Genomic DNA, 70,324 nt, shown 5'->3' with positions numbered 1-70,324 from the left:
TTTCTTTTGTTTTATTGACCTGACAAGGTTCAAGTAGAGTTGAGTTTTTGTTTTTGTTTTTTCCATTGGAAGGGACAATACAGAGGTTACAATCATTGGCTTTAGATGACAAGATACAAGAATAAAACATATTCCTTGCAAGACAACCAGCAAAACTTCATGATCAGAATCAAATCAGTGCCTTCTCACTGTCAGTGGGTGGAACCCTTCATCAATACTTGTAGAGTTTGAGGCACTCATGAACTCACGATCAGACTCTTTACTCAGGGACAGGATGTAAGCCAAGCGAAAGACCTTCCACAGGTGGTGAATTTGGAAGCCTGCCCAATGTGACCTGCAAGTTTTCACTGGCAAAATGCAGGTGCAGATATGACAAAGAATAACCATGACCTTTACATCACCCCCAGCTGTTGAGGATCCTTTTGACCCTTTCTGTCCATAGAACCAGGTTGCTCATCTTGTGTGGCAACAACATATATGGTCTACTTAACAGAGAGGAAGACTCTGTAAAAAAAAATGTTTATTATGAAGTAAGCAAAGAAATGGGAATAGATGTGAGATTATTTGGGGAGATAAAGGAATTTGAAGGTTTTGAAAGGAAAAATAAGGAGGATTATACAAATTGTTTTGAAAGACTCATCCTTGCTCATAAGGATTAAAACCAAAAGGACATCAGTGCAATGTTAGATAGATTCCTCTTACACCCACTCAATAACCCCCAACATGTTCAGCAAGTCTTGGTTCACTCCGAGGTTCCCATTAAAAACCAAGCTCAACCCTGACCAGCTACACCCTCACTTCCATTTGTAATTTTGACATGACTTTATTACAGGACCATCAGGTTCCTATGCCTGCTGCACAGTGGCTTAGCAATATGCTGAGACAGCAGGGTTTGCAGCAGAGAGTTTAATGATCACAAGGTGGCTGAATGAGAAGCTAGGAGGAGATCCTCAAATTCATCTCCCCAAGGAGTACTGAGGGTTTCCAGTGGATCCTGGATAGCAAGGGGCTGGAAAGTTGGGGTAGTGGTAAGAGGGAAGAAGTCAACAGGATGTAGAAACTGCATTCTTTGGTGAGTTGGTGCATTGCATGGCCCTTCAGATCAGCTGGCATCAGTAGTTTCACTGACATGCAGAACCTGAAAGAATATCTCAGATGAAAATGTTAGTGTTTTCCAATACTTAAATCGTTGTCTGCAGGGATGTTAAGGGGAACTGTAATCTAAGGTCTATGTGATTTTGGAACAGTAGGTTGCCGGCAACCATGAGGAATCAGGTCAGAGAGCAAGAAGACCTCCTGATGAATGCTGAATGTGTTGCAAGCTTGGTTTATTTTTGTTTCTCTCCCTCCCTTCTTCACCGATTAAATTTATAAAGTTTATCGATGTGGTTTCAATTTCTTCCAAAGAAGCCTTAACCTAAGCCCTGAGACCACTCACGTCCTCAGTGGCACCTCTCCTCCACCAGGTAACGAGCATGTAATCCGCTACCTTAGGTTATACAAAATCCCAAAGACCATTCAATACATTGAGATTTTTATTCTGATTTCGTAGGGACGACTCCTCTGTTTTTATAAAGCTTTTTAAAGTAGAAAGCATTTTTATATTTTGATGTGGCCAAAGATCTCCTAACACCACTACTTTCAGATTTTATTTTTCTGTCTAATGTCGTAAACAGATCAAATCCTTCCCTGCCTCACACTCAAGACTATGAAGTTCACATATTAGTAAAATACCATCAGTGTTTGTGGAGTTCATGAATGAATGATTTTGTTATTTTTTGACAGAATGTCCCTCTGTCACCCAGACTGGAGTGCAGTGGCACAATTCTGGCTCACTGCAACCATTGCCTCCTGGGTTCAAGCAATTCTCCTGCCTCAGCCTGCCAAGTAGCTGAGTTTCAGGCACCTGCCATCATGTCCAGCTAATTTTTGTATTTTTGTAGAGACGGGGTTTCACCTTTTTGACCTGGCTCGTCTTGAACCCCTGACATCAGGTGATCTACTCACCTTGTCCTTCCAAAGTGCTGGAATTACAGGTATAAGTCACCTCACCCACCCTTGAATGAATGTATTCTTGACTTCTACGATATCCCTAACACTGTCAATTTCTTGCTTCACGAACTGAATATAGATATGTGATATGAATGGATATCTGACTCAATCCATTAATCTGGGGGGAGCCAAAAACCCAATCAGGATTAACTGGGTGGAGCTTCACAAATGCAATCAGATATCACTTTTTGATTGGAAGGTAGCAGCGGATATGTGGAGGGGCATGGGTGGGAGTTGTGATTAGAAAGGTCAATAAAAGCTTCTAAGGACCCACAGGAGAGACCCAAAGTCTTCAAGCCTGGAGTTCCTGCCTGCTTCTTCCTGAGGTCTGAGCACCTTCTAGACTACATCCAGATCTGGTAAGTCACTAATTTCTGTAAGGACACTCCCATCTGACCTACAGTCAGTCGGTCTGGGATGATGGCACAGACCTATATCCTGTCCTTTTTTTTTTTCGTATGAACAATTTGAAGCTTTGAATTTTTTCCTCTAAATGCAGTTCTGTCTTTATTTCAAAAAAGGTGATTGTGCTTTGGTTTAGGTCATTTCAAAATTCTTGAAGGGAGCAGTGACTCATGCCTTTAACCCCAACACTTTGGGAGGCTAAAGTGGGAGGATCATTTCAGCCCAGGGGTTTGAGAACAACCTGGGCAACATGACAAAAACCCTCCTCTACACAACGTTCTTTTTTTGAGGGTGGGGATGGAGTCTCACTGTGTTGCCCAGACTGGAGTGCAGTGGCACGATCTCAACTCACTGCAACCTTTACCTCCCGGGTTCAAGCAATTCTCATGCCTCAGTCTCCATCCTCAGAAGCTGATGTCACAGACATCTGAAACCATGCCTGGCTAAGTTTTGTATTTTTAGTAGAGGTGGGGTTTCACCACGCTGGGCAGGTTGGTCTCGAACACCTGACCTCAAGTGATCCACCTGCCTTGGCCTCCCAAAGTGCTGGGATTACAGCTGTGAGTCACTGGTGCTTGGCCTCTACTTTTTTTTATTTCAATTAGCCGAGCATGGTGGCATGCATCTGTAGTCCCAGCTATTTGGGTGGCTGGTGTGGGAGAATCACTTGAGCCCAGAAGATTGAGGCTGCAGTGAGCCATGCTCACACCACTGCTGTACTCCAGCCTGGGCAAAAGAGAGAGACCCTGTCCAAAAAACAAAAACAATATCTTAACCAAAAAGGATCTATGACCTTAATTTTAAACCAATCACGTCCTCACTGTAATTCTTCCACTGGAATGGAGACATGGGTGTGGGGGTGCATGCCTGTAATCCCAGCTACGTGGAAGGCTGAAGCATGAGGATTGCTTCAATCTCAGAGGCGGAGGTTACAGTAAGCTGAGATGGCGCTGCTGCACTCCAGCCTGGGCGACAAAGTGAGACTCAGCTTCACCCACACCAAAAAAATTAGATTATACCACCCAGGTGATCATTGGATACATGAAGATTTCTATTGTGTGTTCTTGTGGACTGTCAACTCTGTCTTTGAAAACTGTTTTAACTCTGAAATATTTTGAGAAATTTGATGTAGCCAAGGATCCCTCAACAAAGACACTTTCAAGATTTTTCTTTCTGTCTAATATCAGGAAGAGATTCAACACTTCCCTATCTCACACTCAGGACTATGAAGGACACATATTAGTAAAACTCCATGTTTGTGAAGGGAATCAGGAAGAGTTTCAACACTTCCCTATCTCACACTCAGGACTATGAAGGACACATATTAGTAACACTCCATGTTTGTGAAGGGAATCAGTGAATGACTCCTGGACTTTCACCCTATCCCTAAATCTTTCACTTTGATGGATGAATATCTAATTTCATCAGCAAATCTGGAAGAAAGCCAAAAATCCAGTCAGGATTAACTGGGTAGAAGTCAAATCAAATCTAGTTCTCTCTCTCTCTTTTTTCTTTTTCTTTTCTTTTTTTTTTTTTTTTTTTGATTCTAGCCTATTTCCCAGGCTGGAGTTCAGTGGTGTATTGTCAGCTCACTGCAACCTCTGCCTCCTGGGTTCAAGCGATCCTCCTGCCTCAGCCTCCCTAGTAGCTTGGACTATAGGCGCAGACCACCACAACTGACTAATTTTTGTAATTTTAGTAGAGGTAGGGTTTTACCATGTTGGCCAGGCTGGTCTCAAACTCCTGACCTCAGATAATCAACCTGCCTCTGCCTCCCAGAGTGCTGGGATTACAGGTGTGAGCCACTTCGTCTGGCCTTGAATGAATGTATTCTTGACTTCTACCCTATCCCTAACACTGTCAATTTCTTGCTTCATGAACTGAATATAGATATGTGATATGAATGGACATCTGATTCAATCTGGTAATCTGGGGAGAGCCAAAAACCCAATCAGGATTAACTGGGTGGAGCTTCACAAATGCAATCAGATATCATATTTTGATTGGAAGCTAGCAGCGGATACGTGGAGGGGCGTGGGTGGGAGTTGTGATTAGAAAGGTCAATAAAAGCTTCTAAAGACCCACAGGAGAGACCCAAAGTCTTCAAGCCTGGAGTTCCTGCCTGGTTCTTCCTGAGGTCTGAGCACCTTCTAGACTACATCCAGATCTGGTAAGTCACTAATTTCTGTAAGGACACTCCCATCTGACCTACAGTCAGCTGCTCTGGGTTGTTGACACGGCAGCCTACGATGGCACAGAAGTGTATCCTGTCTTTTTCTTTTTTTTTAATGAACAATTTAAAGCTTGAATTTTTTCCTCTAAATGCAGTTCTGTCTTTATTTCAAAAAAGTTGATTGTGCTTTGGTTGATGTCATTTCAAAATTCTTGAAGGGAGCAGTGACTCATGCCTTTAACCCCAACACCTTGGGAGGCCACAGTGGGAAGATCATTTCAGCCCAGGGGTTTGAGAGCAACCTGGGCAACATGACAAAAACCCTCCTTTTTTTGAGGATGGGGATGGAGTCTCACTGTGTTGCCCAGACTGGAGTGCAGTGGCACGATCTCAACTCACTGCAACCTTTACCTCCCGGGTTCAAGCAATTCTCATGCCTCAGTCTCCATCCTCAGAAGCTGGTGTCACAGACATCTGAAACCATGCCTGGCTAATTTTTGTATTTTTAGTACAGGTTGGGGTTCACCATGCTGGCCAGGTTGGTCTCGAACACCTGACCTCAAGTGATCCACCTGCCTTGGCCTCCCAAAGTGCTGGGATTACAGCTGTGAGTCACTGGTGCTTGGCCTCTACTTTTCTTTTTTCAATTAGCCGAGCATGGTGGCATGCATCTGTAGTCCCAGCTATTTGGGTGGCTGGTGTGGGAGAATCACTTGAGCCCAGAAGATTGAGGCTGCAGTGAGCCATGCTCACACCACTGCTGTACTCCAGCCTGGGCAAAAGAGAGAGACCCTGTCCAAAAAACAAAAACAAAATCAATCAAAAAGGATCTTTGACCTTAATTTTAAACCAATCACATCCTCTTCCGCCCAAATGGAGACATGGCTGTGGGGGAGCATGCCTGTAGTCCCAGCTACGTGGAAGGCTGAAGGATGAGAATTGCTTGAATCTTGGAGGCTGAGGTAACAGTGAGCCGAGATCGCACCACTGCACTCTAGCCTGGGCGATGAACTGAGATTCAGCTCCCTCAACACCAAAAAGAATTATGCCACCTAGGTGATCATTGAATATATGAAGATTTCTATTGTGTTTTCTTAGGTACTGTCATCTCTGTCTTTGAAAACTGTTTTAACTCTGAAATATTTTGATAAATTTGATGTGGCCAAGGATCCCTCAACAAAGATACTTTCAAGTTTTCTTTCTTTCTGTCTAATATCAGGAAGAGATTCAACCCTTCCCTATCTCACACTCAGGACTTTGAAGGACACATTTTAGTAAAACTCCATGTTTGTGAAGGGAATCAGTGAATGAGTCCTGGACTTTCACCCTATCCCTAAATCTTTCATTTTGATGGATGAATATCTAATTCGATCAGTTAATATTTAAGAAAGCCAAAAATCCAATCAGGATTAACTGGGTAGAGATTAAGAATTCGAATCAAATGTAGCTCTCTCTGTCTCTCTGTTCAATCTAGCCTATTTCCCAGGCTGGAGTGGAGTGGTATAATGTCAGCTCACTGCAACTTCTGCCTCCTGGGTTCAAGCGATCCTCCTACCTCAGCCTCCCTAGTAGCTTGGACTACAGGCGCAGACCACTGCACCTGGCTAATTTTTGCTGTCTTAGTAGAGGCAGGGTTTTACCATGTTGGCCAGGCTCATCTTGAACTCCTGATCTCAGATGATCCACCTGCCTCGGCCTCACAAAATGCTCAGATTACAGGTGTGAGTCACTGCACCCAGCCAAAGTGGTTCAGTTTGAATATGTGTAAGAGGTGTGCATTGGAAACATCTATCTTGCGAGTGATGCATAACAGTGTCACATAGCTTTCAGAGCTTCTCACTGAAATTTTCAATAATGAGGCTGGGGCGGAGGCTCACACCTATAATCCCGGTATGTTGGGAGGCCAAGAGGGGTAGATTGCTTGAGACTAGGAGTTCAAGACCAGCTTGGACAACATAGCGAAATCCACTGTCTTTACAAAAAGTCAAAAAATAAAAGATGAGCTGGGTGTGGTGATGCATAACTGTGGTCCCAGCTACTTGGGAGGCTGAGGAGGAAGAATCCTTTGAGATGGGATGTCAAGGCTGCACTGAGCTGAGATTCCACCACTACACTCCAGGCTGGGTGACAGAGCAAGACCCTGTCAGAAAGAGAGTGAGAGAGGGAGAGAGAGAAAGAGAGAGAGAATGACAGAAGGGAGGCAGGGAAAGAAGACAAGAAAGAAAGAAGGGAGAGAGAGGGGGAAAGAAAGAAAGAAGGGAGGGAGAGAGGGAAAGAAAGAAAGAAGGGAGAGAGAGGGGGAAAGAAAGAAAGAAGGGAGGGAGAGAGGGAAAGAAAGAAAGAAGAAAGAGAGAGAAAGAGAAAGCAAGCTTAAATAATGAAAAGAAAACAAATAGTATCTATTCTAGGGATGCCCCATGAATGTTCACAACAAGCTTTTTTGTAGGAACTGAAAATGTGGGCATGTAGGCTTGTGACACTCCCATTCCCATTGTTTTAGAACCTTGAGTAATTAGTAATTTCCCCCAATGGTAGGAGGGGTTCGCTTTCAGGTTCCTCCACACTCACTAGTCACTGGATGGAACACTGGATAGAAAGGAATGGCTAGTTGTGGCCCTGCCTCCTCACTGCTTGGGAGACGCTCATGCTGATGCAGCAGAGGCAGAATGCTGGCTTAATGGCCACTGAGTACAGAGCAGAATTGGAGTAAACTGAGGGTTCTTTCACCATTGCCAGAGCAGTGACTTTGGCCCTGGGAGAAGATGAGATTGCATGGGCTTGGCCTGAGAGTGATGCCTTTTCTCTGGGTTTGTCCTCTGGAAGTTTTCCCTGCAGATTCATGAAGATGAGCATCCGGACTCCACCCAGACTCCTGGAGCTTGCGGGGCGGAGCCTGCTGAGGGACCAAGCCTTGGCCATGTCCACCCTGGAGGAGCTGCCCACGGAACTTTTCCCCCCACTGTTCATGGAGGCCTTCAGCAGGAGACGCTGTGAGGCCCTGAAGCTGATGGTGCAGGCCTGGCCCTTCCGCCGCCTCCCTCTGAGGCCTCTGATAAAGATGCCTTGTCTGGAGGCCTTCCAAGCTGTGCTCGATGGGCTTGATGCACTGCTTACCCAAGGGGTTTGTCCGAGGTGAGGTGGCCCAGGTGGGCTGGTGGGGAGGGCTCAGGTGTCCAACCGAAGGAACAGCTGGGTCATGAGAAGTGAGGAGACCCAAGAGGGGTTGGTGGTGGTGAGGAAGCTGAGAGGACTTGGCCATTCACCAGCTCCTCAGGGAAAGCACTGCTGACCATGCCAGGTCCACGGAGGTAACAGGAACCTCTCCTCTAATGGCACTGAAAGGCACCATGAAAAGTGAGAACTTGGCCGGGCATGGTGGCTCACAATGTAATCCCAACACATTGGGAGGCTGAGGTCAAGAGTTGGAGGCCAGCCTGTCCAACATGGTAAACCCCAACTCTACTAAAAATACTAAAATTAGCTGGGCATGATGGTGGGTTCCTGTAATCCCAGCTACTTGTGAGGTTGAGGCAGGAGAATCATTTGAACCCGGGAAGCAGAGGTTGTAGTGAGGTGACATCACACCACTGCCCTCCAGCCTGGGCGACAGAGGGAGACTTGGTCTCAAAAAAAAAACAAAAAAATGTGGAAGTGGGCCGGATCCAAGGGGAAAACAGGGTGAAGAAAAGTCACAGAGAGGGACAAGAAGCAGGGAGGGGAGGAGCTGCTATCCAGGATGTGGAGTTTAAGTTCAGAAATGAGTTCTGAAATTCTCAGTCTCACCTCTATTTTCCCACAGGAGGTGGAAACTTCAAGTGCTGGATTTACAGGATGTCTGTGAGAACTTCTGGATGGTTTGGTCTGAAGCTATGGCCCATGGGTGCTTCCTCAATGCCAAGAGGAACAAAAAACCACTGCAGGACTGTCCAAGGATGAGAGGACAGCAGCCCTTGACTGTGTTCGTAGAACTTTGGCTCAAGAACAGGACTCTGGATGAATACCTCACCTACCTCCTTCTATGGGTCAAGCAGAGGAAAGATTTACTACACCTGTGCTGTAAGAAGCTGAAAATTTTGGGAATGCCCTTCCACAATATCAGAAGCATCCTCAAAATGGTGAACCTAGACTGTATCCAGGAGGTGGAAGTGAATTGCAAGTGGATACTGCCCATCCTGACACAGTTTACCCCATACCTGGGCCACATGAGGAATCTTCAGAAGCTCGTTCTCTCCCACATGGATGTCTCTCGCTACGTTTCCCCAGAGCAGGAGAAGGAGATTGTTACCCAGTTCACCACTCAGTTCCTCAAGCTGCGCTGCCTCCAAAAGCTTTATATGAACTCTGTTTCTTTCCTCGAAGGCCACCTGGACCAGCTGCTCAGGTGAGGGAGGGTGGTGAGCTTTCTCTGCAGACCACAGCAGAGCCTGTTACAGTAAACGCTAGTGGACATCTACTGTGAGCCAGCCTATGAGGATGTAACAGTGAAGGGGACACTAGAATGTCCATGCATTGTCCTGTTGGCGGCCCTGTCCTGAAATGGGTATCACGCAACCATCCCAATAGAGGCAGAGGGATCAGCTAGGGGAGATGCTATAGAGAGGTTGCTATAATAGGAAGCTAGCTACTGGGGGGTTCAGATCTAGTGAGGGTGCCTTTCTGAATTCTTCCTGAGGATGTGTGTCTAAGTTAAGATGATGAAAAATAGGCCAGGGATGGTGGCTCATGCCTGTAATCCTAGCACTTTGGGAGTCTGAGGCAAGAGGAGAGCTTGAGCCTAGGAGTTTAAGACCAGTCTGGGTAACATCCCAAGACCGCTGTCAGAAATGAATAAATAAAAGTAAAAACAAAGAAGATAACTTTTTTTTTTCTGAGATGGATTTTCACTTTGATCATCCAGGCTAGAGTGCAGTTGTGACATCTCAGCTCTCAGCAACTTCTGCCTCCCAGGTTCAAGCGATTCTCCTGCCTCAGCCTCCTGAGTGCCTGGGATTACAGGCGTGGGCCACCACACCTGGCTACTTTTTATATTTTAAGTAGAGACAGGGTTTCACCATGTTGGCCAGGTTATTCTCCAACTCCTGACTTCAGGTGATCCACCCACCTTGGACTCCCAAAGTGCTGGGATTATAGGCGAGAGCTACCATGCCCAGCCAACAAGATAATTTTTAAGAAGATGATGTGAAGTAGGGAAGTGAAGTGGGCACTGAAGAGGGGAATGCTCAGCAAACCTGCACATGTCAGAAAATCAGCTTTGTGCCCCACAGTTTCGTGAACATGAATGATCCCATCTCTAATTCCCTGTTGTAAAAGTTTCTTTTGAGCTCCAGGTAAATTAATTACCTAGGAAATGTATGATTCTGAAACAGAGGGTCAGGGAGCAGGCACAAACAATGGTGAAAGTGATAGATGCTTTGCTGATGATACAGGCATGTCAGGGACGCCTGCAGCCCGCCCACCCCAGCTGATGCTGCAGGATCCTGTCTGGGTTTGTCCTTTATGCCTGAATCTCCACTGGGCTCCTGTGGCCCAGGGATGTGGTTTTCTGCCTGACAGATGAGGAAAGGGAGCTTTAGGGATTCTGTGAACTTGATCCATTCCTATAAATGATGGTGAAATGACTCAGCCTCAAATGGAATTATTTTTTCTCCTTTTCTTTTTTAATAGAGTCTCGCTCTGTCACCCAGGCTGGCGTGTAGTGGCATGATCTCTGCTCACTGCAACTTACACCTCCTGGGTTCAAGCGATTCTTCTGCCTCAGCTTCCCAAGTAGCTGGAATTGCAGGCTCCCACCACCACACCTGGATAATTTTTGGATTTTTAGTAGAGAGGAGGTTTTGCCATGTTCAGCAGGCTGGTCTCAAGTAATCCACCAGTCTCAGCCTCCCAAAGTTCTGGGATTACAGGTGTCAGTTACTGGGCCGGGTCTAAAGTGGAATTGACCTCGGTGGCAAAGCTCTTCATCACGCATCATCCTAAGTGTTGACCATCAGGCAATGAGAATGACCCTGGACTTGGGCAAAAAGGTCTCCATCCATTACCTTGAAGCCATTCCCCACCACCCTCCACTCACCCCTATGATTCCCCAGAATTAACTTCTTGCTCTCTCTCCCCAGCTGTCTGAAGACCTCGTTAAAGATCCTCGCAATAATTAACTGTGTGCTTTTGGAATCAGACTTGAAGCATCTATCCCAGTGCCCGAGTATCAGTCAACTAAAGACCCTGGACCTGAGTGGCATCAGACTGACCAATTACAGTCTTGTGCCTCTCCAAATTCTCCTAGAAAAAGTTGCAGCCACCCTCGAGTACCTGGATTTAGATGACTGTGGCATCATAGACTCCCAAGTCAACGCCATCCTGCCTGCCCTGAGCCGCTGCTTTGAGCTCAACACCTTCAGCTTCTGTGGAAATCCCATCTCCATGGCCACCCTGGAGAACCTGCTGAGCCACACAATCATACTCAAAAACTTATGCCTGGAGCTGTATCCTGCCCCCCGGGAGAGTTATGATGCTGATGGTACTCTCTGCTGGAGCAGATTTGCTCAAATTAGGGCTGAGCTGATGAAGAGAGTGAGGGACTTAAGGCACCCCAAGAGGATCTTGTTCTGTACTGACTACTGCCCTGACTGTGGCAACAGGTCATTTTATGACCTGGAGGCAGATCAATGCTGCTGTTGAATGCTGCCTATTTGGAAGGATATGTCAAACGCTTTCTTCTGGACACTTGGGAACTAAAACCTCGGTCTTAGGTACATCCTAAAGGGAGCACGGAACACATCGTTTCACACATGGGCTCTGAAAGTGGGAAAGGAAAGCTGATCAAGCAGGGGCCGGACTTGGGGGAAATGTTGCCATGGATTCGATGGGACTTTGGGCACCTGTGTCCTGTAGAGTCGAAAATGGGAATCTGAATGTCTAGAGTGGAATTCAGGCTTGAGAATACATGAGGGAGTTACTCTTGCATGGATGGTTGTAAAGAAACAATCAGAAATAAAGGAAAACTGATCAGAATCTGTCTGGTGCCTTCTTATTAAGTAACCTGTTTTCCAGTTTAAGCCTCAGGAATCTTCAATTATTGATGGAAAAAACAAAAGGCACTGACTGAGCTGTCTAATCAATAAGATGCAGCCCAAGAAAATCAAGGCATTTAAATGAAATTTGGTTATTGTAATCAATTTCCTCCCATTCTTTTATTTGAGACAGAGTTTCACTCTTGTTGCCCAGGCTGGAGTTTAGAGTGCAATGGTGCCATCTCAGCTGACTGCAACCTCCACCTGGGGTTTAAATGATTCTCCTGCCTCAGCCTCCCAAGTAGCTGGGATTACAAGCATGCACCACCATGCCCAGCTAATTTGTGTATGTTTAGTAGAGACAGGGTTTCCTCACTATGTTGGTCAGGCTGATCTCAAACTCCTGACTTTGGGTGATTCACGCAAGTAGGCCTACCAAAGTGCTGGGATTACAGGTGTGAGCCACTGTGTCAGGCTTTTTTTTGTTTTTGTTTTTAAAGGTCTCCTGTCACTCAGGCTACAGTGCAGTGGCACAATCATACCTCACTGCTGCCTCAATTTCCTGGGTTCAAGTGATCCTCCCACCTCAGCCTCCTGAGTAGCTAGGACTACAGCTGTGTGAGCCACCACACCTGGATACTTTTTTTTAGTAGAGACAAGGCCTCGCTGTCTTCCCCAGGCTGATCTGGAACTCCTGAGCTTGTGATTCTCCTGCCTTGGCCTCCCAAAATGCAGGGAGTATAGGCGTGGACCACCACGCTTGGCTTGGCCTCCTCCAGTTCTTCACTTCTTTAGACGTCTGTTAACTCCTTGTTAGTTGCTGTGGCTGTTCAGTGGGTTAATACACACTAGGTGGACACCAAGGGCCTGGAACATTACTGGGCAAGAACAGTGAGCCAATCCACGTGGAAAGCACCTTCTTCTCAGGTCTTTCACTGCTAGCCAGATGCTGAGACCCTGCCCACTCCTTGTGAGTCTCCACATGGTTCCAGAAGCCTTAGTTGGTGGACGTCAGCTTCACTGCACAAGGAGCCACTCTCTTCCCACTGCCCTGGAAGGGGATGTCCATATTGTGTATTAGCTGGAGACTCTGGGCAGCACCAACCCTTGCTTGTTCCCCTGACGACTAGCAGCCCTTCTTGAATTAAACTGGTTGTAGCCAGTAAAGACAGCCACATTCCCTTTAAGTAAAATACTAAAACTACACAGGTATGTAACACTTTTTAAATATTTCCATCTGAAATTTAAAAAGTGACTTCTTATTAGGGAGCTAGGTCAGATGGATGAGAGATTTTCTCATAACACCTCCCCTCTCTCCCTATGAAGGAAGAGACTAGTGCAGCGTGTTCTGGAATCTCACATCATCAAAGGGTGGATAACAATCAAGGGCCTGTGGGTGATGAGTGACCTTCCCTGTGCTGAGGAAGCCTGCATAATGGGCACCCAAGTGAAGGATCCTGCTGAGTACTCAGGGGCTGGTGTTGCTGTCAGGGATGTTAGCCAAGAGCCTCAGGTTCCTGTAAAATGAGGATGATGATGTCCAACAGCTTATAGGACCCTGGAAGGATCCAATAAGATGATTCATGTTGAGGGCTTGGCATGGGGCCTGGCATACAGTAAGATCAATACATCTTGTTCTTTTTTCTCTTATCAGCAGAAGTCCCAGAAATTTTCATCTTTCAATCTCACCTCCTATTCCTGACAACAGGGAGGCAACAAGAAGCCAGGGCATGCAATGGGGCTCATCTTCTACCCTCTGCCACAACTTCATCATGACTCCCCCAAACAGCAGAGCCCCAGGAGCCAGCAGGGGCCAGGGTGGGAATTTCTGGACTGGATTCATTCCTAAGAAGAGTAAAATGTCCAATCCATGGGTTTCGCGTGCCATCTGCTGGTAGATCAGACCAGATGGTGTAATTTAATGTTGCAAGGATTATATTATATGGTATTTTTAAAACTTTACTATTATGAGCCAGGAGCGGTGGCTTATGTCTGTAATCCCAGCACTTTGGGAGGCTGAGGCTATTGTCATGGCCAGGCTTGGTGTCTCACACCTGTAATCCCAGCATTTTGGGAGGCTGAGGCGGGCAGATCACTTCAGGTCAGGATTTTGAGACCAGCCTGGCCAACATGGTGAAATCCCGTCTCTACTCAAAATACAAAAAAAATTGCTGGGCGTGGTGGCATTCGCCTGTAATCCCAGGTATTCAGGAGACTGAGGCAGGACAATCGCTTGAACCCGGGAGGCGAAGGTTGCAGTGAGCTGAGATTGCACCACTGCACTCCAGCCTGGGCAACAGAGCAAGAAAAGAAAATTTACTATAATGTAAATACTAGTTGAGTATAAATATTTGTGTTGTAATTTATGTATATGAAAGATATAAAACTTTTAAAGAATGCAATGTGATATTTTAAGAATGGTTAATGGCCAGGCGTGGTGGCTCATGCCTGTAATCCCAGCACTTTGGGAGGCCGAGGCAGGCAGATCACGAGGTCAGGAATTTGAGACCAGCCTGGCCAATGTGGTAAAAACCCGTCTCTACTAAAAATACAAAAAATTAGCCTGGGGTGGTGACGGGCCCCTGTAATCCCAGATAGTCAGGAGGCTGAGGCAAGAGAATCTCTTGAACCCAGGAGCAAACGCTGTTGACCACGTGATGCATGGAAACGTTTGTCATGGGTACAGCCACTAAATTGCTAACTTGGGGACGTCAACATTAGCTCACTACCAATAATATAAATAAATTGGATTATGGAAAAAATTGCCTTTGTGATACCATATCCATGTGTGTCATGAGAGTCCAGCAATTGGCCTGGTGTGGTGGCTCACGTCTGTAATCCCAGCACTTTGGGAGACTGAGGCGCATGGATCACTTCAGGTCAGGAGTTCGAGACCGGTCTGGGCAACATGGTGAAACTCTGTATCTATTAAAAACACAAAAATTCCCACCTATGAGTGAGAACATGTGGTGTTTGTTTTTTGTCCTTGTGATAGGATGGGAATTGAACAATGAGAACACATGGACACAGGAAGAGGAACATCACACACTGGGGCCTGTTGTGTGGGGAGGGGGGAGGGATAGCATTTGGAGATATACCTAATGTTAAATGACAAGTTACTGGGTGCAGCACACCAACATGGCACAGGTATACATGTGTAACTAACCTGCACGTTGTGCACAAGTACCCTAAAACTTAAAGTATAATAAAAACAAATACAAAAATTAACTGGGCGTGGTGGCACGTATCATCCCAACTCCTGGGGAGGCCGAGGGAGGAGAATTGCTTGAACCCAGCAGGTGGAGGTTACAGTGATCAAAGATCGTGCCACTGCACTCCAGCCTGGGCAACAGAGCTAGATGCCATATCAAAAAAAAAAAAAAAAGAGAGAGAGAGAGAGAGAGAGAAAAGAAAACAAAACAAAAGAAAGTCCAGCATGGTAAAAGGTACATAGAGGTACATGTGGGTGAGCTTCCTTTGTTTTTCATTCTTTTTCCCTTCTCTGGACAGAATTCTCAATGCAAAACATTCCAAAAACACAGAGCAAATGTCTTCTATAATCTTCCCTTTTTTTGAGACTTCTCTTCACAGTGTATGTGCTAGTGTCTTCCAGAGTTTTGTATGACGTGCTATACAGAACATCAGATCAAACGGGCACATCCCTAATAAGTGGTGACTTGCCAGATCTGGACTCACTTTGCAGGGTGCTGGGACCTCTCCGAGAATCAAGCAGTAGCTCCAGGAGCCAGGGCTTTGGGTCTCTTCTGTGCATCTTCAGGAGTTTTATTGACTTTTCTTACCACGACCCCCTTCTCAATTACCAACTTCCAATCCAAAAATGACATCCAACTGGATCCTGAACTTCCACCCAGTTAACGGTGATTGAGTTTTCAACTTTCTTCTTATTAAGTGATTAAATTAGATATGGATTTATGAAAGTGACAGAATTAATAATAGGGTGAAGGACTAAAACTCATTTATTCACTTATTCCATAAATATTGGTAAAGTTTGACTAATATGTGACCTTCATAGTGATACAGGGAAGGTTTTAATCTGTTTCTGACATTAGAAATACATATATTTATATATATGGTATCTTTATTGGGGAACCTTTGGCCACATCAAAAGTATCAAAACATTTCAGAGTTAAAACAGCTTTAAGATAGACAGTGATGTCATCCCTAAAAACACAATAAAAATCTCAGTGTATCCACTGGTCACCTGGGTTTTGTGCTACCTAACATGGGAGATCATATGCTCATTCAGGTGGAAGATAGGAACTACTGAGAGTGTAATTTTTCTCAAGGTTAAGGTCAAGGCATCACTGAAAGAAATCAGGCCTACATTACAAAGTGAGGTGGAGGTTGGGCTGGACAGTACTGACTGTTCTAATGGCACCCTAGGAGGGAACCAAGACAACATAAAACATGGCAGGTATTTTGTGGGCATCTAGACAAAAGGATTGAAAGACTTCCTTCTGGATTGAGTTTAAAAATTAAAAAAACCTAATTACAAAAGACATAATGCAGACTGGTAAAACATCACAGTGTCTTTGAGGGCAGAGAGGGCAGATACAGTCTTGACTCCTACTGGAAGGTGAAGCATCATTACTCACAAACGTGATGGGCTTCCCTCAGAATACCAGCTTGGGAAGAGTGAATCTGAGTGTGTGAGCTGGGGCAGAGCCCAGAGACGAGCAGTGTGGTCAGACATAAGGAGGGAGACTTTTCAATCTGGAAGCATGAATGGTGCAAGCTGTGTATCTGAAGAATTTGGGAGAAAAATGAACCCCTTGGGGAAATCCTGCACCATCCTCAGGACCCCAGTGAGAATCCTGCAGTCTGGGGGGCCTTTCTACCATGTTCTGGTTGCCTGTGCTTCTGAAGGTGCTCCTCTGCTGTCCAGGTCAGAGTAGCTTTCAGAGCCCATCTGAAGGGATGGCCTGACTTCAGTTCCACCCACAGAATTTCTACTGGGATTCCAAAGCTTCTCCAGGCTTTTGATTGGGGTCTCTAAAATATTTCTGAACTTCTGTTTTCCTCCCCCAGCCTGAGCTGTGAGAGAAGTTGAATCCTCTGCTTCCTGGAAATGTCAGCCGATCTCTCCTGCACTGAGGACTATGGCCACAAACAATGCTAAGAGACACTCTCCCTGGAATCAAAAGTGACTCATACATTCTCCCCAAATTCTACTGAGCTTTTTGGGTGCACATAGCAAGGCACAAAGCAGGGAGCTCCTCAGCTGCTCTTCTGGACCTAAAGAGGCACTCAGGACCAATGGAGGGGAAGTTTGTCTGCCTTCCACAGGAAGAACTGACTCCTCTGGTTTTCCTAGAAGTGCCAGGCTGTTGGCAGAGCCTGGAACAGGTCCCAATGCAGGGGCCCATCCCTTCTGGGATCCCCTTGCCCAGCCTTAGAGCTGACGAGGCTGCACCTGGAATGCAGGGAGTCTGTTTCTGAGTCAGCGCTTTCTTTGCCTGTGGTGTTTGCCCTCTCCATGTTTCTAGCAGTAGAAATCACTGCTCAGGCCCTGCTGGACTTCTTTAGTCCTCAACAGGATCTCATTCCAGGTCGCATTTCTGACCGTCTTTTCCAAGATCAGGGGCTGCCCCTCCTTTTTTCCCCAATAAAGATCTGAGGAGAAGCTCACTCTGAGAGCAGAGTGGATGCCTAAGAAGGTGCTTGTGGCAGCCTGGGGTGGGGGAGGTCTGGGAACTCGCTGCAGGCTGGATGGAGCCAGGGGGACTAAGGAAAAGAACAGGGCCCAGAAAGGGAGTGGCCCAGAGGAGCTGATGTGGGCCAGAGTAAGTGCAGAGGAGAGAGATGGCAGCAGGGCAGGGGGCCGAGTTATTTGGCTTTCACAGAGCCGCGTCCCTGATAAGCTGTGGACTTGTGTCTGAGATCCTCAAAGGACCTGTGCGTGGATGTGGAGCTGTGAGTTTCTAAGGCCCTTTGATTTCACCCTGGTCTACATGAGGCTCCAGTGGCTGCCCCATCTCACCCCAGGGGCAAACAGTCAGTCTAGCAGGGAGACATGGGGAGAGAGAGTCAATGGCAAACATCCACCCTGGATGCAAAGACAAGGGACATGTCAGAGGGAGGGAGACTTGGTGTGAGGCCAGGGGAAGGGAGGCACGTTGGATATGGTGCAGTTCTGTCTCTGCACTTGCCACAGCCTCATAGGACTGTGAGGATTGAACTTTGCAGGAGAGAATGAGGTAGAATGGGGTCTGGACTGGAGTCCCTGTCATCCAAGTGACCCCATATCTACTCCTGCCAACCAGGTGAAGGTCTTGCTAGATGTAAGTCAAACCAGGACCTATCAGACTGCCTGGCACTTTCTGGTGGATCTAGAAGGAGCACAGTGATCCTCAGTCAAACAAATCTTGCATTGTCCAGGGCTGAGGATTTTCAGGTGGCCCTGGAGGGGGAGACTCTGGGGAAAAACCACAGGGAAGATTTTGGCACATTTGACACTATTAACATCCAGTGCCTCCCCTTCCTATTGGTCGGGTGTGGTGGCAGGAGAATTGCTTGAACCCGGGAAGCAGAGGTTGCAGTGAGCTGAGATCACGCCATTGCACTCCAGCCTGGGTGGGCAACAAGAGTGAAACTCTGTCTCAAAAACAAACAAACGAACAAAACAAACAGACAAAAAAATGTGAAACAACAAAAAAAAAACCTTTGACTGAGTGCCTGCAATGTGCCACCTACTATTCTGGGTGCTACTTAGGATAAACAAGAAGCAAGGCAGCTGCAAAGTGAGCTCAACAGAATACACCTGGCTTGGCAGTGCAGTGCAGATCAGAAAAAAAATGCCTGTGCAGCATAAAATGTGAAGAGACATCTTCTTTTCTTTTCTTTTCTTTTCTTTTCTTTTCTTTTCTTTTCTTTTCTTTTCTTTCTTCTTCTTTTGAAAGACAGAGCCTTACTCTGTTTCTAAGGCTGGCGTGCAGTGGTGCAATCTCGGCTCAGTGCAGCCTCGGCCTCTCAGGCTGAAATGATCCTCCCATGTCAGTCTTCCAGTTAGCTGGAAATACAGGTGTGTTGCATGGAATATCTTTTTCTGCCCCTTCACTTTCAGACTACATGTGTCCTTATAGGTGAAGTGAGTTTCTGGAAAACAGCATGTAGTAGGGTCTTATTCTTTTACTCATTCAACGACCCTATGCCTTTCCCTTGCAGAACTGAGATAAATTGTCTTCATTGTTGTTATTGATAAAGGCTTAGTACTCCCATTTAATTTCTTGTTTTCTGGTTGGTTAGAGACTTCTCTCTTCCATCCTTCTTTTCTTATTGTCTTTCTTTGTGTTTAAGTAATTTTCTCTTATGAAATCCTTGGGATGTGACTTTGCTGGCCAGAAGCCTCTATGGCTGGGGGCACCTTTGCCGGAGTTTTGACGGGATTCACTGGGTTTGTTCTGCCCACTCAGACTGGTAGACTATGCTTGGCTCATGCTTCAGGCCTGGATCACATGCCTATTAAGGGAGGGTCAGGACTGGAGCAGTGAGGGGTGTGTGAGTGAGCAGGGGGGGTCTGGCCACTTTGGACAGTCACTGGCTCCCGCAGCAGTGGGGCAGGCAGCTCCAGGTGCCAGCGCAGGTGCCAGATTTTTGCAAGGCTGCAAATGAACCAGGCACAGCAAAAGCAGCTTCCATGTTTGTCCCTGGAGTACACAGTGGTGTCTGCTGCTCTTTCCAGGAAAGTCATCTCATCATCTCCACAGCTCTCAGTAGAGAAAAGGCACCGGAGTGGATTGCTTGCCTCTGCAGGAAAATCATCCCAAGAGTGGGTAGTTTCACTCTGCCACTGTTCATCCTGATGTTTTCCCTGAGTCTGGGGCTTTTGGGGCATCATGGGGAAGGAAGTATGTGCTGCTTGGGTCATAGGTAGCCATTGGCAGGCACAGAAAAGGCACCACATATTCCCACTCTGGTCCATAGCACTGGTGGACCAGCCCACGGGCTTCAGGCCCTCCTTGGTCACAAGGTAGAGCCTCACCAGGTACCCTCGTCTTCCCATCCAGAAGTCTGTCTGCCTCCCACCACCACCCATGGCACCCAGGTCACTTGCATCAAGGAGCATCCAAAGGCCAGCACTGATCTGTCCTCAGCCCCCTCTCAGCCTCCCTCCCATGCTCATCAGGGCCCAAAGCCCAGAGTGTTCAAGACAGCAGGCGGACGGTGCATCAGCATGAACCTGAGCATGCACACACTCATCTGGGCTGCCACAGCATACATGCTTGACCCCAACCCCGCTCCAAAATTACAGCAGGTGCCAGGAGGGACCACACAGTGGGAGCAGACACCCCCATGCTGCAGGAGAAGGGGAGACCTCCTGAGTCCTCAAGAGCACTGGAGGACCTTGATTGGAACTGCGACTTGGGCAGCTTCAGTTGTGCCTTTGGAGCTACTGTCCTGCCAACTCGGGAGGGCCAGGACTCCCTCTTGTCCCAGGATCCCATCAGGTTCAAAGTGTACGTAGCCTCAGTTATGCCCTCTCTCTGTGTTTCTCCACAGAGGTGACAGGTGAGATGCAGGTTCACAGCAGCTCTGGCCAACCCTGCAAAAACAAACCCAATGCTTCTGGGTCTGGTTTAATGAGCCCCAACTGCACTCTAGTTAAGAATATTGCAGGCTAACAGCAGGCAGTGAGGAGTGAGTTTGAGGCTTTGTAGAGGCTCCAGACCTGGGAGCGGGTCTCATTAAGCCATGAGAGGGTGTGAGTGGCACAGCTGTCTGCCTCAGGAACACGGGGCACAGGCCTGGCTCACAACCTGCCAAGGTGGGGTGCCTCCAGGAGTGGACCGTGGTCCCCAGACCCAGCAATTAGGAACGTCAGTCTCTGTGGTCACCCCTGTGGGGGGCAGATCTTGGAAATGCAGCCCCAGGAGGATTAGCACAGAACCTCCCTTCGACACCCAGAAACTTGGCACTGTTAGCAGGGCGGGCACAGTGGCCCCATAGCTGGCCAGGCCATTGAACTAGGTGCCATTTCTGCTTCCCAACAAAGGCCCCTGTAGCTTGATTCCAGCTCTGCCTACCACCTCAAGCCCATCTTCTCCTCAGGGCCCCTCTCTGCCCGTCCCTTTGTGCCTGACTGAGCTGCTCCTTGCAGGCAAAAATGTAAGGAAAAAACAGATGACTGAAGAGAAGTAAAGAATGGGTGGAGATCATTGGCACACCCGTAATCCCAGCACATTGGGAGGCCAAGGTCAGCAGATCACTGAAGCCAGGAGCTCAAGACCAGCCTGGTCAACATGGAAAAACCACGTCTCTACTAAAAATACAAAAAATAGCAGGCTTGGTGGCACTTGCGTGCAATTCCAGCTACCAGAGTGGCTGAGGCATGAGAATCACTTGAGCCCCGAAGGATAGGATTGCAGTGAGCCCAGATGGGACCACTGCACTGCAGCCTGGGTGACAAAGCAAGATGTTGTCTTTTTTAAAAAAAAAAAAAAAGCAAAGAAAAAGAATGGGTGGGAATTAGATGTTTTGCAGCTGAATCTCAATCACAGACAACAGAGTACTTTGATACTTTTCCATCAATAACTCAATAACTAGGGATTTCTGATGTATAAATCGCTAAAACAAGTCAATCAAATACAGAGGACACCAGAAAGTTTTCATTGAGGTTATTTCTGATATTCCTTGGTAACCGTCCCTGCAGGGATAACACTCTCATCACTGTAGAACTTTAGCTTCTCTTTCTGACTCTGTAGGACATGGGTCCTGTAAGGTCTCATTGACTCCACCTCAACATTTTCCTCTAGTCTTGCCCCCTGCTGTTATGTTTTTTCCCTCATACTGAGCACCTGCCTGAAGCAAAGAATTCTGTGCTTCCTGTAAGTTGCATGTGGCCTGGTCACAATCACTCATGCCAGTAATCCTAGCACTTTGGGAGGTCAAGGCAGGAGAATCCCATGTGACCAGCAGTTTCAGACCAGCTGGGGCAACACAGCGAAACCCTGTCTCAAATGTTCTTTAATAAAATTTTAGAATTATTAAAAAAGGAAATAAGAAAAAACAAACATAACTTGCACTTAACATACTAGATTTTAGTGTCCAAGTGCCTGGAAAAGAACTTTGGATTTATCAACCCCACTAGGCACGCCTTCCGTAGCAGCAAAGATGGAGCTCCAGTTCCTCAGATGGTGATGAGCCACAGGAAGGGCAGGGAGTGGGACCAGTGAAGATCCTCTTGGGCTGCCTGACTTCCCTCAGTGTACACATCAGCTCAGCCCGAAGTGGGGTGAAGATCTCCCAATTGACACGAACCAAGGAATTCAAACTCTCCTCAGGGGCAGGATACGTCTCCAGGCTTAACTTGCTCAGCCCACTGGTGTGGCACAGCAGGTCCTTCAGGGCGTCCATAGACATGCAATTTCTGCCAAAGTAGAAGGTGGTGAGCTGGGAGCAGTGGCTCAGGCCAGGCAGGATGGCACTGAGTTGGGAGTAGTGGATCTGACAGCCCTCCAACACGAGGGTCTCGAGAGAGGCAGCAATTTCCTCCAGCAGAGCTCCTAGGGGTTCAAGACTGATGCGGAACAGCAGCACGTAGCTGAGATTCAGATGCTTTAGGTAACCGAGGCTTGGGTACTGAGACAGACACTTCATGTCCTCTTCCAATAGGTAGCCATAAGTTAATTCCAAGTTCTCCAAGGGGTTCTGGAGGCACCTGTGGAGATCAAGAAGTTAGTTCTGGGCAATGGTACCAGTTAGATGAAGGTGGTGGGGAATAACTGAAAGGGAAATGTCTGCTTCACCCAAACACAAGTTTATTCCCATCATGTGATGATGGTCCACATGCAAGTTGCTGTGTGATGAGGACTCTGATCATTCAGGGGCAGTCCCAGTTTAGCCTCAATCCTTTCACCATTGCTTGTGTGATTGGTTCAAGGCCACAAAATCACATCACTAAAGCCTCTTTTCTTCATCTTTTAGCAGAAAATTTCATCTCCGGGCCACAGGTACCCGGTGGGAGATGTGCACGAAGAACTCAACTGAGCAAGGTCTAGGGTCATCAGCTAGGGCTACCTACTGGCAGGGGCTCCCTGACGTGCCTGCATCTGCAAACCACCTATCACTTTTTACCACTCTCACGCCTACTCCCTCAGCCTCTGTTCAAGAAGCACACATTTCCCATGTCAGTTACCTTTCCTGGGGTTGAAAACAACCTTTTACAGACAGGGAATTAGAGACAGGATCATTTGTGATCACTAAGCTGGTGAGGACAGAGATTCTACTGTGAAATGAACAGGTTTGATGCGCTGTCCCTCCTTTCATACCCTGCTCTATTACCTCTTTTATATCATATCAACTTGAAACACACTTTGTAACAAGAAATTCACATATGCACCCCCCAGTAGAGCTGAAACCCCCACGACCTGGCTTGTACATGATGTAGCTCTCTAGCCTCTACCCCAGGTGACCCCACTGCCCTCATTGCAGAGATCCTGTGATAGCCACTCCAGAACATGGAGCACTGAATGGGACAATGTGTTGATATTCTGGTGTCCCCTTCACTGTGATGTCGCCACTGGCTGACACAAAAGTTATGCCTTCTAGCGTTTGCTGTAACAAAAAAAGGCTGTGCTGTGGTCTGCAGAGAAAGTGCACGATCCTTTCTCACCTGATCAGCTGTTCCAGGTGCCCATGAAGAAGGTGATCAATTTTACTTTAAGCAATTGGAGGTGTTCCAGCCTGAGGAACACAGGCTGAATTTGGTGAGTAACCATTCCTTGAGGTCATTGTCCGACGAGTAATGATGGCACCTGGAGAAAACGAGTTTGCGAAGATTCTTCATCTCCTTCAGGTAACAATGAAACTTTCTTATCAGATGCAGCCAGGACATGTTGTGAATTTCCAGCTCCTGAATACTATTCAGGTGGACTATTTTCAATGACTTTCTAAGATATTTAATGGGTGTTAGATAATTCACCAACTTACTACAGCACAGGTGTACTAAACCTCTCCTTTGGTAAACCCACTGGAAGAGGTATCTCAGGCATTCATCTTGGGGTGTTTCCTTGAGGCAGACGTCTATGAACACCTTTAAGGGCTGGTGCTCTCCCATCCTTGGATAGTCCTCTGCTGTCTGCCTCTTACTCATGGCCTCTGGGGAGGAGGACAGGGCCTAGCCTCCAGGCCATCTGGCCCAGAAATTCTCATCAACATCCAGCAAGTCAAGCACTTGAAGTTTCCACCTCCTATAGGTAAAGTAAGGGAGAAGCTCAGAATTTAGAAGGACCCATCCCTGACTTTTGCTTTCATTCTCATTGCTCCCTGTTCTCTCTCTGACTTTTCTCAGTCCGTTTTCTCTTTCGATTCAGAAAAAGCAGGCTTCTGTTCCCACAGTGGACCCTGTATGGTGAGCAGTCCTTTCTCTGAGGATCTGGACAATGGCCAAAGCCTCCCTGAGCTTCCTCACCAGCACCATCAGAAGACTCTGGGCTACCCTGAATCAGGCTGGAAAACAAGCCGCTTTATTTTATTTATTTATTTATTTATTTATTTATTTATTTATTTATTTATTTATTTATGGATTTTGAGACCGAGTTTTGCTCTTGTTGCCCCGGTTGCAGTGCAATGGTGTGATCTCAGCTCACCACAACGTCCGTCTCCTGCATTCAAGCGATTCTCCTGCTTCAGCCTCCCGAGTAGCTGGGATTACAGACATGCACCACCATGCCCAGGTAATTTTGTATTTTTAGTGGAGATGGTGTTTCTCCAAGTTGGTCAGGCTGGTCTCCAACTCCTGACCTCAAGTGATCTGCCTGCCTTGGCCTCCCAAAGTGCTGGGATTACAGGGGTGAACCACTGCGCTCAGCCTCAAGCCACTTTATATAGGGTTAAATAAACCCCCTCTGAGGGGACTTTGTGATTTGTAGAAGGTGACTCTCCAGGCCCTTTAGTTAGGAATTGGGGACCTTCATGTCCCAACTTCACCTTTGGATGCAGAGAACCTAATTATAATGCATTTAAATGTAAAGCCTCAACCACCAGGTGAACCTGGGACGTATGTGACATGTATATTTGCTCACCATACATGCATGCATCCCCCACCCTGTGAATTTTCATAGCTGCTCCAATAACCTGCTGAATATGCACACTTGGCGGCCAACAGGTTCAGCATAGTTCCTGGGTCACCTTCCCTCCCTCCAAGCGCTTGCCTCAGGTCCTGCCTGGAGGCCCATTTCCCAGCGAGCAGGTTGTAAACCTTTAGAAGAAATTACGCTCCTTTTTTCTAAATCTATAGACCCCATAATTTTTAGTGGACCTCATTGGTGTTAGAAGTGGGATTCAAAGGGGACCTCTGATCTCTTCCTGATGCCTCCAGAACCAATGCATCCTGCACTGGCAAGAGCCCCATGAGCTCTTCTCAATTGCGCCATGGGAAGGCCTTGGGTAAGTCTTCCTGAATTCAGATGTCCAGCTCTTAGGTGGAAGATCTCAGAGACTTTAATTCTTCCCAGCTGGTTCTCTCCAAACAGTTTCTGGAGGGGACCTTCTCCATCAGTTCCAGGTTTTGGGACCTGTGGTGCCTTCCCTTCCCTGTTCCCTCTCAGTCCCTGTCCTGGCTCCCTAATTGGGATCTTGGAGGGAAACTCTTTGTTGGTCCTGGGTTTGAGGAGACTCTTCCAGTTCCCTCCATCTGGACTGGATAGAAGATTCCTCTGAGGACCCCTGCCTAGCAGGGAGACATTCAGGTCGGACTCCATGGGTCCATCAGATTTGGTGAAGATGCTCGCCCTCTAGTGGTGCTCACAGGGACGCCTGTGGTAGGTAAGTGCAGTTATGAGGGCCCTTAGTTCCAAGGGGACAGACTCAGGCCAGTGGCCATCAGGAACCCTGGTGACTCTTTGTTTAAAGACTGTGTCCTGTATTACATGGGGGGAAATCTATAAAAAACAGATGAAGTTCATCCATGTGATGACGGCACTGCCGTGACACACAGGTAGTGACCCTGGCAAAAGGAGGGTGACTTCATCCATATTCAATGTGTTTATATTATTGGTGGCAGCTCATGTTGACTGCCCAACATTTGCATTGTAGTGGCTATAAAGTGATTTCTAAGCACTATGTGATCAATAACCATTTACAGCCACCTGCCAGGCTCCATGCTCTGCTGTGGGACCACAGGGTGACAGAGACACAGTCCCTGCCCTTGAAGAAGCAGTCTCTGTCTACATGAGATTGTCAAGGAAAAAATCATTATCAAACACAACCTAGGCACATGGTCCAGCAGCCACGCTCCTTGGCATTTACCCAAATGAGAAAACCTAAAACCTGGATGTTTTTAACCACTACATTCATAATAGACAAAACTTAATAGGGACCAACATATTCTTCAGCAGATAAATGGATGAATAAACTGTAGCACATCCTGACAGTGTAAATTATTAAGCCCTAAAAGACATAAAAAAACTTAAATGCACATAACCAAGTGAAAGAAGCCAACATGAAAAGGCCACATGACATTCCGGAAAAGGCAAATCTATGGACACAGTAGAATGCCCAGGGGTTGCAAGGAGTCAGGGTAGAGTGGGATGGATAGAAAGAGAACAGATGATTTTTTTAGGGCACTGAAGCTACTCTGCATGATGCTATAAGGGTGAATACGTGTCATCATCAGTTCATCAGAACTCATAGAATATACAGCACCAGATGTGAACCCTTAATGTTAATTATGAACTTTGGGTGATAAGGATGGTTCGTGTGGTTCATGCATTGGAACAAATGGACCACGCTGGGGCAGGATGTGGATTCTTCAGGAGTCCGTGCTAGAGTGGGGTCATGAAGTATGTGGGAATGATCCACTTTCTGCTCAACTTCACTGCAACCTTATACCTGCTCTAAGAAAATAAATCATATTTCCCTAAAAATATTGCACTTCCTTCCAGCTCCGAAATTGTATAAATTTAAATATTTTTAAATAAGAGCAATTCTTATTCATTGATCTTCAAAATCAGTTTTGAAGGTGTCATTTTATTTGAGACTCAACACCACATTAAGCATTTTCTAAATATACTTTAAGTTCTGGGATACATGTGCAGAACGTGCAGGTTTGTTACATAGGGATACATATGCCATGGTGGTTTGCTGCACATATCAAGCCATCATCTACACTAGGTATTTATCCTAATGCTAACCCTCCCCCACCATCCCCACCCCTCAACAGGCCCCAGTGTGTGATGCTCCCTGTATCCATGTGTTCACATTGTTCAACTCCCACTTATGACTGAAAACATGTGGTATTTGCTTTTCTGTTCCTGTGTTAGTTTGCTGAGAATGATGATTTCCAGCTTCATCCATGTCCCTGAAAATGACCTGAATTCATCATTTTTTATGGCTGCATAGTATTGAATGTTGTATATGTGCCATATTTTTTTTATCTAGTCTATCACTGAAGAGCTTTTGGTTTGGTTCCAAGTCTTTGCTATTAAGAACAGTGCCACACTAAACATACGTGTGCATTTGTCTTTATAGTATAATGATTTATAATCCTTTGGGTATATACCCAGTAATGGGATTGCTGGGTCAAATGATATTTCTAGTTCTAGATCCTTGAGGAATCACCACACTGTCTTCCACAATGCTAGAACTAATTTACACTCCCACCAACACTGTCAAAGCATGCCTAATTTCTCCACATTCTCTCCAGCATCTGTTGTTTCCTGAAAAATATGGAACTTGTCACGAATTTGCACATCATCCTTGCGCAGGGGCCATGCTAATCTTCTCTGTATCGTTCCAACTTTAGTATATGTGCTGCCCAGGCCAACACAAATATTTTCTTTTTTTCTTTCTTTTTTTTTGAGACGGATCTCACTCTGTCCCCCAAGGCTGGGGTGCAGTGGCACGCTCTCGGCTCACTGCAAGCTCTGCCTCCTGGGTTCATGCCATTCTGCTACCCCAGCCTCCTGAGTAGCTGGGACTACAGGTGCCTGCCACCATGCCCAGCTAATTTGTTGTATTTTTAGTAGAGACAGGGTTTCATCGTGTTAGCCAGGATGGTCTCCATCTCCTGACCTCGTGATCCACCCATCTCGGCCTCCCAAAGTGCTGGGATTACAGTCGTGAGCCACTGTGCCCAGCCTACAAACCTTTTTAAAATATTGCACTACATACTTTAAAATACTAAATTCCCATTATAATTTAAAATTTCAATATACATATATTCAATATGTATAAAATTATATATATTCAATATGTATAAAATTATGTACATAAATTTATGTAAAAATATGTATTCAATATGTATAAAATTATATATAAATCACAATATTTATTCTCTATAAACACTTACATAACAGCAGATTTTTGGAGATACCACTCAATATCATCCTGTTTGCATCAATAAATTACACCAGATGGTCTGAGCAACCAGCAGACGGCGCATGAGTCTCATGGGTTGGAAATTTTTATCTCATGATCACTAGAGATGAACTCCGTCCCGCCCTGCCCATCCCAACCTCTGCTGGCTGCTGAGGCTCTGCTGTTTGGGGGAATCACGATTAAGTGGTGGTGGCGTGTAGAAGTTGAGTCCCATTGCCTGCCCTGGGTTTCTGCTGCCTCCCTATTATCAGGAATAGAAGGTGAGATTGAAGGGTGAAGAATGCTGGGACTTCTATTAGGAGGGAAAAAAAAAAAAAAGAACAAGATGCATGTATTGAGCTCTTACTGTATGCCAGGCCCCATTCCAAGTCCTGACCGTGCACCGTCTCATTGGGTCCTACAATAGTCTCATAGGGTGGTGGCATCATCATCTTCATTTTACAGGGAAACTGAGCCTCTTGGCTGTTTCGTGCCCAACAGCACCAGCCCCTGAGTCCTCGGCAGGGTTCTACACTTAGGTGCCCTTTGTATAGGGTCCCTCAGCACAGGAAAGGTCACTAATTACCCACAGGCACTTGATCGTTATCCACCCTCTGAGGATGTGTGATTCCTACTGCGATGCACTAGTCTTCCTTGACAGGGAGAAAAAGGAGGAGTTAAGAAAAGGTCTTTCATTGATGTTACAGGTATTATATGCCTACATAATGTCAGCATTTTGCTAAAAGGGAATTTGGATGTCTTTATTGGCCACAACTACTTTAATTCAGCAAGGGCCGCTACCCACCACGACAGGCATGGGTTAGTGATGCCCTGAGGCTCCTGCTCATAGAGTGTGGAGCTCTCCTTCCAGGGCAGGGGCCACGCCTTGGGCAGTGAAGTCCTTTCCCAGCACAGGTAACGGTCAGGAACTGAGAGCTCTGAATCCACCCATTGAGAGTGAACAGGGTCTTGGCATTGGGACAGAATGAGGGCACCTGAAGGGGCTTAACTTCGGAGGCTGACACTCACTTTGCACTTAGAATGCTTCAGGCCCTGTGTGCGTCTCTCATGTGTATTAACCCATTAAATAGGCACAGAGAATAGCAAGAAGGTAACAGACGCACAGAGAGAAGAAAAGAAAAGGAGGGAATTGATCCAAATGATCAAATTCCATTTTGATGGCTTGATTTCCAGGAGCTGAACCTCATCAGTCACAGACAAATCAGTGCCTTATTAGCTCAATCAGTAACTGGACTTTTTTAGGTTTAAATTGTTTAATTGTTAAGCCATGTTAAGCAATTATGGAGGACACCAGATAGTTTCCACTCAGTTTCCCTTTATTTCTGACTGTTACTTTACAACCATCTGTGCAGGGGTAACCCTCTCATGTGTCTCTCCTACCTGATTCTCACTCTAGCAATTCAGATTCCCATTTCTGATTCTCTGGGACACAGGTCTCTAAAGAGCCCATCCACTCCAAGTCAACTTTTCCCCCAGTCCTGCCCCTCCTGCACCCTCATTCCTTTCCCATTCACACTGAGGAGGCATTTGAAACGATGGGTCTGTGCTCCCTTTAACATGCACTCATGGCCTAGGTTTCAGCTCTGAAATGACCAGAAGAAAGCTTTAAATATATCCACCCTGATGGCAGGCATTCAACAGAGGCAGTGACTGGGCTCCAGGTCATAGGAGGCCCTGATGCCACAGCGAGGGCAGGGGACAGTGCAGAACACAATGATCTTGGGCTGCCTTAAGTCCCTCAGTGTCTTCATCAGCTCAGCCCCAAGTTCAGCAAATCTCCCCCAGCAGAGAGCACCCTCGGTGTCATAACTCTCCAGAGGGGCAGGATACAGCTCCAGGCTTAGCTTGCTCAGCCCGACGGTGTGGCGCAGCAGGTTCTCAAGGGCAGCCATGGAGATGAGGTTCCCACAGAAGCTGAAGGTACTAAGCTGGGAGCAGCGGCTCAGGGCAGGCAGGATGGCGCTGAGTTGGGAATCCACGATCCCACAGTCCTCTAAGTCCAGGGTCTGCAGGGTGGCCACAACTTGCTCCAGCAGAACTGCGAGGGGCTCAGGGCTGAAATGGGTCAGTGTGATGCCCCTCAGGTCCAGCTCCTTTAATTGACGGATGCTCGGGCACCAAGAGAGATGCTTCAAGTCCGACTCTGACAGCAGGCAGTCGGTCATTACGACCGTCTCCAAGGGGGCCTGGAGACACCTGGGAGAGAACAAGAAGGAGTTAGAGGAGAGAGGTGGGGATGACTTCAGGGTGAGATGACGCTCTCCATAACCCAGGGCTGCTCTGCTCATCTGAGGATAATCAGCACCTGGGGTTTGGGAATGGAGACTCTGTTCCTTCAGTGCAGTCCCAATCGAGGCTCAGTCCTTCACCATCACCGAGGTGATTGGATCAAGTCCATGAACTCTAAGGCTCCCTTTCCTCATCTGTCAGGTAGAAAACCACATCTCTGGGCCACAGGAGCCCGATGGAGACACAGGCATAAATGACAAACCCAGGCAGGATCCTGCAACATCAGCAGGGGTGGCCAGGTTGCAGGGGACCCTGACATGCCTGTACCATCAGCAAACCATCTATCACTTTCACCATTCTTCGCTCCTGCTCCCTCGCCCTCTATTCTATCATCATGTATTTCCCATACATTAATTACCTGACCTGGAGCTCAAAACAGGGTGCTGACAGGGAAACACAGGATTTTGCCTGTTCACTAGGCAGGTGAGGATAGACCTCATATTTTAAAATATAGGAGTGTGATGGGCATTCTCTTCTTTAGTGCCCTCTTCACCTCCCTATTTCCCATCATCTTAACTTAGACACACATCCTCAGGAGGAATTCACAAATGCACTCTCACCAGATCTAAACCCTGCAGTAGCTAGCTTCCTAGCTTGGCACCTTCTCTATAGCATCTAGGCCAGGAGATCCCTCTGACTTTATTGGGATGGTTGTGTGATACCCGTATCAGGACAGAGCCACCAACAGGATAATGCATGGATATTCTAGTGTCCCCTCACTCTTACTTCCTCACAGGCTCACAGTGCATACCCACTGGTGTTTACTGTAACAAAGAAAGGCTCTGCTGTGGTCTGAAGAGAAAGCTCACCATCCTTCCTCACCTGAGCAGCTGGTCCAGGTGGCCTTTGAGGAAAGAGACGGAGTGCATAAACAGATTCTGGAAATAGTCCAGCTTGAGGAACCGAGAGGTGAATCGGGCAATGAACTGCCCCTTGTTGTCTGGGGGAATGCAGGCAGATGCATGGATGTTGAAGAGAACAAGTTTGCGGAGATTCCTCATCTGGCCCAGGTAAGGGGCAAACTTGACAAGAATGGACAGCTCCCAGGGGCAGCACACTTCCACCTCCTGGATACAGTCAAGCTCCACCATGTTCAGGACCTCTATGATACTGTGGATGGGCATTCCAAAAACCTGCATCTCCTTGCAACACACATGCAGTAAGCCTTTTCTCTGCTTGCCCCACTCTAAGAGGTGGGTGAGGCATTCATCCAGTGTCCTGTTCTTGAGACAAAGGTCTATGAACACCATGAATGGCTGCTGCCCGCCTGTCCCTGGACAGTTATCTGCTGTTTGCTTCTGACTCGGAGCCTCCGGGAAGGATGCAGTAGCTCCAGACAATACGTCGCAGAAGTTCTCATCCACATTCCTCAGGTCCAGCACTTGAAGTTTTGACTGCCTGTGGGTAAAGGAGAAGAGAGGCTCCAAACTAAGGCAAGGACCTGAGCTTTTATTTACATCCCAGACATCAGCTGTTCTCCTCTCTGCCACTTTTCCCTCTCTGATTTTGTCCAACCCCTTTTCCCTCTGGATTTTGCCTCACCCCCATTGCCTGTAGCTTTCAGAGCCACTAGAAGAGAAGTTTCTGTTTTCTCAGTGGACCCTGCATGGTGAGCAGTCCTTTCCCAGAGGGGCTGGGCAATGGCCAAGGCCTTCCTGAGCTTCCTCACTGGCACCATCAGAAGCCTCTGGGCCTCCATTGTGCCCCTCCTCCTCCTGAAACAGCTGTCCCTACCCTGGACAAAAGGGCCCTCCCCACCTGGACACCTGGGTCACCTCACCTGGGGCGAACCTCTTGGGTCAGCAGCACATCAACCCCTTCCAGCACAGATTTTAATGACTCCAGATGAGGCGACTTCATCAGGGACCCTAGAGGGAGGTGGGTGAAGGGCCAGGCCTGCACCATCGTTTTCAGGGTTTCACAGCGTCTCCTGCTGAAGGCCTCCATGAACAGTGTGGGGAAGAGCTCCCCGGGCAGCTCCTCCACGGTGGAGATGGCCAAGGCCTGGTCCCTCAGCAGCCTCTGCCTTGCCAGCTCCAGGAGTCTGGGTGGGGCCCTGATGCTCATCTTGATGAATCTGCAAGGGAAAACTCTAGAGGACAAATCCAGAGAAAAGGCATCACTCTTAGGCCAAATATGATCACCTCATCTTCTCCTATTGCTAATCTCATTGCTCTGGTGGAGGTGGAAAAGCCCTCAATTCCCCCCAATTCCATTCTGCACTTGGTGGCCACAAATCTGTATCTGTGCCCCTGCGACTACCACAAAGAATGTCTTCCAAACACCAAGGAGGGGACAAGGTGGCCAGTGGCCCATTAATTTCTATGCATTGCTCCACTGAAACTCAGGATTACTGGGATCTGTCACTCAGGATCCTGAAAGCTAAGCTCCACCTTATTGAGGGAAATTTTTTTGTTACTTAACACCCAAAAACAATGAGAATGACTGTCCTGTGGCCCCACACAGCCTGCATTCTCAGTTTACACAATTAGCATGCTTGGGGAAGACTGAAGTGACTCCCTAAAATCAATGCCACTTGTTTTTATTTTGAAAAATTATAAGAGAAACTATAAAAGCAGTGTGGCAGTACTCTAGAGCATTTGGAAGGTACGGATGGAAACACTAAGTCTCAGATGAAGGATCCAATACGCATCCCTTCCACATACTCACAATCACCCACTTAGGGACAGAGTCTAAGGGCAGAGATAAATCCCATGTTCAGAACAAGACTTGAGAAAATCACAATACCACCTAGTGTGTGAACTGTAGCTGAAGGGCACAGAAACCAATAACTTCACATGTCAAGACATAAAAATTCATCCAACTGTAAATTTTTAATATCTTTTTTAAAAAACTGCTTCAATAAGAATTTTGAAATGAGAAAAATGAAGCAGAAATCAAAATTTGAGGGATGAAGTCAAAACTATATTTAGAGGAAAAATCAAAACCTACATCTGTTTAATTGAAAAAACAGACAGGAAATTCTCTGTGCCACTTTGGGCTGTGTGTCACCATCCCTGACTGGCTGGCTGCAGATCAGATGGGCATGTTCCTAAGGAGGTGGTGACTTACCAGATCTGGACTCAGTTTGCAGGGTGCTGGGACCTCTCAGAGAATCAAGCAGTAGCTCCAGGCACCAGGGCTTTGGGTCTGTCCTGTGCAAACCCAGGAGCTTTTGTTGATGTTTCTAACCACACCCTCCCCTTCTCAGTCACCAGCTTCCAATCAGAAAGTGATACCTGATTAGATTCCCAAGTTCCACCTAGTTAATCCTGATTGAGTTTTACACTTTCTTCTGATTCATTGATTAAATTAGATGTGCATTTATGAAAGTGAAAGAATAAATAACAGGGTGAAAGTCCAAAACTCATTAATTCATTTATTCCCCAAACACTGATGAAGTTTGACTAACATGTGACCTTCATAGTGACGTGGAAGGTTTAATCTGTTCCTGGCATTAGAAAGAAAAAACAAAACCTGATGATATCTTTATGGGAGAATCTGTGGCCACATCGAAATTATCAAAACGTTTCGTTAAGACAGTTAAAACAGCTTTAAAAAGACAGTGATGTCAACCCTAAGAAAACGGATTAAAAAGCTCCTTTATCCAATGGTCACCTGGGTTTTATGTTTTATAACGGGGCAGGACATATGCGGGTTCAGGTTGAAGAGGGGAACCACTGAGGGTGTTATTGATCACAAGACTAAGGTCAAGGCTTCACTGCAGGAAATCAGGACAGAATGACAAAGTGAGGTGGGGGCTGGGCAGGATGGGACCTGGTGTTCTAATAGAACCCTGGGAAGGAACCAAGACATCATGAAACATGGTGGGTATTTTGTGGGCATCTCCACAGAAGGATTGAAAGACTCTGTCTAGATTGAGTTTAAAAATTAAAAAGGGAATAATTACAGAAGAGGCAGTGCAGACTCTTCAAACACAACATTGTCTTTGAGGGCAGAGGAGGCAGATACAGTCTTGGCCTCTACTACAAAGGAAAGCGTGTTTACTCCCAAAAATGATGGGCTCACCTCGGAAAATCAGCCTGGGAAGATGGCATCTGAGAATGTGAGCTGGGGCAGATGCCAGAGGAAGGAAGGAAGGGAGGGAGGGAGGGAAGGAAATAAGAAGAAAGAAAGAAAGAAAGAAAGAAAGAAAGAAAGAAAGAAAGAAAGAAAGAAAGAAAGAAAGAAAGAAAGAAAGAAAGAGAGAAAGAAAAAAGAAAGGAAGAGAGAGAAACTCAGCCTTCCTGGCTTTAAGAACGGTGCACACATCTGGTTGTATTGTGTGCAAATGTACAAGACATTTCCCCAACAAAACCTGGAAGCTCTATTTCATGTTAAAAGATCTGCTAAGTTCAGGAATGGCTCCCATCCTAAGCAGGATCACACAGTCATTCTTCTGATATTTTAGGACACAAAGTAGCAAGAACGTCCCCCACCTCCAGAAAGTCCTCCAGGCCTTTCTCTCCCGTTCCATATGAAACCCAAACAGCTCGGAGATGCCACTGGCTTCCAAAACTGCAGTACTTTGAAGGATGTTCTCTATCATGGAATATTTCTGTAAATGTTCTTTCTCCACATTTCTGATCTCACTATCAATGCCCTGCTATGTGTGCAATCGAGTTAAACTGAAACGTGCTCAGTGCGGCTTCTACTTCACCTGCCCTCACTTTGTGAGCCTGAGGCTGAGGGTGAGCTCAGCACCAAAGGTGATTGTGAGTGTCTCTGTTGATTGAGCATGCACAAGGCACAGCAGGGACTGGTACCATTCATCCAAGATCTCAGCTCTCCCTCACGAGGAATCTAAAGCATGTTGCTATATTCCCCATTTTTAAAGTGGTGACCCTGAGACTTGGCTAGGGAGAGGAGCCTGCCCATGTTCAGGCAGCAAATGATGGACAGACCCCTCAGGTGAGGGACTCAGAGGATCCCCTAAGGATTTCAATAATCTAAATGTTTGAAAAGAACTGATTGACAGACTTTCCCTTCCTGCCCAATTCAGAAGGTCCAGCACCACCCCCAGGACCCCAGTGAGAATCCCGCACTTGGGGGCATTTCTACCACGTCCTGTCACCTGTTCTTCTCAAGGTGCTCATCTGCTGTCAAACTCAGAGCAGTCTTCAGAGCCCCTCTGAGAAGATGATCTGACCCCTTCTCCACTCACAGAATCTCCACCAGAATACCAAAGCTCCCCCAGGCCCTTGCTCAGGGTCTCTAGAATATTTCTGAGCTTCTCTTTCCCTCCTCCAGCCTGAGCTGTCAAGGCAGGCATCTCTTTATGCATCCTGGATACCTCAGCCCAAATCTCCTGAATAACAGGACATGGCCACAATGCTGGCAGACCCTCACCCCAGAGCAGTCATTGAGGAATTCTCCCAAAATTCTGTCGAGCTATTTTGGTGAACATGACAAGCCATAAAGCAGGGAGTTCCTCAGCTGCTGCTCTGGCCCTAAAGAGGCCCCTGGGACTGGACTGCTGGAGGGTGACCCTGCCTGGCACACAGAAGGAGACCTGACTCCTCTGGTCTTCCTATGGGTGCCAGGCTGAGAAGAGGTCCTGGGAAAGGTCCCGGTGCAGGGGCCTTCCCTTCCCAGGCTCCCCTGGCTCAGCCTTAGAGCTGACAAGGCTGCACCTGGAATGCAGTCAGTCTGTTTCTGTCCAAGTCAGGTCTCTTCTTAGCCTGAGCTGTTCACCCTCTGTGCATTTCTAAGAGTCAAACTCTCTGTTCTGGCCCTGTTGCCCATCTCTGGTCCTCAACCGGGTCTGATTCCAGGTCAGATTCATGCACATCGTGTGCTAAAATAGGGGCTTCCTCTCTTTCTTCCTCCAATCAAGTCTGAGGACAAGGTCACCCTGAAAGCAGACACTTGATGCTGAGGGAGGTGCTCAGAGCCTGGGGTGGGAGGAGGTCTGCACCCTCACTCCGGGCTGGACGGAGCCAGAGGGACTGAAAGTAGGAATGGGGCCAAGAAGGGGAGTGACCAGAGGAGCTGATGGGGCTGAAATAAAGGGGAAGGAGGGAGGTGGCAGCAGAGCAGGCAGCCAGGTTCTCTGGCTCTCATAGAGCTGTGTCTCTGAAAGGCAGGGACTTCTGTCTGAGACCGTGGGGCACTGGGGCTTGGACTTGGGTCTGTGAGTTCCCAAGACACTTTATGTGCCCTGGTCTGCATGAGGTTTTAGTGACTGCCCTATCCTGCCCCAGGGGCACAGAGTCAGGAGAATGGGGAATCCCAGGAGAGGAAGAGCGGGTGGCGAGTGTCCATCCTGGATGCAAAGACAGGCAGCAGGTCAGAGGGAAGCAGCTGCGGCTTGAGGCCAAGGAAAGGATTCTCTTTGGAAATCATGCAGCTCCATCTTTTCACTGGTCAGAGCCTTATGGGATGGTGAGGACTGGGCTTTTCAGGAGGGAATGAAAGAGAATGGGGTCTGGCTCAGAGTCCCTGACATCCAAGTTATTCCAAACCTCCTCTGACAAGCAAAGGGAAAATCATGGAGGATGGAAGTCCAACCAAGGCTCATCTGGCTGCCCAGAGCTTTCCAGTGGATCCAGAGAGGGCACAATGATCCTCAGTCAGAAAAGTCCTCCAACGTCCAGCACTGAGACCCAACAAGAGTGCCTGGAGGGGACTCTCTGTGACACGTCTGAAGAGAAGATTCTGGCACATGTGACTCCTCCCACAGCCTCTGCCTCCCCCTGACTCCTCTCCCCTTGATTCATTCAAAGACCTTCACTGAGCACCTGGGATTGCTTCCTGCAATTCCTGGTGCTACCAGAGAAGACGAATAAAATGCAAGGAAGCTGGAAAATGAACTCAGCAGAGGACACCAGGCTCAGCACTGCAGTCCCGGTCAGAAAAATGACTGTGCAGGCTGCGCGGTGCAGAGCGATCATAATAACCCATGGGGATAATCACAGGTGTCCCAAATCCTTTAATCACTTTTTGTTGGAATATGAAGAGGTCTCTCACTGCTGAATATAAATATACAGGGAAATGAAAAACATTAGTAAAACGAACATTTACTAAGTGCAATGTGACTCAAAACACTGAGAAGCCAAGGGCTTTATTTCTTTGAAACAACTTGCCAAGGCAGTTTGAACAGTGATCATCTTCCTCCTGGGCTCAGCACCGCAGAGGCAGCTGGTGTCTTCTCCACCTGGGAGAGTTGCCCTGCTTTTTTTTAAGTTGGGATAGGCCAGTGAGTCGGGAAGTTTGTTCATCTTGGGCTTGGGGTACAGGAGGATTTGGTGGGGTGCCTGTGGCCACTCCACTGCCCTCTGGGATTAGGAGGAGACAGTGGGGTCAGGACTCACCCCCTGGCCTGTGCTTCAGGTGATCCCTCTCTGTCCTGTGGATGTGGGGTTGGGAGCAGGTTTGGGGTCCTCGCCTATCCCCATTGGCTCTTCTTGGGAAGATGAATTTATGGGGCACCTGCAGGTGGCCACGTGTGGGAAGGAATCTCAGAACTTACATGGATCCATGCAAATGAGGCTTCCTTCAGGCAGACACAGGAACTCTGAGCCTCCCTGATGCTGCAGGCACCTGGGTTTGGGGACCCTCTTGGAGACAAATGCATGGAGCATCCCAGCAAGTTTCCCTGTCTCCCAGCTCCTCCCTGGGCTTCTGCATCCGGGAGTCAGGGCCGGATCAAGAGAAGCCCTGTGGGGAGTGGGAAGGACATGGGATTCTCAGGGTCTCAAGTTCAGCTTTTAACATTATCCTCAAAGGTGGGGTTTTTCCCAGAGGCCTCCTTTCCACAGATCCCATGCCTTCTTGCTGGACTCACGGGAAACTTGCCCTGCTAGAGACATGGGATATTTTACTTTTCTCTGCCATGGAGCCATGCTGGAGAGCTGTGACTTCCTAGCTGACCACACACACACATAAACATGTAAACACCATGAGGTCATCGTAGGGATGCCCACTGGGCCTGCGGTTCTCCCATAGCATGCAGTTCATAAAAGCCTCTCTTCCACTCACCTGGGGCCTGGAGTCATTGGCCTCCTCCTGTCTCATTGATCCAGCATTTGGCCTTGACTGGCCAGTGACTCAGACCCCAACAAGAAGGACAAAATGACTAGTGATGAGACTGGAGAGGTGCAGCCAGGGACAAGGGTGACTCAGGGGTCATTGGCAGTTTGGGATTAGGGTTGTGAGGCCACTTGAAGCCTATTTTCCACATCCCTGAGGTGGCTGAGAGGACCGTGTTCCCTGGGGGAGATAACCAGAGGGCAGGGACACGCATCAGAAGATTCTTGCACTGTCTAGACAGGAGGTCCTGGTGTCCACTTGAGTGGCCATGGACAGCATGGGGATGTCCTGGAGGCAGAATCAGCAGGACTTGCTCTTAATTCTTCCTGGGGTGGATGTGAAGCTTGTGTCCTGGCAGAGGGAGTGGCTGGCACAGGAGAGGACTCTGCCTTAGGGCTGAGTTATCCCCTGTGGCCTCAACTGTTTTCCTGATTATGCCTGTTGTCTTTGAATGTCAACAAAAGTAGCCAACATTTATGGAGGGTTTATTATGCCCCATGCTTTGGGCTCAGCATTTTTACCTGAAGATTGAGATTATCCTTCTACACATTTGATGGAGAAAGAGACAGATTCAAAGAGAGAGGGAGAAATTTTCAAGGCCAGACAGCCTGTAAGTGGTGGGACTGGAATGACGGAATGTCTGTTTGTCAACATCTTTGGCGGTGACATGATACTGTCCCAGTCCCTGCAATCTGCTGCTCATTTTCATCCTTTCAAATAAAACTCCACAGTCAGAGGCTTGTGCAAGAGTTGGGGTCCAGAGCATCAGGTCTAATGTTTGCTATGTTTATATTCACTGCCAAATCTGTTATTCCAAAGAAATTTTACTAGTGAAATAGAAATACGTTGTCTGACAGCATTACCCCCTGTGATATGGGTTGGATCGAACCATTGCTCTCCAGCCTGGCAACAGAGTGAGACTCCATCTCCAAAAAAAAGCAATTAATTATAACAACACGTCCATTCACTCTCCAAAGTGTCTGGGACTGGACAATTAATTGTCAGGCCCTCTTCTGTAGCACCATACACTAGAGCATATACGTGGATTAAAATAAATACACACACAAAATGCAAGTATATATTCTTTTTTCATTATTATTATACTTTAAGTTTTAGGGTACATGTGCACAACGTGCAGGTTTGTTACATATGTATACATGTGCCATGTTGGTGTGCTGCACCCATTAACTCATCATTTAGCATTAGATATATCTCCTATTGCTATCCCTCCCCCCTCCCCCCACCCCACAACAGTCCCCGGTGTGTGATGTTCCCCTTCGTGTGTCCATGTGTTCTTATTGTTCAATTCTCACCTATGAGTGAGAACACCTATGAGTTTTCTTCTAGGGTTTTTATGGTTTGAGGTCTAACGTGTAAGTCTTTAATCCACCTTGAATTAATTTTTCTATAAGGTGTAAGGAAGGGATCCAGTTTCAGCTTTCTACTTATGGCTAGCCAGTTTTCCCAGCACCATTTATTAAATAGGGAATTGTTTCCCCATTTCTTGTTTTTGTCAGGTTTGTCAAAGATCAGATAGTTGTAGATATGCGGCATTATTTCTGAGGGCTCTGTTCTGTTCCGTTGGTCTATATCTCTGTTTTGGTACCAGTACCATGCTGTTTTGGTTACTGTAGCCTTGTAGTATAGTTTGAAGTCAGGTAGCATGATGCCTCCAGCTTTATTCTTTTGGCTTAGGATTGACTTGGCAATGCGGGCTCGTTTTTGGTTCTATATGAACTTTCAAGTAGTTTTTTCCAATTCTGTGAAGAAAATCATTGGTAGCTTGATGGGGATGCCATTGAATCTATAAATTACCTTGGGCAGCATGGCCATTTTCACCATATTGGTTCTTCCTACCCATGAGCATGGAATATTCTTCCATTTGTTTGTATCCTCTTTTATTTCATTGAGCAGTGGTTTGTAGTTCTCCTTGAAGAGGTCCTTCACATCCCTTGTAAGTTGGATTCCTAGGTATTTTATTCTCTTTGAAGCAATTGTGAATGGGAGTTCACTCATGATTTGACTCTCCATTTGTCTGTTAGTGGTGTATAAGAATGCTTGTGATTTTTGCACATTGATTTTGTATCCTGAGAGTTTGCTGAAGTTGCTTATCAGCTAAGGAGATTTTGGGCTGAGACGATGGGGTTTTCTAGATATACAATCATGTCATCTGCAAACAGGGACAATTTGACTTCCTCTTTTCCTAATTGAATTCCCTTTATTTCCTTCTCCTGCCTGATTGCCCTGGCCAGAACTTCCAACACTATGTTAAATAGGAGTGGTGAGAGAGGGCATCCCTGTCTTGTGCCAGTTTTCAAAGGGAATGCTTCCAGTTTTTGTCCATTCAGTATGATATTGGCTGTGGGTTTGTCATAGATAGCTCTTATTATTTTGAGATACGTCCCATCAATACTTAATTGATTGAGAGTTTTTAGCATGAAGGGTTGTTGAATTTTGTCAAAGGCCTTTTCTGCATCTATTGAGATAATCATATGGTTTTTGTCTTTGGTTCTGTTTATATGCTGGATTATGTTTATTGATTTTCGTATGTTGAACCAGCCTTGCATCCCAGGGATGAAGCCCACTTGATCATGGTGGATAAGCTTTTTGATGTGTTGCTGGATTCAGTTTGCCAGTATTTTATTGAGGATTTTTGCATCAATGTTCATCAAGGATATTGGTCTAAAATTCTCTTTTTTTGTTGTGTCTCTGCCAGGCTTTGGTATCAGGATGATGCTGGCCTCATAAAATGAGTTACGGAGGATTCCCTCTTTTTCTATTAAGTGGAATAGTTTCAGAAGGAATGGTACCAGCTCCTCCTTGTACCTCTGGTAGAATTCGGCTGTGAATCCATCTGGTCCTGGACTTTTTTTGGTTGGTAAGCTATTAATTATTGCCTCAATTTCAGAGCCTGTTATTGGTCTGTTCAGAGATTCAACTTCTTCCTGGTTTAGTCTTGGGTGTGTATGTCGAGGAATTTATCCATTTCTTCTAGATTTTCTTGTTTATTTGCATAGAGGTGTTTATAGTATTCTCTGATGGTAGCTTGTATTTCTGTGGGATCAGTGGTGATATCCCCTTTGTCATTTTTTATTGCATCTATTTGATTCCTCTCTCTTTTCTTCTTTATTAGTCTTACTAGCAGTCTATTAATTTTGTTGATCTTTTCAAAAAACCAGTTCCTGGATTCATTGATTTTTTGAAGGGTTTTTTGTGTCTCTATTTCCTTCAGGTCTGCTCTGATCTTAGTTATTTCTTGCCTTCTGCTAGCTTTTGAATGTGTTTGCTCTTGCTTCTCTAATTCTTTTAATTGTGATGTTAGGGTGTCAATTTTAGATCTTTCCTGCTTTCTCTTGTGGGCCTTTAGTACTATAAATTTCCCTCTACACACTGCTTTGAATGTGTTCCAGAGATTCTGGTATGTTGTGTCTTTGTTCTCATTGGTTTCAAAGAACATCTTTATTTCTGCCTTCATTTCGTTATGTACCCAGTAGTCACTCAGGAGCAGATTGTTCAGTTTCCATGTAGTTGAGCAGTTTTGAGTGAGTTTCTTAATCCTGAGTTCTAGTTTGATTGCACTGTGTTCTGAGAGACAGTTTGTTATAATTTCTATTCCTTTACATTTGCTGAGGAGTGCTTTACTCCCAACTATGTGGTCAGTTTTGGAATAGGTGTGGCGTGGTGCTGAAAAGAATGTACATTCTGTTGATTTGGGGTGGAGAGTTCTGTAGATATCTATTAGGTCTGCTTGGTGCTGAACTGAGTTCAATTCCTGGATATCCTTGTTAACTTTCTGTCTCATTGATCTGTCTAATGTTGACAGTGGGGTGTTAAAGTCTCCCATTATTATTGTGTGGGAGTCTAAGTCTCTCTGTAGGTCACTAAGTACTTGCTTTATGAACCTGGGTGGGGCAACCCGCTCGGCTCCCCTTCCACAGTGTGGAGGCTTTGTTCTTTCGCTCTTTGCAATAAATCTTGCTACTGCTCAAAAAAAAAAAAAAAAAGTATGAATCTGGGTGCTCCTGTATTGGGTGCATATATATTTAGGATAGTTAGCTCTTCTTGTTGAATGGATCCCTTTACCATTATGTAATGGCCTTCTTTGTCTCTTTTGATCTTTGTTGGTTTAAAGTCTGTTTTATCAGAGACTAGGATTGCAACCCCTGCCTTTTTTTGTTTTCCATTTGCTTGGTAGATCTTCCTCCATCCCTTTATTTTGAGCCTATGTGTGTCTCTGCACGTGAGATGGGTTTCCTGAATACAGCACACTGATGGGTCTTGACTCTTTATCCAATTTGCCAGTCTGTGTCTTTTAATTGGAGCATTTAGCCCATTTATATTTACGGTTAGTACTGTTATGTGTGAATTTGTTCCTGTCATTATGATGTTAGCTGGTTATTTTGCTCGTTGGTTGATGCAGTTTCTTCCTAGCCTTGATGGTCTTTACAATGTGGCATGTTTTTGCAGTGGCTGGTACTGGTTGTTCCTTTCCACGTTTAGTGCTTCCTTCAGGAGTTCTTTTAGGGCAGGCCTGGTGGTGACAAAAATCTCTCAGCATTTGCTTGTCTGTAAAGTATTTTATTTCTCCTTCACTTATGAAGCTTAGTTTGGCTGGATATGAAATTCTGGGTTGAAAATAATTTTCTTTAAGAATGTTGAATATTGGCCCCCACTCTCTTCTGGCTTGTAGAGTTTCTGCCAAGAGATCCGCTGTTAGTCTGATGGGCTTTCCTTTGTGGGTAACCCGACCTTTCTCTCTGGCTGCCCTTAACATTTTTTCCTTCATTTCAACTTTGGTGAATCTGACAATTATGTGTCTTGGAGTTGCTCTTCTCGAGGAGTATCTTTGTGGCATTCTCTGTATTTCCTGAATTTGAATGTTGGCCTGCCTTGCTAGATTGGGGAAGTTCTCCTGGATAATATCCTGCAGAGTGTTTTCCAGCTTGGTTCCAGTCTCCCCATCACTTTCTGGTACACCAGTCAGACATAGATTTGGTCTTTCCACATAGTCCCATATTTCTTGGAGGCTTTGTTTTTTTCTTTTTATTCTTTTTTCTTTAAACTTCTCTTCACACTTCATTTCATTCATTTCATCTTCCATCGCTGATACCCTTTCTTCCAGTTGATTGCATGGGTTGATGAGGCTTGTGCATTCGTCATATAATTCTCATGCTATGGTTTTCAGCTCCATCAGGTCCTTTAAGAACTTCTCTTCATTGGTTATTCTAGTTGTCCATTTGTCTAATTTTTTCCCAAAGTTTCTAACTTCTTTGCCATTGGTTCGAACTTCCTCCTTTAGCTCGGAGTAGTTCGATCTTCTAAAGCCTTCTTCTCTCAAATCATCAAAGTTATTCTCCATCCAGCTTTGTTCTATTGCTGGTGAGGAGCTGCATTCCTTTGGAGGAGGAGAGACACTCTGATTTTTAGAGTTTCCGGTTTTTCTGCTCTGTTTTTTGCCCATCTTTGTGGTTTTATCTACCTTTGGTCTTTGATGATGGTGATGTACAGATGGGTTTTTGGTGTGGATGTCCTTTCTGTTTGTTAGTTTTCCTTCTAACAGTCAGGACTCTCAGCTGCAGGTCTGTTGGAGTTTGCTGGAGGTCCACTCCAGACCCTGTTTGCCTGGGTATCAGCAGCGGTGGCTGTAGAACCGTGGATATTCGTGAACCGCAAATGCTGCTGTCTGATCGTTCGTCTGGAAGTTTTGTCTCAGAGGAGTACCCAGCTGTGTGAGGTGTCAGTCTGCCCCTACTTGGTGGTGCCTCCCAGTTAGGCTACTCGGGGGTCAGGGACCCACTTGAGGAGGGAGTCTGCCCGTTCTCAGATCTCAAGCTGCATGCTGGGAGAACCACTACTCTCTTCAAAGCTGTCAGACAGGGACATTTAAGTCTGCAGAGGTTATTGCTTTCTTTTGTTTGTCTGTGCCCTGCCCCCAGAGGTGGAGTCTACAGAGGCAGGCAGGCCTCCTTGAGCTGTGGTGGGCTCCACCCAGTTCCAGCTTCTGGGCTGCTTTGTTTACCTACTCAAGCCTCGGCAATGGTGCGGGCCCCTCCCCCAGCCTCGCTGCCACCTTGCAGTTTGATCTCAGGCTGCTGTGCTAGCAATGAGCAAGGCTCCGTGGGCGCAGGACCCTCCAAGCCAGGTGTGGGATATAATCTCCTGGTGTGCAGTTGTTACGCCCATTAGAAAAGCACAGTATTAGGGTGGGAGTGATCTGATTTTCCAGGTGCCATCTGTCACCCCTTTCTTTGACTAGGAAAGGGAATTCCCTGACCCCTTGTGCTTCCCAGGTGAGGCAATGCCTCGCCCTGCTTCGGCTCATGCACGGTGTACTGCACCCACTGTCCTGCACCCACTGTCTGGCACTCCCCAGTGAGTTGAACCTGGTACCTCAGTTGGAAATGTAGAAATCACCCGTCTTCTGCATCACTTATGCTGGGAGCTGTTGATTGGAGTTGTTCCTATTCGGCCATCTTAAGTATATATTCTAAATACTTGCTATATACTTATATTCTAAGAGGTCACATGCAAATTCAAGGCTAGGTCAAAGAGTAGAGTGGCTATCTATGGAAAGGGGAGTGGAAGTGAATCATGGTAATAAAAATTAAGTATAGATATAGATAGGAATAGATAGACATACACACATATAGATGCAAGAAAGGGGAATGTCATGGACCAATGATGACAGTGAGCCATGTAAAAAGGCTACAATTCTTGTGATTATGTGTCTGTTTTCAGGATGGGTTGTAGCTTACCTCTTTAGAAAGGCTGATGCCACAGCCATAGTGAATAAATGATTATAAAATGTGTTTCCTTTCTGGGGCGTCTCTGGAGAAATCTCCAGTGGTAGGAGAACTCCGTTTACTGGGCGGGTGATCACACAGATAAGATTTTTCAGATCCAATGACACTACCATTAACTTCATTATCCTTGGTATCCTACAAAGGTCAAGTGAAGAAATGGTATCTTGAAACTAAAATTAGCTAAACTAACAAAGGAGACTGGGTTAATTTTTTTTTTTTTTTTTTTTTTTTTTTTTTTTGAGACAGAGTCTCTGTTACCCAGGCTGGAGTTCAGTGATGCTATCTCAACTCACTGCAACCTCTGCCTCCTGGGTTCAAGTGATTCTCATGCCTTAGCCTCCCAAGTAGCTGGGATTACAGGTATACCACCACACCCAGCTAATTTTTGTATTTTTAGTAAATAATGGGGTTTCACCATGTTGCCCAGGCTGCTCAACTCCTGGCCCCAAGTGATCCACCAGCCTCGGCCTCCCAAAGTGCTGAGATTACAGGTGTGAGCCATCATGTCCAGCAAGACTGGATTACTTTAATGAAATTTTTACCACCCCCTATGGGAAAACACAGCCAGATCCCCCAGAAGGTATCTTATTTTCACCAACTGCAATCAGAAACACTGATAATTAAGTATTTACTGGAGAACCTATGCCTTTGATAATAGAACCTCATGTATCCCCTGCACTTTTTAGCTCTGATCATGTAACCAGAGGATCAACTCCAACAGATTAGTCATTGCTTAAGTTGTCACAGGTGATGACGCAAAGCCCAAATTGCTCAGGCATGTCCGATGGGAAAAAGGTTTAACCTCTTAACTATTAACACAGCCAGGCAGACGGTTTGAATTGGCATCATCTGAAACCAGTTGGAAAGATGATGCAAGCTTGCTCCACCATCCCCAGATTGGGGAGACAGGTTTAGAACTTGTCTCCTATCTGCTTGTCAGTTAACTCTTTTTTATTTTTATTTTTATTTTTTTCTTTGAGACAGAGTCTCGCTCTGTTGCCCAGGCTGGAGTGCAGTGGCATGATCTCAGCTCACTGCAACATTGGCCTTCCAGGTTCAAGTGATTCTCCTGCCTCAGCCTCCCCAGTAGCTGGGATTACAGGCACGCACCACCATGCACAGCTAATTTTTGTATTTTTAATAGAGAGGGAGTTTCACCATATTGGTCAGGCTGATCTGGAGCTCCTGACCTTGTGATCTGCCCACCTTGGCCTCCTAAAGTGCTGGGATTACAGGTATATATAATATATATATATAAGCCACTATGCCCAGCCCAGTTAACTCTTAATAAATTTTTTTTCCCAAAATGGAGTCTTGCTCTGTCACCCAGGCTGGAGTGCAGAGGTGCAATCTCGGCTCACTGCAACCTCTGCCTCACAGGATCAAGCGATTCTTCTGCCTCAGCCTCCTAAGTAGCTGGGATTACAGGCATGGGTCATCATACCCAGCTAATTTGTGTATTTTTCATAGAGACAGGGTTTCACCATATTGGCCAGGCTGGACTCGAACCGCTGACCTTGTGATCCGCCTGCCTTGGCCTCCTAAAGTGCTGCAAATATAGGTGTCAGCCACCATGCCCAGCCTCTTTTGCTTTTCTCTGCACTTAGGAGAGTGAGCCCATCGTTCAGTAACAATATGACTCAGTACTGCAAGACCTTTCAAAGCCTATTTCCAGTTGGTGAAGGAGGGTTTTGATGATCACTGGATCTTCATGCCCTACCATTTGGAGACTGCATCTTTTATTTTTTTATTTTTTATTTTTAATTGATCATTCTTGGGTGTTTCTCGCAGAGGGGGATTTGGCAGGGTCATAGGACAATAGTGGAGGGAAGGTCAGCAGATAAACAAGTGAACAAAGGTCTCTGGTTTTCCTAGGCAGAGGACCCTGCGGCCTTCCGCAGTGTTTGTGTCCCTCGGTACTTGAGATTAGGGAGTGGTGATGACTCTTAACGAGCATGCTGCCTTCAAGCATCTGTTTAACAAAGCACATCTTGCACCGCCCTTAATCCATTTAACCCTGAGTGGACACCGCACATGCCCCAGAGAGCACAGGGCTGGGGGCAAGGTCACAGATCAACAGCATCCCGAGGCAGAAGAACCCCTCCCAGTACAGAACAAAATGAAGTCTCCCATGTCTACTTCTTTCTACACAGACACAGCAACAATCTGATTTCTCTATCTTTTCCCCACCTTTCCCCCTTTTCTATTCCACAAAACCGCCATCGTCATCATGGCCCGTTCTCAATGAGCTGTTGGGTACACCTCCCAGACGGGGTGGTGGCCAGGCAGAGGGGCTCCTCACTTCCCAGAAGGGGTGGCCGGGCAGAGGCGCCCCCCACCTCCCTCTCGGACAGGGTGGCGGCCGGGCAGAGGCACCCCCACCTCCCTCCCTGACGGGGCGGCTGGCTGGGCGGGGGCTGAATCCACACCTCCCTCCGGGACGGGGCGGCTGGCTGGGTGGGGGCTGAATCCGCACCTCCCTCCCGGACAGGGTGGCTGCAGGATGGAGACGCTCCTCACTTCCCAGACGGGGCGGCTGCCGGGTGGAGGGGGTCCTCACTTCCCAGACGGGGCGGCCGGGCAGAGACGCTCCTCACCTCCCAGATGCAGTCGCAGCGGGGCAGAGGCGCTCCCCACATCTCAGACGATGGGCAGCTGAGCAGAGACACTCCTCACTTCCTAGATGGGATGGCGGCTGGGCAGAGGGGCTCCTCACATCCCAGACGATGGGCAGCCAGGCAGAGACGCTCCTCACTTCCCAGACGGGGTGGTGGTCGGCTGAGGCTACAATCTCGGCACTGTGGGAGGCCAAGGCAGGCAGCTGGGAGGTGGAGGTTGTAGCTAGCCGAGATCACGCCACTGCACTCCAGCCTGGGCGACATTGAGCACTGAGTTAACGAGACTCCGTCTGCAATCCTGGCACCTCAGGAGGCCGAGGCTGCCGGATCACTCGCGGTTAGGAGCTGGAGACCAGCCCGGCCAACACAGCAAAACCCTGTCTCCACCAAAAAAATACAAAAACCAGTCAGGCTTGGCAGTGCGCGCCTGCAATAGCAGGCACTCGGCAGGCTGAGGCAGGAGAATCAGGCAGGGAGGTTGCAGTGAGCCGAGATGGCAGCAGTACAGTCCAGCTTCAGCTCGGCATCAGAGGGAGACCGTGGAAAGAGAGGGAGACCGTGGGGAGAGGGAGAGGGAGAGGGACTGCATCTTTTAAAATGACACCAAGGGAAATCTGCCCATGAGCAGCATTGGATGGGTCCATACCAGGTGACTTAAAATTAAGGATAACCAAGGAACAAAGCCTTTCTTACAAGCAGACATCATCACATGGTAGACAGCTTTTTTAAGAAAATGGAACAAAACTCCATTTGATCTCCTTCTATTGACTGAGACTTGGTTTTGTTTTGTATTAACACAAAATGATCAAGCCTACATTTTATTTTGTTACGTACTTTCACCAGTCAAAGCAAACACTTTCTAAGTTCTCCTATTCAAAATTTAGCCACTATCACTAACCAAAGCAATTGCTGGCCTATGGAGTCATTTAGATGAATGGGAAGGATCACAACTAATAGTAGAACCTGTTCTCACACATGGTTGGTTAATATTTATAATTAAATGACTTGGCACCAAGCAGAAGCTATAGATGCAAATGGGTGGCCTATGACTATTGTTGATTTCATTACTTGTAACTTATCTCTATGCATAGGAAACATTAGTGTAACCGGGTCTAATCTAGGTAGTGTCCCAGACTCACCCTAGAATCAAACTCTTTCATTTGACACACATTATGAAGACTGAAATGCTATAAGTATTGACATAGACACAGAATCAGAACATGACCATGTTACCCTCTGCCATATAATCAGAGAACTTACTGAAACTAGACATTTGTTCATTGGAAACTCGAGGCAAATAGAATGCATCTATAGCTCTACTATGTGAAATAAACAATGCTTTCATTTATTGGATGCGTCCACACTCAGCACATATTTGGAGAAGACCCTATTCATTCTTCAATGGAGATGACATGCAAGGATTATTTAATAAAATTCATAAAAATATTTTTTCATCCCACCCCAGTTCAAACTGTCACCATGCAACCTGGTGTCAGTGGAAGGTAAGGCTCTTAAGGCAGAAATAATTAAATAAATCTTCATTGGAAGCTAAATGTGAGAATCAATGTGGAAGACACACACCAACAAAGTGGGTGTGTTCCAAAGTCTGTTACAAGTTGGAATGCTTTTGTGAGAAAAGTTAAAAGAAGGGAATGAGACTCCTATCAGTTTTTTTTTTTTAATTTTCTTTTGTTTTACTGACCTGGCAAGGCTCAAATAGAGTTCAGTTTTTGTTTTGTTTTTGTTTTTTCCATTGGAAGGTACAATACAGAGGTTACAATCATTGACTTTAGCTGACAAAATAACAAGTTAAACATTTTCCTTGCAAGACAACCAGTGAAACTTCATGATCAGAATCAAATCAGTGTCCTTCTCACTGTCAGTGGGTGAAGCTTCATCAATACTTGCAGAGTTTGAGGCACTCATGAACTCAAGATCAGATTCTTTACTCAGGGACAGAATGTAAGCCAATCATAAGACCTTCCACAGGTGGTTAATTTGGACTCCTGAAAAATGTGACCTGTAAGTTTTCACTGGCAATATGCAGGTGCACATATGACAAATAATAACCAGGACCTTTATATCGCCCCCAGCTGGTGGGGAATGGGATCCTTTTGACCCTTTCTCTCCATAATACCAGGATAGTCATCTTGTGTGGCAATAAAATATATGGTCTACTTCACAGAGAAAGAGATTCTTTTAAAAAAAAAGGATTTTTATTATGAAATGAGCAAAGCAATGGGAATAGATGTGAGATTATTCAGGGAGGTAAAGGAAGACAAAGGTTTTGAAAGGAAAAATCAGGAGAATTACATACACTGTTTTGGAAGACTCATTCTTGGTCACAAGTGTCAACACCAAGGGGGCCTCAGTGCAATGTTGGAAAGATTCCTCCTCCATGCCCTCAATAACCCCCAACATGTTTACCAAGTCTTGGTGCACTCCCTGGATCCCATTAAAACACACAGCTCAACCCTGACCAGCCTCCACCTTCACTTCCCTTTGTAATTTTGACATGACTTTTTTACAGGACCATCATGTTCCTATGCCTGCAGCACAGTAGCATACTAATATTCTGAGACAGCAGGGTTTGCAGCAGAGAGTTTAACGATCACAGGGTGGCAAAATGAAAAGCTGGGAGGAGACCCTCAAATTCATCTCCCCAAGAAGTACTGAGAGTTTTCAGAGGATCATGGATAGCAAGGGGCTGGAAAGTTGGTGCAGTTTGGTGGCAGTAAGAGGTATGAAGTCATCAGGATGTCAAAACTGCATTCCTTGGTGAGTTGGTGCCTTGCAGGGCCCTTCAGATCACCTGCCATCAGTAGCTTCACTGACATGCAGAACCTGAAAGAATATGTCAAATGAAAAAGTTAATGTTTTACAAGGCCTAAATTGTTGTCTGCAGGGCAGTTAAGGGGAACTATAATCTAAGGTCTACATGATTTTGGGACAGTAGGCTGCCAGCAACCATGAGGAAGCAGGTCAGAGAGCAAGCTGACCTCATGATGAATGCTGAATGCGCTGCAAGCTTGGTTTATGTTTGTTTCTCCCCCTCCCCTCTTCACTGATTAAATTTATAAAGTTTATAAGTATGGTTGCAATTTCTTCCAGAGTAGCCTTAACCTAAGCCCTGAGACCACTCAAGCCCTCAGTGGCACCTCTCTTCCACCAGCAGGAGTGAAAAAATTGCTACCTTAGGTGATATAAAACCCACAAGACCATTCAATACATGGAGATTTTTATTCTGATTTTGTAGGGACGACTCCTCTGTTTTTATAAAGCTATTTTAACTATAAAACACTTTTGTGATTTTGATGTGGCCAAAGATCTCCCAACAATACTACTTTCAGATTTTAGTTTTCTGTCTAATATCTGGGAAAGATTAGACCCTTCCCTGCCTCAAACTCAGGACTATGCAGGTCACATATTAGTGAAATTCCATCAGTGTTTGTGAAGTTCATGAATGAATGAATTTTTTTTTCCGACAAAGTCTCCCTCTGTCACCCAGAGTGGAGTGCAATGGTGCAATCTTGGTTCACTGCAACCATTGCCTCTTGGGTTCAAGCGATTCTCCCACCTCAGCCTCCTGAGTAGCTGGATTACAGGCATGCACCATCATCTGTGACTAATTTTTGTATTTTTGTAGAGACAGGGTTTCACCTTGTTGGCCTGGCTCATCTTGAATGTCTGAACTCAGGTGACCCACCCAACTTGTCCTCCCAAAGTGCTGGGATTACAGGAGTGAGCCACCTTGCCCGGTCTTGAATGAATGCATTCTTGATTCCCACCCTATCCCTAACACTGTCAATTTCTTGATTCATGAACTTAATATGGATATCTGATATGAATGGATATCTGATTCAATCCATTAATCTGGGGAGAGCCAAAAACCCAATCAGGATTAACTGGGTGGAGCTTCACAAATGCAATCAGATATCACTTGTTGATTGGAAGCTAGCAGTGGATACGTGGAGGGGTGTGGGTGGGAGTTGTGATTAGAAAGGTCAATAAAAGCTTCTAAAGACCCACAGAAGAGACCCAAAGTCTTCAAGCCTGGAGTTCCTGCTTGGTTCTTCCTGAGGTCTGAGCACCCTGCAAACTGAGTCCAGATCTGTAAGTCACTAATCTCTCTGTAAGGACACTCCCATCTGACCTACAGTCAGCTGATCTGGGATGGTGACAGTGCAGCCTAAGATGGCATAGAGTTATATCCTGTTTTGTTTTTTTTCTCATATGAACAATTTGAAGCTTTGCATTTTTTCCTCTAAATGCAGTTTTGTCTTTATTTCAAAAAATTGGATTGTGCTTTGGTTTATGTCATTTCAAAATTCTTGAAGGGAGCAGTGACTCATGCCTTTAACCCCAACACTTTGGGAGACCAAGGCAGGAGGATCATTTCAGCCCAGGGGTTTCAGACCAACCTGGACAACACAGCAAAAACCCATCTCTATAAAATATTCTTTATTGAAGGGGGGATGGAGTCTCGCTCTGTTTCCAAGGCTGGAGTGCAGTGGCATGATCTCAAATCATTGCAACCTCTGCCTCCCAGGCTCAAGCAATTCTCATGCCTCAGCCTCCTGAGTATCTGGTATTACATCCAACTGCCAACTTGCCTGGCTAATTTTTGTATTTTTAGTAGAGGTGGGGTTTCACATGCTGGCCAGGTTGGTCTCAAACTCCTGACCTCAAGTGATCCACCTGCCTTGGCCTCCCAAAGTGCTGGGATTACAGCCATGAGCCACTGGTGCTTGGCCTCTACAAAATATACATATTTTTTAATTAGCCGGGCATGGTAGCATGCATCTGTCTTCCCAACTGTATGGGTTGCTGACATGGGAGAAACAATTGAGCCCAGAAGATTGAGGCTGCAGTGAGCCATGCTCACACCACTGCTGTACTCCAGCTTGGGCAACATTGTGAGACCCTATTAAAGAAAAAAAATCTCAACCAAAGAGGATCTTTGACCTTAATTTTAAACCAATCACATCCTCATTGTAACTCTTCCACACAAACGGAGACATGGGTGTAGAGGTGCATGCCTGTAATCCCAGCCACATGGAAGGCTGAAGCATAAGTATCACTTGAACCTGGGAGGCAGAGGTTACAGTGAGCCGAGATGGCACCACTGCACTCCAGCCTGGGTGATGAAGTGAGACTCAGCTCCTTCGACACGAAAAAAATTAAATTATACCACCCAGGTGATCATTGGATTCGTGAAGATTTCTACTGTGTTTTCTTAGGGACTGTCATGTCTATCTTTGTAAAACTGTTTTAACTCTGAAATATTTTGATAAATTTGATGTGGCCAAGGATCTCTCAACAAAGATACTTTCAAGTTTTTTTCTTTCTGTCTAATGTCAGGAAGAGATTCAACTCTTCCCTTTCTCACACTCAGAACTACAAAGGACACATATTAGTAAAATTCCATGTTTGTGGAGTAAATCAGTGAATGAGTCCTGGACTTTCACCATATCCCTAAATATTTCACTTTCATGGATGAATATCTAATTTGATAGTTAATCTGGAAGAAAGACAAAATCCAATCATGATTAACTGGATGGAGCTTAAGAAGTCTAATCCAATGTAGTTCTCTCTCTCTCTCTTTTTTGAATCTAGCCAATTTCCCAGGCTGCATTTTAGTGGTATAATCTCAGCTAACTGCAACCTGTGCCTCCTGGGTTCAAGTGATCCTCCTGCCTCAGCCTCCTTAGTAGCTTGGACTATAGGCGCAGACCACTGCACCTGGCTAATTTTTGTAATTTTAGTAGAGGTAGTGTTTTACCATGTTGGCCAGGATGGTCTCAAACTCCTGAACTCAGATGATCCAATGCCTCTGCCTCCCAAAGTGCTGGGATTACAGGTGTGAGTCACGGCGCACAACCAAAGTGGTTCATTTTGAACATGTGTAAGAGGTGTGTATTGGAAACATCTGTGTCTTGCGAATGATGCATAACACTGTCACATAGCTTTCAAAGCTTCTCGCTGAAATTTTCAATAATGAGCCCGGGAAGAGGATTACGCCTGTAATCCCAGTACTTTGGGAGGCCAAGGCGGGTGGAATGTTTGAGTCTAGGAGTTCAAGACCAGCCTGGACAACATAGTGAAACCCACTGTCTTTACAAAAAGTGAAAAAATAAAAGATTAGCTGGGCATGAGATCCGAGCTTCAGAGATCCTCGGTAACATTTCCCAGTGCTATGAGTTTATTGCAACAGTGGCTAATAATTCATGGACTAGGAGTGATCTTGCCTGCACTTTAGAGGTTGGGACACACTCTTCTTGGTACCAGAAGGGTAGAACTATGCCTCTGTGGCCACTTATTGCAGAATGGAATTGGAGTAAACTGAGGGCTCTTTCACACATGCTAGAGAAATGACTTTGGCCCTAGGAGAAGTGGGGGTTGCTGGGGAATGGCCCGAGAAACTTGCCTTTTCACTTGATTGTCCTCTAGAGTTTTTCCTCGGAGATTTGTCAGAATGAGCCTCCAGGCCCCACCCAGACTGCTGGAGCTGGCAGGGCAGAACCTGCTGAGGAACCAGTTCTTGACCATCTTCACCCTGGATGAGCTGCCCAGGGAGGTCTTCCCTCTGATGTTCATGGAGGCCTTCAGCATGAGACATTTTGAGGCCCTGAAGCTGATGGTGCAGGCCTGGCCCTTCCTCCGCCTCCCTCTGGGATCCCTGATGAAGACACCTCATCTGGAGACCTTGCAAGCTGTCCTGAGGGGACTTGATACACTGGTGGCCCAGAAGGTTCGCCCCAGGTGAGGTGACTCATGTGGCTTGCGGGGAAGGGTCCAGGCATCCAGGGAAGGGACAGTTGGCTCAGGAGGAGTGGTGGGGTTGGGGAGCTAGGGTGGCTCAGAGGCTTCTGACGGTGCCCATGAGAGGCCTTGGCCATTGCCCAGATCCTCTGGGAAAGGTCTGCTCACCATACAGTGTCCACTGAGGAAACAGGAGCCTGCTTCCTCCCAGCAGAAAGTAAAGGTACTAGAAGTGGGTACCAGGCAGAATCCAAGGGGGAACCCGATGGAGAAGAGACAGAAGGAGGAGCACTGAGGACAGGAGCAGCTGACTGATGTCCTGGATGTGGAGTGAAAGCTCAGGTCAGGGGTGGGTCCTTGCCTACATTCTGAGCTTTTCCCCTATGTTACTCACAGGCGGTGGAAACTTCAAGTGCTGGATTTGAGGGATGTTGATGAGAATTTCTGGACCATATGGTCTGGAGCCAGGGTCCTCTCCTGCTCCCCAGAGGCCATGAGTAAGAGGCAGACAGTGGAGGACTGTCCAAGGATGGGAGAGTGCCAGCCCTTGAAGGTGTTCATAGACCTCTGCCTAAAGGAAAGTACACTGGATGAATGCCTGAGCTACCTTTGTGGGTGGATCCACTACAGAAGAGGTCTAGTGCACCTGTGTTGTAATAAGGTGCAGAATTACTCAATGTCCACTTCAAGTTTCTGCAATTTATTGGAAAGGATATACCCAGACAGTATCCAGGAGTTGGAAGTCTGGAAAAAGTCCTCTCTGAATAAAACAGGAAAGTTTGCCCCTTACCTGAGCCAGATGAGCAATCTTCATGAACTCTTTTTAGCCTTCGGTTATGAGCGTGAATTATACGTGAGCGTCCAGTGGCCATGCATTCCTGACTTGGACTCTCCATTCCTCTGCCTGTACTACCCCCAGATGCTTTATATAAAAAAGATCAGTAATATCAAAGAGCACCTGGAGCACCTGCTCAGGTAAGAAATGATGGTGAGCTTTCTCTGCAGACCATACCACAGACTTATGTTCTTTTTCACAGTAAATGTTAGTGGGCATCTACTGTGTGCCAGCCACCGGTGATGTCACAGGGAATGGGATGCTAGAATGTCAACTCATTATGCTCTTCAGTGCTCTATATCCTGAAGTGGGTATCACAAGACCACTCACATAAGGGCAGAGGGATGGCCTGGGGTAGATGCCACAGAGAGAGGTGTGTAGGGAGCCGGTTAGTTGAGGGTTCAGATCTAGGGAGGGTGCATTTGTGAACTCCTTGTGAGGAACAGTGTATAAAGTTAATACGATGAAAACATATTCTTCATACAGAGGATGGTATGAAAGAAGGGAAGGTGTGGCCGGGTGTAAGCACCTGTAATCCCAGCTGCTTGGGAGACTGAGGCAAGGGAAGTGGAGGCTGCTGTGAGCTGAGTTGGTGCCACTACACTCCAGCCTAGGTTACAATGTGAGACTGCCTCAAAAAAAAAAAAAAAAAAAAAAAAGAGAAAGTACATCAAACCTGTGCATTTCACAGTAGCAGCTCTGTCTTCAGCAGCTTAGTAAACTACTCTAATTCCCTGTTTGTAAAACGTTGTTTTGAACTCCAGGAAAGATCATTGATATCAGAAGTGCATGCTTCTGGGATGGAGGGTGAGGGAGTAGGTGTGAGAGTGGTACCAATCACACAGGCAAGGGTGAAAGGACTGAGCCTAAAATGGAGCTGCCCCTGGATGATCTGAGTCTTCATCAGGCAGCACCTTGCACGCAGACCATCATCTGATGATGGGAACAAACTTGTGCTTGGGTGAAACAGGCTTCCCCGTTGCAGTTACTATAACACCTGTGTGGTAGTAAGGTGCAGAATTACTCAATGCCCACTTCAAGTTTACCATTGAGATTATTTCCCAGCCCCCTCCTCTAACTGGCACCATTGCCCATAACTAACTTCTTGCTCTCTCCAGGTACCTCAAGAACCCCTTGGGGGCCTTTATATTCAGTGATGCTTACCTAACTGATCGGGACATGGAGTGTCTGTCTCAGTACCCAAGCCTCAGTCAGCTAAAGGAGCTGCGTCTGATTCATATCCTAATGTGGACCACCCATCTTGAGCCCCTTGGAGTTCTGCTGGAGAAAGTTGCTGCTACTCTCGAGATCCTCGTCTTAGAGAACTGTCGGATCCAGGACCCCCAACTCAGGGTCCTCCTGCCTGCCCTGAGCCACTGTTCCCAGCTCACCACCTTCAACTTTCATGGAAATGAGACCTCCACAAATGCTCTGAAAGACCTGCTGCGTCACACAGGCGGGCTGAGCAAGTTAGGCCTGGAGTTGTATCCTGCCCCTCTGGAGAGTCTTGACTACAAGGGTCATGTCAACTGGGAGATCCTCATCCCAATTCGGGCTGAGCTGATGCGTACACTCAGGGAAGTCAGGCAGCCCAAGAGGATCTTCTTTGGTCCCGTCCCTTGCCCTACCTGTGGCTCATGGCCATCTGAGAAAGTGGACTTCCATCTTTGCTCCTAGGGAAGGCCTGGTTCATGGGATGGATAAGCTTTCTTCTGGACACTTGGGAACTAAAATATTGTACATGGGTGCATTTTTTTAATTTTTGTTTTATTTTTTATAGTTTTTATTTTATTTTATTTTATTTTATTTTTTTGAGACAGAGTCTCACTGTGTCCCTCAGGATGAAGTGCAGTGGCACAATCTCAGCTCACTGCCAAGCACCACCTCCTGGGTTCAAGTGATTCTCCTGCCTCAGCCTCCCAAGTAGCTGGTGTTATGGGTGTATGCCCCCACGCCCGGCTAATTTTTGTATTTTTAGTAGAGACAGGGCTTCACGATGTTGGCGAAGGCTGACCTCAAACTCCTGACCTCAAGTGATCTGACCACCTTGGCCTTCCACAGTGCCAGGTTTACAGGTGTGGGCAGCAGGGCCCGGTCAGCCGCTTCTTAAAGGAAGCACACAGCCACATATTTGAGGCACGTGCTCACTGTGAGTGGAAAAACAAAGGTGACTCAGCCAGGGGTAGGACTGGGTAAAAATGCTGACTTGGCATTGATGAAGCCTTCAGGGACCTGTGTCCTAGAGTCAGAAATAGAACCTGAAGTTCTAGAGTGATGCAGGAGTTACCCCTGCAAGGATGATTATTTAAAAATGTCAAAAATAAATGGAACCTGAATGGAAACTTTCTGGTGTCTTCCATGATTGATCAACCTGTTTTAGACATTTATACATCAGAGGTCTCTAGAAATCTGCCTCCTGGGTTCAAGCAATTCTCCTGCCTCAGCCTCCTGAGTAGCTGGGACTACAGGGACCCGCCACCATGCCTGGCTACTTTTTGTATTTTTTGTAGAAAGGGGGGTTTCACCATGTTGACCAGGCTGGTCTTGAACTCCTGACCTCAGGCACACCATCCGCCTCAGCCTCCCAAAGTGCTCAGATTGTAGACATGAGCCACTGCACCTGGCCTGAAATTCTGATATAAGCATAAAATGTGTAATGTTCAAATCATGGTAACAGGGATAGCCACCATCTCAAGAATTTATCATTTCTTTGTGTTAGCAACATTCCAATTCCATTGTTTTAATTATGTAGAAATTTACTATGAACTATTGTCAACATGATTTGCCCTATTGTGCTACTGAACCCTGGATCTTATTCCTATCTGTGTTTTTATTCCCATTAACCATCCCCTTCTTATTATCCGTTTCCCAGTACCCTTCCTAGCTTCTGATAACAGTCATTTTACTATTTTTAAGTTTCGTGTTTTTAATTCCCAAATATGAGTGAGAAGATGCCATGTTTGTCTTCTGTAGCTGGCTTACTTCACTTAACGTAATGCCCTCCAGTTCCATCCATGTTGTTGCAGATGACAGGATTTCATTCATGTTATGGCTGAATGATATTCTATTGTGTGTATTTACCACATTTTCTTGATCCATTCATCTGTTGATGGACACTTTGTTTGATTCCATATTTTGGCTATTGTGGATAATGCTGCAATAAATAGGGGAGTGCAGGCTGGGTGCAGTGGTGTACGCCTGTAATCCCAGAATTTTGGGAGGCTGAGGCAGGTGGATTACTTGAGGTCAGGAGTTCGAGACCAGCCTGACCAACATGGTAGTGTAGATATCTCCTGGATGTATTTATTTAATTTTGGATATATATCCAGCAGTGGGATTTATGGTTCATATGATAATCCTATTCTTATTTTTTAGAGGAAACTCCATACTCTTTTTCATAGTAGCTGTACTAATTTACATAACTACCAATGTTGTACCACGGTTCTCATTTCTCATATTCTCCGTAGTATCCATTATTTTCTGTTGGATTTTTATTTTTATTTGTTCAGAGACAGAGTTTTGCAATGTTCCCCAGGTTGGTTTTGAACTTCTGGCCTCAAGTGATCCTCCCGCCTCAGCCTCTCAAAGTGCTGGGATTACAGTTGTGAGTCACTGCACCGATCTACTGAGTAAATTAGAATCCTCGCAGGAGGCTGTGACTGTGGGTTACCTGGTTTATATCGGTTGACACAAATGTATTAGGACCTGGGAAAGCCTAAAAGTGAATGACTACAGCAGGGTGGAAAAAGCCTGAGGAAAGTATGAATATTGTGTAACATTCTATTACACAAACCTGGGTTTATACTTTTTGTTGATAGATTTTATGCCAAAAATGTAGGAGAAAAATGCCAAGCAGGAAATGCTATCACTTCTGAAGATGAACTCATAGAGATGGAAATTCTTTCAGAATTTATTTTTCCAGCTTTTTGGGGTTTTTTTTTTGTTGTTTTGTTTTTGTTTGTTTGTTTTGAGATGGAGTCTCGCTCTGTCACCAGGTTGGAGTGCAGTGGCGCGATCTTGGCTCACTGCAACCTCCTCCTCCTGGGTTCAAGCGATTCTCCTGCCTCAGCCTCTTGAGTAGCTAGGACTACGGGCGGACGCCACCATGCCCAGCTAATTTTTTTATTTTTTAGTAGTGATGGGGTTTCACCATGTTGGCTAGGATGGTCTCAATCTTTTGACCTAGTGATCTGCCTGCCTTGGCCTCCCAAAGTGCTGGGATTACAGGCGTGAGCCACAACCGCGACCGGCCTTCTTTTTTTTTGAGACGGAGTCTCACTCTGCTACCCCGGTTGGAGTGCAGTGGCGAGATCTCAGCTCACTCTAACCTCTGACTCTGTAGTTGAAATGATTCTCCTGTCTCAGCCTCCTAAGTAGCTGGGATTACAGGCCTGTGCCACCATGCCTGGCTAATTTTTATATTTTTTAGTAGAGATGGGGTTTCGCTATGTTGGCCAAGATGGTCTCCATCTTCTGACTTTGTGATCTGCCTGACTTGGCCTCCCAGAGTGCTGGATTACAGACGTGAGCCACCGCTCCCAGCCTATTTTTCCTGTTTTAAAAGTTGGTTAATTCTGTTGCATTTATTTTAGAGTTTATATCAGAACAATTTACAGTAAGATACACCCCTACTAGAGCTTGTAATATCGTCAAAGACAAAGTAGTTAATACTTTTACAAATAGTAGATATGCCTTTGGAGTGATTGATAATTTTAAAATATTATGTAAACTATGAGAATTTCTCACTTCTAGTGGAAGCACATTAAATATAGACCACGAGTGAACAAGGTTTTGTCCTGAAGGGATTTTTTTTTTTTTTTTTTTTGAGACAGAGCCTCACTCTTTCACCTAGGCTGGAGTGCAGTGGTGCAATCTCAGTTCACTGCAACCTCCACCTCCCAGGTTCAATCGATTCTCCTGACTCAGCCTCCTGAGTAGCTGGGGTTACAGGCACACACCACCATGCCTAGCTAATTTTTTTTTTTATGTTTAGTAGAGAAGGCTTTTCACTGTTTCACCGGTGAGCCACTGCAACTGGCCAACATCTCTTTATGATAAAACTCTCCACAAAACACCTGAGAATAATAAAGGGTATTTTTCACACACCCACAGCCAACATCATACTGAATGTGGAAATTGAAAGCCTTTTTTTCTGTGATCTGGAGCAAGACAGCAAAGTTCTTACTAAAATGTCAGCTAATAAATGCAACAGTGCATTAGAAAGTATTATATAGGCCAGGCATTCTGAATCTCGCCTGTAATCCCAGCACTTTGGGAGGCCAAGGTGGGTGGATCACACGAAGTCGGGAGTTTGAGACCAGCCTCACCAAAATGGAGAAAACCCATCTCTACTAAAAATACCAAATTATCTAGGTATGGCGGTGGGTGCCTGTAATCCAAGCTACTCAGGAGGCTGAGGCAGGAGAATCCCTTGAACCCAGGAGGCAGATTTGCAGTCAGCCGAGATCACGCCATTGCACTCCAGCCTGGGCAGCAAGAGTGAAACTGGGTCTTAAAAAAAAAAAAAAAAGGAAAAGAAAGTAATATATAATGGCCATTCCAGGAATGCCAGACAATCTCAGAAAAATCTATGCATAATTCACCACACTAACAAATTAAAGGAGGGAAAGCAAGGTTCCTAAAAAATGCAGAAAAGAATTGCAGAAAAATCAAAGTAAATGTATAATAACATATTTTGGAAAATGAAATATTATATATTAAAAATTTGCATTAAACATCAGATGTAATGGAGAAACATTAGCTCCCTTCCTACTGAGATATGAAACAAGGTAAGACCCTCAGCACCTTAGGATTTAGAGGCATGTAGATACTTTGGTTAGTAGTAAAGATTCCAGATCCAGATTGATTAATTTAGGTTCAAATCAGGCTCGGTGGCCAATGGCTGTGTGATCTTATCCAACTTACTTAACCTCTGTGCCCCAGCTCACTCACCCATAAAAAGGAATAATCACAATATTGATTTCACAGAGTGCTATGAGTTAATCTATTTAATTACTTTAAGCTGGATTTGACATAGGGCAAGCAATACTTTTATTCTTATTATATTTGAAAGATATATTATTAAAAATTTGGTAAGAGACCAAGGTCTATAGTTAAGTTGATTATAAGCCTTCACTCACCCTGTTGTTCTGAAAATCTTAATTATAACAAGGCCGGACAAGATGGCTCATGCCCATAGTACCAGCACTTTGGGAGGGTGAGGTGGGTGGATCACCTGAGGTCAGGGGTTCGAGACCAGCCTGGCCAATATGGTGAAACCCTATCCTAATAAAAATAGAAAAAATAGCCAGGCATGGTGGCGGGTGCCTGTAATCCCAGGTAGAGTGGAGGCTGAGGCAAGAGAATCGCTCAAACCCAGGAGGTGGAGGTTGCAGTGAATCGCGATCATGTCATTACACTCCAGCAGCCTGGCAACAGAGTGAGACTCCATCTCCAAAAAAGAAGAAAAGAAAGAAAATTAACTATAGCAGCATGTTCATTCACTCTCCAGTGTCCAGGACTGGACAATTAATTTTCAGGCCGTCTTCTGTAGCACCATACACTACAGCACACATGTGGATTAAAATAAATACACATATGAAATGCCAGTATATATTCTATATACTTTCCATATACTTATATCCTATAAGGTCACATCCAAATTCAAGGTTAAGTCAAAGAGTAGAGTGGCTATCTATGGAAAGGGGAGTGGAAGTGAATCATGGTAATAAAAGGAAATAGATATAGATATAGATATGAATAGATGGACATACACACATCTAGCTGTAAGAAAGAGGAATGTCATGGATCAATCATAACAGTGAGCCAGGTAAAAAGGCTACAATTCTTGTGATTGTCTGTCTGTTTGCAGGATGGGTTGTAGCTTACCATTTTACAAAGGCTGATGCCACAGTCATAGCAAATAAATGATTATAAAGTGTGTTGCCTTTCTGGGGCATCTCTGGAGAAATCTCCAATGGTAGGAAACCTCAGTTTACTAGGCAGGTGATCACACAGGTACAATTTTACAGATTCAATGGCACTACCATTAACTTCATTATCCTTGGTATTCTGCAAAGGTATTCAAGAACAAATGGTATCTTGAAACTAAAATTAGCAAAAGTAACAAAGAAAACTGGATTATTATTATTAATATTTTTTTTGAGACTGAGTCTCTGTTGCTCAGGCTGGAGTACAGTGGTGCTATGTCAGCTTACTGCAAAATCCACCTCCCAGGTTCAAGAGATCCTCCTGCCTCAGCCTCCTGAGTAGCTGGAATTATGGGCGCACCCCATCACACCCAGCTAATTTTTGTATTTTTAGCAGAAACAGGATTTCACCATGTTGGCCAGGCTGGTCTTGAACCCCTGACCTCGTGATCTGCCTGCCTCAGCCTCCTAAAGGGCTGGGATTATAGATGTGGGCCACCACACCCAGCTGAATCTTTTTTCTTTTCTCAAAAGATAGTGTCATAGTATTGGCTTCTATGCACTTAGGAGAGTGAGCCCATCATTCAGTAACAATGTGACTCAATACTGCAAGACCGTGATGCAGTATTTGAAAGACTATTTCCAGTAGGTGAAGGAGGCTTTCAGTGATGCTTAGACCTTCATGCCCTAGCGTTTGGAGTTTGCGTCTTCAGAAATGACACCAAGGAAAATCTGCCCATTAGCAGCATTGGATGGGACTGTACCAGGTGACTTAAAATTGAGGATATCCAAGGAAAAGCCTTCCCTAGAAGCAGACATCATCACCTCGTAGACAGCTTTTCCAAGACAATGGAACAAGACTTTATTTGATCTTCTTCCATTGACTGAGACTTGGTTTTGTTTTCTGTTAACACAAAATTATCAAACCTATATTCTATGTTGTTAGGTACTTTCACCACTCAAACCAAATACTTTCTAATATCTTCTGTTCAAAATGTAGCCACTCTCACTAACCAAAGCAATTGCTGGCTATGGAGTCATTTAGATGAAAGGGAAGGATCACAGCTAATATTACAACCTGATTTCATACACAGTTGGGTAGCAATTGAGGATGCTAAATTCATGATAAGATTGGTAATTTTGGCATGATTTTATTACAGGACCATCAGGTTCCTATGCATGCTGCACAGTAGCTGACCAATATTCTGAGACAGCAGGGTTTGCAGCAGAGTTTAATGATCACAGGGTGGCTGAATGATGAGCTAGGAGGAGATCCTCAAATTCATCTCCCCAAGGAGTACTGAGGGTTTCCAGTGGATCCCAGATAGCAAGCGGCTGGAAAGTTGGTGTAGCGGTAAGAAGTATGAAGTCATCGGGATGTTGAAACTGCATTCTTTGGTGAGTTGGTGCCTTGCAGGGCCCTTCAGATCACCTGGCATCAGTAGTTTCACTGACATGCAGAACCTGAAAGAATATGTCAAATGAAAAAGTTAATGCTTCACAATGCTTAAATTGTTGTCTGCAGGACAGTTAAGGGGAACTGTAATTTAAAGTCTACATGATTTTGGGACAGTAGGCTGCCAGCAACCATGAGGAAGCAGTTAAAGCTGACCTCATGATGAATGCTGAATGAGCTGCAAGCTTGCTTTATTTTTGTTTCTCCCCCTCCTTCTTCACTGATTATATTCATAAAGTTTATATGTATGGTTTCAATTTCTTCCAGAGAAGCCTTAACCTAAACCCTGAGACCACTGACACCCTCAGTAGCACCTCTCTTCCACCAGCATGAGCATATTTCCTGCTACCTTAGGTGATGTAAAACCCACAAGACCATTCCATACATGGAGATTTTTATTCGTATTTTGTAGGGATGACTTCTCTGTTTTTATAAAGCTATTTTAACTATAAAGCATTTTTATAATTTTGATGTGGCCAAAGATCTCCCAACAACATTACTCTCAGGTTTTATTTTTCTGTCTAATGTCCAGAACAGATCAAGCCCTTCCCTGCCTCACACTCAGGACTATGAAGGTGACATATCAGTAAAATTCCATCAGTGCCTATGGAGTTCATGAATGAAGGCACTCTATTTTTTTTTTTTTTTTGACAGAGTCTCCCTCTGTCACGCAGTCTGGAGGGCAGTGTGCAATCTCAGCTCACTGCAACCTCAGCCTCCTGGGTTCAAGCAATTCTCCCACCTCAGCCTCCCAAGAATCTGGATTACAGGCAGCCGCCATCATGCCCCGCTAATTTTGTATTTTTGTAGAAACAGGGTTTCACCATATTGGCCAAGCTTGTCTTGAACTCCTGATCTCAGGTGATCCGCCTGCCTTGGCCTCCCAAAGGGCTTGGATTACCAGCATAAGCCAACTCAGCTGGCCTTAAATGAATGAATTCTTGACTTCCATTCTATCCCTAATGCTGTCAATTTCTCCATTCATGAAATGAATATGGATATGTGATATGAATGGATATCTGGTTAAATCCATTCATCTGCGGAAAGCCAAAAACCCAATCAGGATTAGCTGGGTGGAGCTTCAGAAATGCAATCAGATATTGCTTTTTGATTGGAGCCTAGCAGTGTATACGTGGAAGGGCGTGGGTAGGAGTTGTGATTAGAAAGGTCAATAAAAACTTCTAAAGACCCGCAGGAGAGACCCAAAGTCTTCAAGCCTGGAGTTCCTGCTTGGTTCTTCCTGAGGTCTGAGCACCCTGCAAACTGAGTCCAGATCTGGTAAGTCACTAATTTCTGTAAGGAAACTCCCATCTGACCTACAGTCAGCCGATCTAGAATGGTGACAGTGCAGCCTACGACAGCGCAGAGCTATATCCTGTCTTTTTTTCTTTTTTTCATAAGAACAGTTTCAAGCTTTGATCTTTTTTTTCTAAATGCAGTTTTGTCCTTATTTCAAAAATGTTCATTGTGCTTTTCTTTACATCATTTCAGAATTCTTGTTGGGAGCCATTTTGTGAAGAGGTGAAGACTGAGCTGTTTTGGCCGCATTTCTGGCCTCGAGCTGCAGTCAGCTTCTCCACGTAGAACCCGGCAGTAGGAGACTTAGAATCGAATCTCTTCTCTCTCCCGCCTCCTGTTTTTGGCTTTTTGAGAAACCTTATCATCCAACACAATGGCCAGCAACGTTACCAACAAGATGGATCCTCACTCCATGAACTCCCGTGTGTTCATTGGGAATCTCAACACTCTTGTTGTCAAGAAATCGGATGTGGAGGCGATCTTTTCCAAGTATGGCAAAATTGCAGGCTGCTCTCTTCATAAGGGCTTTGCCTTCGTTCAATATGATAAGGAGAAAAATGCCCGGGCTGCTGTAGCAGGAGAGGATGGCAGAATGATTGCTAGCCAGGTTGTGGATATTAACCTGGCTGCAGAGCCAAAAGTGAATCGAGGAAACGCAGGTGTGAAACGATCAGCAGCGGAGATGTACGGCTCCTCTTTTGACTTGGACTATGGCTTTCAACGGGATTATTATGATGGGATGTACAGTTTCCCAGCACGTGTACCTCCTCCTCCTCCCATTGCTCTGGCTGTAGTGCCCTCGAAACGTCAGCGTGTATCAGGAAACACCTCACGAAGGGGCAAAAGTGGCTTCAATTCTAAGAGTGGAAAGCGGGGATCTTCCAAGTCTGGAAAGTTGAAAGGAGATGACCTTCAGGCCATTAAGCAGGAGTTGACCCAGATAAAACAGAAAGTGGATTCTCTCCTGGAAAACCTGGAAAAAATTGAAAAGGAACAGAGCAAACAAGAGGTAGAGGTGAAAAATGCTAAGTCAGAAGAGGAGCAGAGCAGTAGCTCCATGAAGAAAGATGAGACTCATGTGAAGATGGAGTCTGAGGGGGGTGCAGAAGACTCTGCTGAGGAGGGGAACCCACTGGATGATGATGATAATGAAGATCAGGGGGACAACCAGCTGGAGTTGAACAAGGATGATGAAAAAGGGGCTGAGGAAGGAGAGGATAACAGAGACAGGGCGAATGGCCAGGATGACTCTTAAGCACATAGTGGGGTTGAGAAATCTTATCCCGTTATTTCTTTACCTAGGAGCTTGTCTAACAACAAATTTTTCACCAGATCCTCTCCCTTAGTATCTTCAGCACATGCTTACTGTTCTCCCCATCCTTGTCCTTCCCACATTCATTAATTCATATTGCCCTGCACCTAGTCCCATTTTCACTTCCCTTGATGCTCCTTGAAGTTTTCTTAAGTCTTACCCTGCAATTTTTGCTTTTTATTAGATACCTCTTTATGACACAACAGTAAAAAGGATGTATGGTTTTTATCAACTGTCTCCAAAATAATCTCTTGTTACGCAGGGAATACAGTTCTTTTCATTCATACATAAGTTCAGTAGTTGCTTCCCTATCTGCAAAGGCAATCTCATTGAGTTGAGCAGCTCCTGAAAGCAGCTTGGAGTTCGAAATATGTGTGTTACACCCCATGTCAGTGTGCTGTGTGGGGCAGTTCAACAAAAATCTAACAATGTATTTTTGTGAATGAGAGTTGGCATGTCAAATGCATCCTCAGAAACATAATTAGTGTTATAGTCCTAAAATATGTTTTCTAAAGTTGATACTGTGGGTTATTTTTGTGAACAGCTTGATGTTTGGGACCTTTTTTCCTCAAAATAAACAAGTCCTTATTAAACCAGGAATTTAAAGAAAAACAATTCTTGGTGGGAGCAGTGACTCATGCCTGTAATTCCAACACTTTGGGAGGCCAAGGCGGGAGGATCATTTCAGCCCAGGGGTTCGAGAACAACCTGGACAACATGGCAAAACCCTATCTCTACAAAACATTTGTTTTGAGGGGTGGGGATGGTATCTGGCTCTGTTACCCAGGCTGGAGTGCAATGGCATGATCTCAACTCACTCCAACCTCTGCCTCCCAGGCTCAAGTGATTCTCATGCCTCAGCCTCCTGAGTAGCTGCGATTATAGCCACCTGCCACCATGCCCGGCTAATTTGTGTATTTTTGGTAGAAACAGGGTTTCACCATGTTGGCCAGGCTGGTCTTGAACTCCTAACCTCAAGTGATCCACCTGCCTTGGCCTCCCGAAGGGCTGGGATTACACCAGTGAGCCACCAATGCCCTGCCTCTTTTTGAAAAAATTAGCCAGGCATGGTGGTATGCATCTGTAGTCCCAGCTACTTGGGTGGCTGAGGTGGGAGAATCCCTTGAGCTCAGAAGATTGAGGCTGCAGTGAGCCATGTTCACACCACTGCTGTCCTCCAGCCTGGGCAACAGAGTGAGACCTTGTCAAAAAAAAAATCTTAACCAAACAGTTTTTTAAGAAAACCAATTAATTGTAATCAGTAGGCAGATCCCAAATTCCCCAAAAAAAGAAGAGAAAGAGAGTTTAGAAGGCTCTACGTGCTAGCATCCCATTCAGACTGTTTAATCCTACAATTGTGGTTTTGTAAGAAAAACGGTCTTAAAGATTTCCAATAATTCCCACAATGGCCATAAATTATCCTGGGTGTCATTTTCCCATCAATTTAAAAAGGCACATGAGAGGCCAAGTGCAGTGGCTCAGGCCTGTATTCCCAGCACTTTGGGAGGCTGAGGCGGGTGGATCAGCTGAGGTCAGGAGTTCAAGACCAGTCTGGCCAACATGGAGAAACTCCATTCCTACTAAAAATACAAAAAAGAGCCAGGCGTGGTGACGGGCACCTGTAATCCCAGGTACTCAGGAGGCCGAGGCAGGAGAGGCACTTGAACCCAAGAGGTAGAGGTTGCAGTGAGCCGAGATCATGCCATTGCACTCCAGCCTGGCCACAGAGCCAGACACTATCTCCAAAAATAATAATAATTATTATAACAGCATGTCTATTCACTCTCCAAAGTGTCTGGGACTGGACAATTAATTGTGAGGCCCTCTTCTGTAGCACCATATGCTATAACATATATGTGGATTTAAATAAATACACATACAAAATGCAAGTATATAATCTATATGCTTTCCATATACTTATGTTCCATGAGGTCACAAGCAAATTCAAGGCTAGGTCAAAGAGTAGAGTGGCTGTCTATGGAAAGGAGAGTGGAAGTGAATCATGGTAATAAAAGGAAATAGATACAGATATGAATAGGTAGACATACACACATATAGCTGCAAGAAACGGGGTTGTCGTGGACCAATGATGTCAGTGAGCCATGTAAAAAGGCTACAATTCTTGTGATTGTGTGTCCGTTTTCAGGATGGGTTGTAGATTACCTTTTTAGAAAGGCTTATGCCACAGTCATAGTCAAAAAAATGATTATAAAATTTGCTTCCTTTCTGGAGCATCTCTGGAGAAATCTCCAATGGGAGGAGAACTCAGTTACTGGGCAGGTTATCACACAGGTAAGATTTTACTGATCCAATGCACTAATATTAACTTCATTATCCTTCGTATTCTACAAAGGTTGAGTGAACAAACGGTATCTTGAAACTAAAATTAGCTGAACCAATAAAGGAGACTGCATTCTTATTATTTTTTGTTTAGAGACAGAGTCTCTGTTGCCCAGGCTGGAGTACAATGGTGCTACCTTGGCTCACTGCAACTTCTGCATCCTGGGTTCAAGTGGTTCTCCTGCCTCAGCCTCCTGAGTAGCTGGGATTACAGGCACATGTCACCACACTGAGCTAACTTTTGTATTTTTAGCAGAAAGGGGGTTTCTCCATGTTGGCCAGGTTGGTCTCAAACCTCTGACCTTGGGATCTGCCTGCCTCAGCCTCCTAAAGGGCTGGGATTATAGGCGTGAGCCACCATGCCTGGCTGAATCTTTTTTACTTTTCTCAAACATGGTGTCATAGTATTGGGTTCTATGCACTTAGAAGAGTGAGCCCATCGTTCAGTAACAATATGAATCAATACTGCAAGACCTTGATGCAGTATTTGAAAGACTATTTCCAGTAGGTGAAGGAGGCTTTCAGTGATGCTTAGACCTTCATGCCCTAGCTTTTGGAGATTGCATCCTTTAGAAATGACACCAAGGGAAATCTGCCCATGAACAGCATTGGATGGGACCGTACCAGATGACTTAAACTTAAGGATATCTGAGGAAAAGCCTTCCCTAGAAGCACACATCATCACCTGGTAGACAGCTTTTCCAAGACAATGGAGCAAGACTCCATTTGATCTTCTTCCATTGACTGAGACTTGGTTTTGTTTTGTATTAACACAAAATTATCAAACCTATATTTTATGTTGTTAGGTACTTTCACCACTCAAACCAAACACTTTCTAAGATCTTCTGTTCAAAATGTAGCCACTCTCACTAACCAAAGCAATTGCTGGCTATGGAGTCATTTAGATGAAAGGGAAGGATCACACCTAATACTACAACCTGCTTTCGTACACAGTTGGGTAGCAATTGAGGATGCTAAATTCATGATAAGATTTGTTATCCTTCCTTTGGTTGGTTGGTTAATATTTATAATTAAATGACTTGGCATTGAGAAGAAGCTATAGGTGCAAATGAGTGGCCTATGACTATTATTGATTTCATTACTGGTAACTTATCTCTATGCATAGAAAACATTAGTGTAACTGGGTCTAATCTAGATGATGTGCCAGACTCCCACTAGAATAAACTCTGGTTTGATGCACATTATGAAGACTGGAACGCTATAGTTATTGACATAGACACAGAATCAGAACATGACCATGTTACCCTCTGCCATATAATCAGAGAAACTTACTGAAACTAGACATTGGTTCATTGGAGATTCTAGAGGGAAATAGAATGCATCTATAGCTCTAGTATATGAAATAAACATTAGTTTTGTTTATTGGATGCATCAATACTCAGGACATATTTGGAGAAGAACCTACTCATTCTTCTATGGAGATGACATGCAAGGATTACTTTATAAAAGACATAGAAATATTTTTTCTTCCCACCCCAATTCAAACCACTACCATGCAACCTTGTGTCAATAGAAGATAAGGCTGTTGAGGTAGAAATAATTAACGAAAGCTTCACTGGAAGCTAAATGTGAGGATTGACCTGGAAGACACACACTGACAAAGTGGGTGTTTTCCAAAGTCTGTTACAAGTTGGAATGCTTTTGTAAGAAAGGT

General features: G+C 45.6%; 4 protein-coding genes, 1 non-coding gene and 1 pseudogene across 5 annotated transcripts; 3 read left to right on the top strand and 3 right to left on the bottom strand.

The window, feature by feature from the left end:
• Positions 1–3,946: 3,946 nt before the first annotated feature.
• Positions 3,947–11,636, top strand: LOC129525038 (PRAME family member 15-like). Its single transcript, XM_055353223.2, has 4 exons — positions 3,947–4,627; positions 7,454–7,762; positions 8,430–9,011; positions 10,744–11,636. Exons 2-4 carry the CDS (start codon positions 7,470–7,472, stop codon positions 11,303–11,305), a joined length of 1,437 nt encoding a protein of 478 aa, XP_055209198.2. The 5' UTR covers positions 3,947–4,627; positions 7,454–7,469; the 3' UTR covers positions 11,306–11,636.
• A 10,105-nt stretch (positions 11,637–21,741) lies between these two features.
• LOC115932963 (PRAME family member 1-like) lies at positions 21,742–28,189 on the bottom strand (annotated as a pseudogene).
• Positions 27,318–27,424, bottom strand: LOC115932966 (U6 spliceosomal RNA). The gene has a single exon (XR_004069047.1). It is a non-coding gene; the product is annotated as a U6 spliceosomal RNA (small nuclear RNA).
• Positions 28,190–29,271: 1,082 nt separating the features above from the next.
• LOC115932965 (PRAME family member 8-like) lies at positions 29,272–33,414 on the bottom strand. Its single transcript, XM_055374156.2, has 4 exons — positions 33,337–33,414; positions 32,045–32,356; positions 31,087–31,662; positions 29,272–30,171 (listed from the first exon to the last, which is right to left on the bottom strand). The coding sequence occupies exons 2-4, from the start codon at positions 32,329–32,331 to the stop codon at positions 29,610–29,612; spliced, it is 1,425 nt and encodes a 474-aa protein (XP_055230131.2). The 5' UTR covers positions 32,332–32,356; positions 33,337–33,414; the 3' UTR covers positions 29,272–29,609.
• A 20,777-nt stretch (positions 33,415–54,191) lies between these two features.
• On the top strand, positions 54,192–56,990 carry LOC101152310 (PRAME family member 10). Its single transcript, XM_031006649.3, has 3 exons — positions 54,192–54,478; positions 54,875–55,453; positions 56,432–56,990. Exons 1-3 carry the CDS (start codon positions 54,192–54,194, stop codon positions 56,988–56,990), a joined length of 1,425 nt encoding a protein of 474 aa, XP_030862509.3.
• Positions 56,991–65,189: 8,199 nt separating this feature from the next.
• Positions 65,190–66,282, top strand: LOC115932964 (heterogeneous nuclear ribonucleoprotein C-like 1). The gene has a single exon (XM_031006648.3). The coding sequence runs from the start codon at positions 65,371–65,373 to the stop codon at positions 66,250–66,252; it is 882 nt and encodes a 293-aa protein (XP_030862508.3). The 5' UTR covers positions 65,190–65,370; the 3' UTR covers positions 66,253–66,282.
• Positions 66,283–70,324: the final 4,042 nt, after the last annotated feature.

This window comes from Gorilla gorilla, chromosome 1, assembly GCF_029281585.2.
Source record: "Gorilla gorilla gorilla isolate KB3781 chromosome 1, NHGRI_mGorGor1-v2.1_pri, whole genome shotgun sequence".
Lineage (NCBI taxonomy): Eukaryota > Metazoa > Chordata > Mammalia > Primates > Hominidae > Gorilla > Gorilla gorilla.
This window is presented reverse-complemented; position numbering and strand designations above follow the sequence as displayed.

Bases quoted from the DNA above. Each gene is read 5' to 3' on its own strand.
- LOC129525038 (XM_055353223.2), top strand. From the start codon at position 7,470: ATGAAGATGAGCATCCGGACTCCACCCAGACTCCTGGAGCTTGCGGGG. The intron at 7,763-8,429 runs GTGAGGTGGCCC...ATTTTCCCACAG, and splicing joins ACCCAAGGGGTTTGTCCGAG to GAGGTGGAAACTTCAAGTGC. The intron at 9,012-10,743 runs GTGAGGGAGGGT...CTCTCTCCCCAG, and splicing joins CACCTGGACCAGCTGCTCAG to CTGTCTGAAGACCTCGTTAA.
- LOC101152310 (XM_031006649.3), top strand. From the start codon at position 54,192: ATGAGCCTCCAGGCCCCACCCAGACTGCTGGAGCTGGCAGGGCAGAAC. The intron at 54,479-54,874 runs GTGAGGTGACTC...TGTTACTCACAG, and splicing joins GCCCAGAAGGTTCGCCCCAG to GCGGTGGAAACTTCAAGTGC. The intron at 55,454-56,431 runs GTAAGAAATGAT...TGCTCTCTCCAG, and splicing joins CACCTGGAGCACCTGCTCAG to GTACCTCAAGAACCCCTTGG.
- LOC115932964 (XM_031006648.3), top strand. From the start codon at position 65,371: ATGGCCAGCAACGTTACCAACAAGATGGATCCTCACTCCATGAACTCC.
- LOC115932965 (XM_055374156.2), bottom strand. From the start codon at position 32,331: ATGAGCATCAGGGCCCCACCCAGACTCCTGGAGCTGGCAAGGCAGAGG. The intron at 31,663-32,044 runs GTGAGGTGACCC...CTTTACCCACAG, and splicing joins ACCCAAGAGGTTCGCCCCAG to GCAGTCAAAACTTCAAGTGC. The intron at 30,172-31,086 runs GTGAGGAAGGAT...GTTCTCTCCCAG, and splicing joins CACCTGGACCAGCTGCTCAG to GTGTCTCCAGGCCCCCTTGG.